The sequence below is a fragment of the Apus apus genome, chromosome 27 (genome assembly GCF_020740795.1).
Source record: "Apus apus isolate bApuApu2 chromosome 27, bApuApu2.pri.cur, whole genome shotgun sequence".
Taxonomy (NCBI): domain Eukaryota; kingdom Metazoa; phylum Chordata; class Aves; order Apodiformes; family Apodidae; genus Apus; species Apus apus.
The window spans coordinates 752,753-822,904 of record NC_067308.1 but is presented as its reverse complement, the minus strand read 5'-3'; the positions used below and the strand labels follow the sequence as shown (position 1 = coordinate 822,904).

Sequence of the window (70,152 nt, the reverse complement as noted above, 5' to 3'; positions counted from 1 at the left end):
AAGAAACCTCTGTTCTTCAGAAGATTCCATTTAAATTGAAAATTGACTTGGGAAAGCTGCAGAAGTAATCTTTATAGATAGGAGGGGTCATTTTTGCTGCTTGTTTAACATCCACCCAAGTACCTGCTTCAAGTCCTTAATCAAATGCCCACTGTTGTTCAAGTAAGTGGCAGGAAGCACCATGAGAACATGGAGTAATTTAATTTTCAGCCTTCTTTTGGTCACTTTTCAGGAGACTTGAAGTATTCCAGCAAGACAGACTGCTGGTGTCAGGAAGTTATGATTTAAGAAAAAAAGTAAGTCTTTTTGGATATGGAATGAATGGGTGTAGAAGGAATAAAAACAATTTCATCTAAAACAAAATAAAAGCATCTGAAGAATGGCAAGGACTATTTAATTTGAGAAAACCACAGCAATATTCCTGGACTAGCACTTGAAAACTTCATTTATTAGGAGACAGAGACACAAGTGCATAAATAGGAAGGAATATCTCTAAGGAAAATTTCCTTTATCAATAATCAGAAACACAGTGAGGACATTAGATGTGATTGATATTTTGTGTAGTTACAACAGACAATATCAACCCAGTGACATCAAGCACCCAACTGAAAGGTTTTGTTTCTAAAACTAAAACTTGTTCCTCAACAAGTTTCTAAAACTTGAAGGGATTTGATTTGATTTGATTTGATTTGATTTGATTTGATTTAATTTGATTTGATTTGATTTGATTCTCAGCCACAGCTGTGGGAGGGAAGCCTGTTGGGATCTAAACAGTTAGGGTTTCAGCCTGATCCACTTATCATTCTCTCTTTCATTTTTCTATCATTAAATGCTTCTGATTAATGTTAAAATCGTTTAGATCATGAGGTTTCTGGTGCTTTCAAGCCCAATGAAAAAATAGAGCACAGAGAGCTGATATGGTTAAGATCTTGCATCAGAGTGTGAACGAGTCCTGTCAGGCACCAGTGGGCAGCCCTTGACATGACAGTTCTGCTCGTCAGCAATTCTTTGTCAACTCCTCAGTTAAGATGAATCTTCCTGGTTTCATCCAGTTGGGTTGGGAAATAGGAATTTACATGAGGAACCCTGAGCTCTGTGGCCGTTTCTCACACTACTGGCAAGTGGCAGCACTTCTATTAACCACCCAACTATTTTGAAGGGAGAAAAATGGAATATCTTGTAGAAAACCTGTTTAGCAGCTTGATGAAACCCTCACATGCCTCTACACTCGTTCCAGTTTCACTCCAGTGAGGGCCAAGGCCAACACCAGTGCTAGGTGGCTTTGTCATGGTCGGAGTATCAATCAAAACATGAGGTGTGTAATGCTGGTAACGTGACAGCAAATTAGGAAAAAAAGTGATCACATCACTTAAGAGAACAATTAGAACAATTAAATAAATAATCCATACAGCAAAACACGGTTTGGCAACACTTAAGAAGCTCTTGCACAAAGAGAACTCCCATCCCACTGGTGGTCTGGAGAGGTATATAAGGGTGCTCTGAACACTTGGGTTTCATCAGCGCCAGCTCTTCATCCACACTTCTCCACACCTGGTGAGTTGGATCTTCTTCCTTCTCTAGATGAACCATTGGGGTAGTTTTTTTCAGTCTTTGAGGACTTAGTCTTCTGCAGAAAGCTTGATGCTGAGCAGTGCCCTTTGCCTCTTGTCATATGTTTATTTTAACAATCATGTAACTGTGGTGGGTGAACTGTGAGCCTGGGTTTTCACAGGCACTTGGATCATCTCAGCATTGCCAGGTAGCTCCAGAACTGTGTGTTATAACCCAACACAATCTTGAGGATGAGGTACTTCCAAAGACACCAGGGGTTTGTTTTTGCTCTCCTTGCTAAGCAGCTTTTCTAGAGCAGCAGAAAGTACTTTGGGAAGTACCAGGAGTTGGTGCAGGTGTGTTGAGTGGAACGTGTGAGCAATAAGTGATAAACCTGAATCTTTCTAAACGTTCTTTTTCATGCTTTAGGAAGGCCAGAGCAAGTTTTTATGCCTCTGGCATTAGGGCATTGGACTTAAGCTTTATCTCCTACTGCAGGTTTCTCTCCATCACCCAAGATGTCAGGAGGACAGCTTCTGAGCAGTGGATGTTACTCACCCTGTGAGGTGACCTGCCCAGAGCCGTGTGTGAACGCCTGGAATGAGCCCTGTGTCACCTCCTGCGGGGACTCCCACGCCGTGGTCTACCCACCCCCCGTGGCCATCACCTTCCCGGGCCCCATCCTCAGCACCTGCCCTCAGGAGAGCTTTGTGGGCACTGTGTTCCCACAGCCCATTGGAGGGGGCTCAGGGGGCATGGGCTCTGGTGGATCAGGGGGCTCCTTTGGTTCTGGGGGCTCATATGGTGGGGGAGGTTCCATGGGAATGGGGGGTTCCTACGGCGGGGGTGGTTCCATGGGGATGGGGGGTTCCTATGGAGGGAGATCCATGGGAATGGGAGGATCATATGGTGGAGGCAGTTCGATGGGAATGGGGGGCTCATATGGTGGAGGCAGTTCCATGGGAATGGGGGGCTCATATGGCGGGGGCGGTTCCATGGGAATGGGGGGCTCATGTGGTGGTGGCAGCTCCTTTGGCTCTGGAGGCACCTACAGAGGCAGCAGGTCTTACGGGAGCTCCTACGGAGGCAGAAGATTTGGTTCCAGCTCCTATGGAGGGGGCTTTGGGGGCTCCTATGGAGGAGGCAGCTCCTCTGGGGGGGGCTTTGGGGGCTCCTGTGGAGGAGGCAGCTCCTATGGAGGGGGCTACTCTGGCTCCCGGAGGTTTGGGGGAGGAAGCTGTGGCTCTGGATCTTTCTGAAGAAGCACCAACCAGCTCCTGCTCCAGCCACCCTGGGCTGGGCCACCCTGGCAAGGGACACTGCCAGCTGGGGATGCCCAAGCCATGGACTTTGGTGGCACAGCTGGAGCTGCAGCACTTCCCACAGCCCTGAAAAACGTCCCTTCTGCCCCTCGTGCCTGAACCCACCACCTGTCTCCTCTGTCCCTGCCATTAAAGCTCTGCTGCTGCAACCAAACCTTCACCTCCTGTTTTCTTTGTCACCTTCTCACCTACAACCCACTTTGGTTATGAAACCCAGCACCATGAGGGCAGCTGAGAGCTGAAATCTTCCTGTCCTAAGTCTTTAGGAGCCCATCAGGTTCCTTTAGCTGCCAGCAGGAGTTTGGAGCAGTGGGAAAGGCTGCAGCCTGTGACACATTTTGGGATTAGTGCCACTCGGGTGGAATTCTGCTTCCCAACAATCTGATTTCCTGACCTCTGAGCTGCAGTAACAATTGCAAACCAATTATCTCATTGTTTTCAAATGGAGCTTGGAACTTCAGTCACAACAATGTGGTTCTCAGAGCTGCTGAGTTTCTTGTCTGCAATCATTAAATTAATCCCAGATTAAAATTTCTTAACCTTATAAGCATGGGAAACTTCAGCACTTGCTGAATAGTTTCAGTATCCTCTAAATTCTGCTTTATTTCTATCTCCAGAAAAGCTGCCAATTGACATTTTTATTATTGGAATTTTTACCTCAGATTTAGCAAAGAGATAAAAGTTAAAAGGGGGACCAGGAACCCCTGACAGGGACATGTTGTGTTGTGGCTCTGCTGATAGTTCTGTTCAGTTCCTTCTTCTTGATCTTCTGAACAGGAATGATTCTCAAGTTCAACATGTAGGTACACAAAAATCTATAAAAATCTTTGTTTCCTGATATTCCTCATGTGGCTTCCAAGAAACAACCAATGGAGCAGAGCCAGGTTTTAACACATCTTTAGCATTCACTGGTCTTCTCTTGGAGACTCAACCATGGGTCTCTTGGTGCTTCTACTCCCCCCAGTAGCTACGGAAGGCACCACCACCACCAGGTGGTAATTGTGGTTCCATGTCACTCAGCACTTGTGACAGTGTCTCTTGCACAGCCCTGTGACATGAAAGCACTTTGTGCTGTCACACAAACCCAGCCCTTCCATGGGGCCACAATCAAAGGACATTCAGGCATTTAGCACTTCAAGTTCAAGGTGACCAATCTCAGAAATCAAGTCAGGTGGCTGATTTTCTGTGGTGACTACTCACAATCCCCAGATAAACATAGTTTTAGAATAGTTTGCTGTCCTTAAAAACTCTTTATAAGGTGTTTAAATTGCCTAAACCTCACACAACTCCAGGGAACCATGATCATTCCTATAAATCGGTTTTAAATTAGATATAGTGACGGAATGGATGAATGAGCAGACTCCTCAGAAGAGAAGAGCTGGGCTATACCAGAGTATAAAATCAAATCCAAAATGTATGAATTTCCAGCCTTCAGCTGACCAGGTTTTGTCTCTTACACATTTTTTTCCCCCAACTTTTCCCCATCGACCAGGGAGAGGGAGTATGAAACAGCCTGATCTCTTCTGAAAAGGTCTTGTACTTGTGGCATCTTCCATCTCATCCCTCTTTGGACATGAAATGCAAAAGCTGCACTGATGAGAAATGATTTCTCCAGGGGTTGTCCATGGCAAGGGACTTCTCTTTGCTCTTTCTCTGGCACCATCGCCAAGTATTGAGACACCACTTCCAGAACCCTCCGTGCCCTACAGAGAAGCACCACTCAACTGGTTTCTGTGCTTCAATTTTGAATGCTTCAACCAACCCTCCTTCCACCACGCCTTTATTACTCAGCAATTACTATCAAATTATCATAAAAGCACTTAATTGTTGCTCACGGGCTGCATACCCAGCTCTAGGAAGTCTAAGGAGCTGGTGGAAAGGACAGGACCAAAACTCTTGTGGAGAAAGAAAAGCTGAACAAAATGTGATGCTGCAGAAGGATTTGAATGCAAAGAGGAAAGGAGATACACTGCAGAATGAGGTGGCACACGAGACACAGCAGATGCTTCCCCCAGGTCTGGGGAAGGGCAAAGCATTCAAAGAGTCCATTTGCAACCAGTTGTTCTTCTCCTGTCACAGTTCAATGGACAATCTCTGTGTCAGGCCTTGGAAATCATCCTTTGGTTCCTTACATTGACAGGATGAAAATAGGGCTTTAGCATCTTGAAGAAATCTTGAAGGAGCTGGGAATGTTTAGTTTGAGAAAGAGGGGGCTGAGGGGAGACCTCATCTACAACTACCTGAAAGGTCATTGTAGAGAGGTTGGTGCTGGTCTCTTCTCACAGGTAATTAGTGACAGAACAGGAGGGAAGGGCTTCAAGCTGCAACAGGGGAGGTTCAGACTGGACATTAGGAAACATTTTTTCACAGAAGAAGAGGTCAGACACTGGAACAGGCTGCCCAGGGAGGTGGTGGAGTCACCATCCCTGGATGTGTTTAAGGGTCGTTTGGATGTGGTGCTGGTGGAGATGGGTTAGGGGAGAACTTTGTAGAGCAGGGATGTTGGCTGGGCTTGGTGATTCCAAGGGGCTTTTCCAACCTGAATGGTTCTATGATCTTGAGGTGATGAACAGAAGCTGACATCAGTAATAGACAATGTGAAAATGCAAGAAAGAGGTGTGGGCCTGGGGTTTAGAGGCACTGAGCAAGGGTGGCTCCCCTTGATGGTGCAATGGGCTTTCACCATCCCTGAGAGCCAGCTCAGCTGTGGATCTGGGTCTGGCCTTTTCAGTCTCCTAAGCTGTCATGTGGGTATTTGAGCTGCCTTAGAATGAGTTCCCAAGGTAGGAGCCACAGCTGCTGCTTTAGAACCTCCCACTGCCTGAGGAGCCTTCAGACACAAAGGAGCCCCCAGATCCAAAGGAACCCCCCATCCCTGACATGCCTCCATACCCCAAGGAGCCCCCCATCCCATAGGAGTTCCCAGAGCTGCAAGGGCTCAAAGCACCACCAGGCTCAGGGAATGATAATCCCACGTAGCTGTTCTGAGGGCAGCTGCTGAGAACTGGGCCTGGGAAGGTGACCACAACCAGTGGAGCACACCCCAGGGCTGTGGAGCCTTCACAAGACACCACACAGGGCTTCAGGTTTCTGCTGTAGACACAGGGCTGGGTGCAGGTCACTTTGCAGAGAGGCAGGCAAGGGGGGTTGATGTTGTTGTGAATCGTTCTCAGGGTTTAAGGTAAAGCTGGGAAAGACAACGTGGAGTCAGGAAACCATCCCCGTCACGTGCCAATGGGTGCCCACCAGACACTGGACAGTCATGGGGTTAGGTAAGCAGATGAGACCCTTCTTCATGCTTCTTATTCCTCCCTCAAGTCCTCCTGTCCTCTGGTCCCTTTTCTACCTAGCTTCTTGCTCCTGTGGAGGACGACTAGGACTTTGTTCAGTAGGGTTTAGCTTTACCTTTGCACCTCAAGTGTTAAAAGACATAAGAACAAATAAGTAAATCTTCAAATTCTGTCTTATAATGTAGAATTGATTCTTACCACTGTCTACAAGTTACTTCTATGAAAAGTAAGATTTCACTGTGACGTAGAATCATGGAATGGTTTGAGTTGGAAGGGACCTTTATGATCATCTAGGTAAAACCCACCTGCCATGGGCAGGGACACCTCCCACCAGCCCAGGCTGCTCCAAGCCCCATCCAACCTGCCCTTCAACACCCCCAGGGATGGGGCAGCCACAGCTTCCCTGGGCAACCTGGCCCAGGCTCTCCCCACCCTCACCCTCCACAATTCCCTCCTCATCTCCAACCTCCAGCTCCCTCTCCCAGTTTCCATCCCTCCCCCTCATCCCATCCCTCCCTGCCCTTGTCCCAAGCCCCTCCCCAGCTTTCCTGGAGCCCCTTCAGGCACTGGAAGCTGCTCTAAGCTCTCCCTGGAGCCTTCTCTTCTCCAGGCTGAACACCCCACCTCTCCCAGCCTGTCCTCATAGCAGAGCTGCTCCAGCCTTGGATCATCTCTGTGGCCTCCTCTGGACTCCCTCCAGCAAGAGGCCCTCAGAAAGATCAGCTCTACAAATCTGCTTTCAGGACTGGTCTGACCCCAGTGTTCATCACCATGAGATAATTTTGAAGTTCCACCTCACTTCTGAGTTTGAGATCCACCTTGGAGCAAAAAGACCTGATGATCTTTGGGCATGCCCTTGTGGTGGCCCCACTGGCATCCTCAACACAAGGCTCTGAGCACAACAACCCAAAGGGAATTTGGATGTATACTTGGGTAAAATCACTCAGGGTTTAAAGGAGACGTCACGTGTCACTTCAATCCCATTTCTCTGTGTTTTTAAAGACTTTTTTCAAGGCCTTGTCCTGGCCTGTGTTCAAGAATAATTTGTAAGGCCTGATTCTGTCATGGTGCTGTATCATCTACTCAAAATAGATACAGGTGGGGTTGGATGTTTCCATTTGGGAGGTGTTCTACTCAGACCTAAGGCTGACAGACCAATTGTGGGGCTGACACTTCAGGAAGCCACTTTTCTGAAAGCCATGAAAGAAAAGTAAACAGAGACATCAGCTGCTCTTTCAGTTGGAACCAGAATGATGCCAAAAGGGTTTTTTCCAGCAAGTTGGAGACAAAAGGTGCCTCCTGGGTGTTGGGTGGGTGTCACTCAAAGTAGGTCTGTGCGTGGGCCATTAATTCCGAGTTGAAATGAAGACAATTAAAAGGCTTAGAAGTGTATCTTTTTCTTGGGAAGTGACAGGAATTCAGTGCCTAATGGGTGACCTCATCTCCTTCCTTTTGTCCAAGAAACTGTATAAAAGGGCAGAGAATGAAGGGACATTCTATTCTTCCAGCTCCACAGACTTATTCCCCCAAGACAACAGGGTAAGTCTAACTTCATTGTACTTCTTTGGAGCTATAGAATCCTGACAACTGATTTATTTTTTTTATCTTGCAAAATGCCAGCAATTTTAGAGAAGAGAAGAGTAGATTTAACAAGAGTAGCTGGGGGAAAGGGAAGGACAGAGCAAGGAAGATTCTGTTTCTTTCCTCTGGAGACTTTTTGAAGTTCCAGGCAAATCTTCCTCTGGGTCTGCTCTGAAAAGAGAATGAAAGGGACTTTTCTGAACAAGTGATTGTGTCATTATTGGGTAATTTAGTCCCAGAGAAAAGAGGACTAGTTTTTGAGAGATCCAGAAGAATAAGAGATGTGGATGGGACACAAAGGAAGAAGTGTGAAACCTTAACAGGGGTCAGTCAGGAACAGAAATAGCAGGCGAATTGGAGTCTGTGAGGGAGGGTTGAGCTGGCAGTGAGTGAGCTGCTGGAGGAGAAGAACAATGTGCACTTGGCTCATATTTGGGACCTGTGAGCATCTGACTGTGATGGTTTTCTGACTCCTTGTTGTCTTTCCCAGCTTCACCTCCCAAAGAATGATGCTGACCAAGGCTAGCTCCGAGTGCTTGCCCACCTGTGAGGTGAGGTGCACGCAGCCATGTGCCTACAGCAGAAGCCTTGAGCCCTGTGTGGCATCATGTGGTGACTCCAGAGCTGTGGTGTATGCCCCACCAGTTGTCCTCACCTTCCCAGGCCCAGTTCTCAGCAGCTGCTCTCAGGAGAGCATCGTGGGAACATCATTTCCACAGTCCTCTGGTGCTTTGACCTCGTTCAGCTCTGAGGAGTCCTATGGAATGGGGAGGCCCTTTGGTTGTGGGGGGATGTCAAAGATGGAAAGTTCCTTTGGATCTGGGGGCTCCTTTGGGTATGGATGTATATCAGGGGTGAAGAATTCCTTTGGATCTGGGGGTTCTTCTGGATTTAGGAGTTCCTTTGGGTACGGAGGCTCCTCAGGGATGGGGGGCTGCTCCACCAGGAGGTTCTACAGCAGCCGTGGCTCCCTCCTTGGAAACTGTGGCCCATTCTAAGGCAGCCCAAATACCCACATGACAGCTTAGGAGATGAAAATACCAGATCCACAGCTGGGCTGGCTCTCAGGGATGGTGAAAACCCATTGCACCCTCAAGGGGAGCCACCCTCGCTCTGTCCCTCTGAACCCTGGGCCCACACCTCGAACTTCCTCGTTAAGCCTCATCTTCTGTCAGCAGCAGTTTCATCTCATGGTTTCTCCTTAAATTGTTGTTAGTCTTGTGCTGTGGCCTTCCTGGTGGAGTGGAAATGCTTCTGAAGTTGCACGTGGGACTTTACTCCAAGGATTTCAGCTTTAGCTTGTGACGTGCAGGGCTTCTTATCATCAACACAGATAGTCTGGTTGCCTTTGGGCTACAGAATAAACCATGAATGACCTGCACCATTCTCTTCTGTAACACTGATTTCATACCATATTAAAATTTCTGTTAAATCATCTTAATACCTTTCTGGTTTTCCTTTTTGTCCATTCTGCTTTGCAAACTGGTTTTAGTCACATTTAAGGCAGCACAAGTCAAAATTTCATAGATTTCATAGCATTGCTAGGGTTGGAAGGGACCTTAAAAATCATCTAGATCCAACCCCCTGCACGGGCAGGGACACCTCCCACCAGCCCAGGCTGCTCCAAGCCCCATCCAACCTGCCCTTCAACACTGCCAGGGATGGGGCAGCCACAGCTTCCCTGGGCAACCTGGCCCAGGGTCTCAACACCCTCACAGGGAAGAATTTCTACACATTGTAGTGACAGAGCCTGGAAGGAGTAATTCCTGAGAACTCATTTAAGTGTGGGAACATTTTGGATAATGTGGTGATTGGACCTTCACTCAGCTCCATGCAGCTGCACTCGCACAGGACTGAGAGGATCCCAGGCAGTGATTTTGAGGCTGAGTCAGGAATGTCTGTGCAAACTGCCCTCCATGTGATCTCAGTGAAGGTGATTCCTCACAATTTACAAAGGAGAGTTACACCCCCACACAGTTCTTACTCAATAAGAATGGAACATTGAGTAATGAGGGCATAAATTGCTGGGGCATCACTGCCAGAACCTCCTCTGAGGTGCACTAGAGCAAGGTCAGAAGCTCCTGAACTGAAACAAAAATAGGAATCACAACAGCTACCTCACCCCTCCAGTGCTGTGGGACCCTGGTGTCCCCACACACATCTCTGCATGACTTCAGGCAGCTGGGAATACCAGTTCTGCACTAGGAGAAAGGATTTATAGTGAAGTCAAAGCAATCCTGCTTTTAAAACTTTTTACAAAGGCTTGTAGAGGGAGGATGAGGGGGGATGGATTAAAACTGGAAGAAAGAGACTGAGTTCAGACATGAGGAGGGAATTCCCTGTGAGGGTGGGGAGACCCTGGAACAGGTTGCCCAGGGAAGCTGTGGCTGCCCCATCCCTGGCAGTGTTGAAGGGCAGGTTGGATGGGGCTTGGAGCAGCCTGGGCTGGTGGGAGGTGTCCCTGCCCATGCAGGGGGTTGGATCTAGATGGTCTTGAAAGTCCCTCCAACCCATCCCATGATTATCTGAATAAATATATTATTACTTAGGTCAGTGGATTATGATGGGACTAGGAGGACATCAATACATCAATGGGCTTCTCATGTGGTGATGTCACTACCAGTGGGTGATGTAATTCAGGCAATATTCAGTTCATGTTCCAGGGCAGCACATCGAATGCATAAGCCTACAAGATGAGTAGAGCTACTTGAGTATTTCCTGTAACATTTCCTGGCTGAAATACCTGTTTCATCCAAAAGCTCCCAGGCTTATCATCTTACAGAAAGCTGTAAAAGATGTAAATGGGAAAAAAAAAATTAAACCAGATGCCAAGTTGTGGTGGAAGAATCTGTGTCTCAGGCATTTGGAGTTACCATTGTGATCCTGAATTCTGAGAGAGCACAAGGGCCTCTTGTGTGGCTGTTGCCTGAGGGATCTCACAGCGATGCTTAACGAGCTCAAATCACTCAATGTCTAAATGCTTCAATTAAGTTAACAAACCACAAGGATTAAGACAATCAAAGGAAGGAAATGAGTGTTGTGCTTGGCAGGGCAGCCCTGGCTCAGCCCACGGGCCCTCTCGTGTCGCGCCCTCTCGTGTCACGAGCAGCAGAACCATCCAAGTGGCTTCTAAGGAAAAAAAACCTGAGGCAGCTGCTGGGGTGAAGTTCTAGGCTGACTTCAAGGCATGTGCAAGGTGCAAGACTTGTAGTCCAGTTCCCAACTGGATATTGAGAACTTCACATTTCTTTTGGCCCTGCCTGCCTACAACCCTCAGATCTGGGCTGGCCCAGTTCCCTTCACAGTCTGTAATCGGATAAAATATTTTACCAGCAAGACCAGATAAATCAGAGCAAAACTTTGCCTTCTGCTCATGTCAGGACATGTGGAGTCTTTGCAGCCTCCACTGGTTGTTAAAACGGTTTCCTCAGGGATATTTAAGAGGTGACTGGTAATGACCCAGAGTAACAGACCTACCACCAAAGTTCCCTTGGTTTTGAGCAGGAGCTGTACCAGACCTCCCCCAGAAGGTCTTCTAGCCTAAGTTACTCTATGATTCTGTTCTAAGGGTGTACATCAGAAAGGGGAAAAAATACTGAAGTATTTCTGAAAAAATCTATTGGCCATACAGGGGAATGAATTCTGCTCTGATGATGGTCACAGAATCATGGAATGGTTTGGGTTGGAAGGGACCTTAAAGGTAATCTAGATCCAACACCCCTGTGTGGGCAGGGACACCTCCCACCAGACCAGTTTGCTCTGAGTTCCATCCAACCTGCCCTTGGACACTTCTAGGGATGGGGCAGCCACAGCTTCCCTGGGCAACCTTGGACAGTGTCTCACCACAGCTACATTAAAGAATTTCCTGCTGATATCTAATCTAAATCTCCCCTCTTTCAGTTCTAATCTCTTCCCCTTGTCCTCTTGCTACAAGCCCTTGTCCAAGGTCTTTCCCCAGCTTTTCTGAAGCCCCTTCAGGCACTGGAAGGTGCTCTAAGGTCTCCCTGGAGCCTTCTCTTCTCCAGGCTGAACACCCCAACTCTCCCAGCCTGGCTCCAGAGCAGAGCTGCTCCAGCCCTTGGATCATATTTCTGGCCTCTTCTGGACTCTCCAGGAGCTCCATGTCCTTATGTTGGGGGCTCCAGAATTGGACACAGTTGTCCAGATGGGGAGACCAGAGGGGGACCATCCCCTCCCTTGACCTGCTGGCCACGCTGCTTTGATGCAGCCCAGGACACGAGTGGCTTTTCTTTAATTATTAATGCCTAAGAATTGATCCACAAAGTGAACTTCTTTCAAACTGGTTTGTAACCAAGAAATCACAACCAACTGAGAGGCAGAAGACAGAGTTTTGATGCGACAGGGCTTTAATACAAAGAAGAAGTGGAACATATTCTTGCAAAGTGAGGCAATGCAGAGACAAAGAATGTCATTTCCATTCCAACAAGGACTACAGAGATCAGTTGTTCTGAGGAGTACAGGGCTCGCAAGATGTTCTTCTTTCAGCTGGACACTTTCAAGCTCAAGTCCCATTCCTTGTTTTAGTCTCTTCAGGTTCAGAAAGAACAAAATATAACATGCACAGATGGCAAGGTGAGGCAACATTGGCATGCTAAAGCCTTAGACAATACACAGTGTAAAGAGATTCCAAGCAACTCCAGCTCTTGCTGGAGCAGAGACTGGTTGCCATGTCTGATTTCCAGGTCTATGTGTCAGTTACCAGTTTGTATCTTATGCTTCTTTCAGTCACGACTCTTAAAGGCCTAAATTTCCCCATAGTTCCCGTAGCGATACCGATAGTACCCGCTGGAAAAGGGCAAATAGTTTCTACCCGTTCCTGCGAGCAATGAGTTTCGGTACAAGTTTCTCCAGCGGTAGATTCCACCACCACAGGAGCTCCCCCCACCAAGGGAGCCCCCTCCCATGCCCGAACAACGGGAACCCATCCCAGAGGACATACTTCCACCACAGGAACCACCAGAGCTCATTCCTCCTCCTCCTCCTCCGGAGCCCATTCCTCCACATACAGAGCCCATTCCTCCACCCCCAGAACCCATTCCTCCACCTCCAGAGCCCATTCCTCCTCCTCCAGAACCCATTCCCATTCCTCCACCTCCAGAGCCCATTCCTCCTCCTCCAGAACCCATTCCCATTCCTCCACCTCCAGAGCCCATTCCTCCTCCTCCAGAACCCATTCCCATTCCTCCACCTCCAGAGCCCATTCCTCCTCCTCTGGAGCCCATTCCTCCACCTCCAGAACCCATTCCCATTCCTCCACCTCCAGAGCCCATTCCTCCTCCTCCAGAGCCCATTCCTCCACCTCCTCCAGAGCCTATGGAATGAAGAGGATTGCCACTATACACTTCACTATACTGAGGGCATGAGGCCATAATGGGTCCTGGGAAAGTCAGGCACACGGGTGGTGGGTACACGATTGCAGTTGATTCTGGGCATGACCTGATACATAGTTCATTTGTAGCGTAGGTAGGGGGATAAGAGCAGCCGCTGTCACATGGTTGAGAACAGGAGGCATTAAGCAGTGGTCCATACAAAGACATCTTTCCAGAAGGCAAGTCAACCTGAAAGGCAGAGAGTGCACCAGCCTGGTGAAGCTACAGCCAGAGGAGGGAAAGAACAAGCTGTGTTATAGCAACAGGGGTTGAGAGGATGCGTCCAATGACATCCATCTGAGCAGCTGCAGACTCGCGTGGCTGAGTGTAAAAGTCAGTCACTAAAAAGAATTAAATGCTAAAAAATCATCACCATTTCTAAGGCACAATCCATCCTACTCTAAAGTAGACTCGGTGCATTACAGAGCTCACTGAGTTGGTGAGATGGATTGTTGGGAAGAGGCTTCTAAGTCTACTCCCCCTCCTCTCCAGTGCTCCGTTGCCCCATAGTCTATTCCCAAAATGAGTCCTGGGAAGAATACCTCATTCCTTTCCCCACACCATTGCCTTTGCTGTGCTTTTTATCTGGGGTTCAGTCCCATCCAGACAACATTTTCAGAGTATCCTGTCTCCACAGAGAGATGTTCATCTCTGAGGAACTGACATTTTAAAAATTATTAATCATTTCCCCCCACACACACACAAATGGTGATGCCTGAATCCACCCCACAGGCAAGTTACAGTCTCCAGGTAAAATGATTTGAGACAATTAAGTCCTACTCTGAAACAAGGCAGGAGATACAATGTCATATTAATTCTCCTGTAAAACCACAGCTATAATTATGAGCTGATTCAGTTAAATCTGACTTACCCAGTCACCAAGAATAAGTCAGCAGAGGCAGCTCCAGAGCCCGGAGTGACGAGCACTTTTATAGGCTGTCTTAGAGAATAGAAATTGGGAGATTCTTTTACGCAACCATCCTCTACATCTTGTGAAACAATGTTTTCCCCTGCTGCTGCCTTCCTTTGTTGCAACTGTTTTGATAACAGGCTGTGATCAGGAGATAATTTGCAGGCCCACAGAGCGTGAGGCGCTCGTTTCACCCACCCTGGCGCTTTGCTGGAAATCTCACAATAAATGAAATTTGGTTTTCCCTTCAATACTTAAAATTGCTTTTGAAGGTGGCTCAGAGGTGGGGAAACTACATCTTGGTAGGAAGCACATGCTTCAGATTTGTCATCTCAGTGATAAGAATCAGTGACCTTCTGCATTTTTTCCTCTTCAAAGGTAGGGAATCATTTTATATTAAATAGTCAGGAGTGTCCATGACCAGTGAGGCCATTCCAGGGGCTTTGGGACTGGAGTGTATGGCTTGGGACTGCCCTTTGGAGAGATGTTCTCCTACATGAGAAGGTAAGAGATATCCAAGCAGTTCCTGAACTCTCCTGTGAGCACCAGGATCAGGCATAATAACCCAATCAGAAATTCAGCTCAAGAGAGGCATCCGACCAAGCTTTTACATTTGTCTCCTTCGAGTTGCCTTCAGATTAAAAACCAAAAAATACTAATAACTATGAATAAATGGAATTTTCCTTTCTGATTATGCTTGTTGGAGGCCAATCCAAGGAGAGGAACAATATCCATCACCTGTGGGACTAGAGGAACCAGAGGAAACATGACCTGAAGTACAGGTCCATAACCTCAGTTTGAATAAATACATAAGGTTCCTCACATTCCAAACTGTGATTCACAGAAGCACATTCACAGTAAAAAAATTACTCCTAGCCAGGATATTGTGGAAAATTATTTAAACTAAAGCCAAAAACAAAACCAAACACAAACCAGATTGTTTTATTTACACTTCAGGGCCATGAAATAAATAGAATGACCAGAGGAATGTGTGCAGTTAATAGAGATATGGCAGAACAACATGACTCACATAATTTGTGGGAAGGAGAAGCCAATAATTACAGGTGAAGCAATTAAAGGATTTACCAAACCAAATCTTTTACAAAATGTTAATAAAGGCCTTACTGTTTTTTAGGGGTTTCCAATGTAGAAGAAACCTGTGCAAAACACAGCTTCTTAACACAGAGAATGTAAAAAATCCCCTGATCACCCCCATGGCTCATGTTTTGTGACTGATGCTTTTCCCTGGCAGCCTTGAGGGAAATTCATGTTTTACACAAGGTAGAAGCTGTAAGAGCAGACAGAGCAGTTCGTGCTCAAGCTGCAGTTAGTCCTCATGCTCTGCAGGTGTCCTTGTTAAAAATATTGGTTACAAAATAGAAAAAGAAGCAACTGGCAGTAGTGCAACATCTCTTTTCACATCATCTGAACCTCAGCTGCCTCACAGCTACCGACTCTTTTAAAGATGGAGAAATAGGTACCCTCCCTCACCTGGTGAGAGCTACATACATCTGAAAACATGAAGAAAAACACACAGAATCATAGCAACATAGAATGGTGAAGGTTGGAAGGGATATTAAACATCATCATTCCCTGCTATGAGCAGGGACACCTCCCACCAGCCCAGGTTGCTCCAAGCCCCATCCAACCTGCCCTTCAACACTGCCAGGGATGGGGCAGCCACAGTTTCTCTGGGAAACCTTTTTCAGGGTCTCACCACCCTCATAGCAAAGAATTTCTTCCCAAGATCACATCTCAATCTCCCCTTTTCCAGTTTTCATCCCTCCCCCTCATCCCATCCCTCCCTGCCCTTGTCCCAAGTCCCTCCCCAGCTTTCCTGGAGCCCCTTCAGGCACTGGAAGCTGCTCTAAGGTCTCCCTGGAGGCTTCTCTTCTCCAGGCTTTCCCAGCCTGTCTCCAGAGCAGAGCTGTTCCAGCCCAAGGATCATCTTTGTGGCCTCCTCTGGATCCTTCCTCAGGGCTTTTGCATTTTCCTTTAATGAATTTGTTGCTTCACAGAACAACAAACTTCTCTAAACCAGTGGTGTGTCCTAGAGGAGGAATCCCAGGCCTGGTGCTTTAGATTGAAACTCTCCACACATAAAACAACCATGAAAGATGCCTCATCTCATTTTTTCCTTGCATGTTGCTGTTGTTGTTTTTGGTTTTATTGCTGTTTGGTTTTAGAAACCCCAGCACTGTGCTCTGATCCTTGCAGAGCTGCTTTGCATGCTGAGATCAAATCTTCAAGACGAAGCCGCTTTAATTGCTGTTGCTCTCACATGGGCCATGCTATAATTTTCTAAATTGGTCTGAAAGCTCCCTTGTCTGAGAGGAAATAGCCTATATGATTATCCCAGATTGTAGCAAAACATGGTCCTTAATCTTCATTTTTTTTCCTGCAGATTTTATCACAGCAATTCCAGGCAGAGAGTGTTTGTCAAGGAAGAACAAACAACCTCATCCAGCAAAAGAAATAGGTTAAAATATGGAAATTACTGGGCAGAATTCCAGGCTGCATTGGGTCCTGGAAATCCACCTTTTGGCACAGGTTTCCAGTGTGGTCTGAGCTGTCACGTGGAGATCTATGTCCAAAACTCCTCAGACTAGAAGGGTCAATACTCCCGAGTGCTTTTTCATTGTTTAATTGCAAGAGAAGAGATTAAATCAGGAGCTAAAGGACTGGGTCACCTCTGCCTGCTCTTTCATTACCTGTATATTCAGTCACAGTGCTCAGACCATGGCAGTAGCCCAGGTTTGTAATTTTAGGTTCCTTGTGAGTTGTACATTACCCTGACTTGATTCCCTTTGTTCACCCCTATTAAAAAAATAATAGAGAAACCTTTTTCCCCTCGTTGCCACCATAGTCCTCTGCCTGTGTTTAGAGCTGTTGGAGATGATGTCCTCAGACTGAGCTTTCACAAGTACAGGAGACCTTGTGGCTGGGCTGAAGAGAGCACAGGACAGCAGAAAAGAAGAGTAAATTGGTGATAGAACTTGTTGGTTTTGAGAAAAATGGTGTTTCCACCATTGTTGTGGAACCCGAGTCAAACAGTGACACCACCAGCTCTGTCTTACTTCTAAAAATCACATCTGCCTTCCCTTTCTCAGACTTTATTTTTATAATGACCTTCTCAGTAATCTTTTATTACAACCCAAGCCCCCCTGCTTGCTTGTTCTGTCAGTCACTCGGCTGGGTTTGGTTGTGAAACTCTGTGGTTGCCACAGGAGAAAGGAGGACCTAGGGGTCAGATTCAGCTCCAGATTGAGCCAGATGCACTTGGGTGCCTGAAAATGCTTCTCTAGGTTTCTCCGCCAATCAGCAGCCACATCTGGAGGAGCCTGGAGGTCTGTCCGTGTGTTCACCCTTCCACAAGCACTTTCATCAAGTGGGCAGCTCTGCCACCTCTTTGAAGTCCTGTCTCACTGTCCTTTGAGGGCACTGGAAGTTTGGAAACTTCCTCAAGTTAAACACAAGGAAAAACCTCTTTCCTGTGAGAGTAACAAAGCCCTGGGACAGGCTGCCCAGAAAAGTGGTGGAGTCTCCTCCTCTGGAGACATTCCTGGACATGTTCCTGTGGGATCTGCTCTAGGGGATCCTGCTCTAGCAGGGGGTGGGACTAGATGATCTCCTGAGGTTCCTTCCAACCCCCACCACTCTGTGACCCACTGGAATGGAGACCCTGTGTTCAGCCACCACTGCCTGTCCCAGTTTCCACTGGCACTAAGGTGGCTTCCTTCTCTTCTCTGCCTTTCCCACATTCACTTGATCCTCTTTCAGCAAAATTCAGCCTGATCCCAAGGGGAATTCATAAGCAGTGACCTCAGCTTACCAGTTGCATCCTGAATACCTGGTCTCTCTCACCTTTAGGTATTTAATGGTAACATTAGATGGGTTTCCTTTCTTTTGGGTACCTTTGGTTGTGTTTTCTAGCTCCAGTGCAACAAAAGGTGGTGATTAAATAATGATACACACAAATAATTCGGAAGCTGAAGAATTCTTCCCCACCACTAAATGAGATTTGCTCCCAGCTGGGGAATGATTATCCTACTGCAATCTCACCAGGCATCTTTCATCATCAAAACGAAGCAGAACTAATGGTGTTTAATAAACGAGTGCTGCTCTGCTCCAGCAAACCTGAGGGGATGGGAAATTGCAGCCCAAGGTGTAACTGCAGCTTGTGTGTCTGTGTACGACTGAGTTTTGTATCAACACGGGCACCTCTCAGGCTCACACAACATCCTCACCACCCAAGCATGTTCTCCAGGTCAAAGCCAACTTGCTTGAGCAGAAGCTGGAGGATTCCGAGGGCTCCCAGGTCATCTGAAGTCCCCTGGTGTGAAAGGAGCTGATGTAGCAGCTTTGACCTTCCATTACATGAAGGGGGTCCAGGAAAGCTGGGGAGGGTCTGTTTGCAAGTGAAAGGATGAGGGACCATGGCCTGAAATGAGAGCAGGGGAGGTTCAGGTTGGATATCAGGGGGAAGTTCTGTACTCTGAGGGTGGTGAAGCACTGGAACAGGTGGCCCAAAGAGGTGGTGGAGGCCCCATCCCTGGAGAAATTCAAGATCAGGCTTGACAGGACTCTGAGCAACCTGATCTAGTGAAGAAGGTCCCTGTGCACTGCAGGAGGCGGGAGGAGGGGAGGCTAGACTAGATGACCTTTAAAGGTCCCCTCCAACCCCACACATGATTCTCTGAATCTCTAATTGATAAGGCTGCTGGTTTGGCCATCAATCAGCCCAACCCTGCCCTGCCCACCTCACCCCACCCCATAAGAGCCAGGCTCTGAGGAACAGGCTTGGACCTTCTTCTCTGTGTCTAGGCTGCAGCAGAGAGGTGAAGGACCTCAGTGTGAAGCAAGAGGCTTGTAGAGGTGAGGAGAACATGGTGATGTGCACTCACTGCAGGGGTTATTGTGTCTCCAAAGGCAGCCTGGGACAGAACTTTTGTCCCATGGCAAAGGAGGGGGAAGTGCTGTGGGGCTACCTGGGCCTTCTTAAGATGGAAGTATGGTAGAGATGTCTATGGATTTGTTTCTTAGCAAGCTGGGTGCTCACAAGCTCAAGTTTGGGGGTATTTAGAGCGGGGTGCCTTGGAAGTTCCACCTTTGCAAATAATCCACTTTTAATACTTTGTTAAGTGCTCGTGGTATGTGCTGATACTGCCAGAGTGAATCCCTGTTCCTGTGTTACCTCCCAGAGGTGTGGTGCCAACATCCAATTAATTATTTTATTCCTTCTAAAGCTGTTAATTAAATCTTCATTACCTAATTAACCTCGCTGATCTCAGCAAGAAAAACTGGCAGCTGCCAGTTCCTGCAAGGCCATTAAAATAAAAGAGGGTGATTTGATGATAGAAAACCTTGCTAAATGAATTTCTAGTTGGGCAGAGAGACAGGGAAGGCTCTGCTCATAAAAGGACAAACAGAGCTCTGCTATCCAGAGGAAATACCTGAGTTATGGTGCCAGCTCCTCTTCTGCTGCAAATATTTGAATGGCACTGCTTCTTCTAGCTCAGCTCAAGGGGGCTAGAACTTGAACTTGAGTAGAAAGCTGCCCCAAAGGCTTCTGCACTCCTGCCGTGCTCCTGAACATCTTTAAAAGGGATTTTAACAGTAAAAACTGCCCTGCACCATCATCTTTTCTGAGTAGGCCAGATAAGCTTCATCCTGCACGTTCTTCTCTTCCTGTCCCATGCCTTAGTCTTCCTGTCCTGTGCCTTAGTCTCCTTGCCCCCGTCATAAATTTGCCTACTGTGCAATATTGTAATGATAATGACAGGTTATAAGCAATAAAAACTAATAATAAATAGGTGTGTCAAAGTCTTAGATCCACCCTTACGTGCAGAGAGTCCTTAGACAGGTTAAGTGACTTTTGGGCATCAGTTATCCTCTAATAAGATGGTAATTGTGCCATGTGAGGAGAGAGAAGGTTTGGGAGAAGATGGTGTAGGACATTGTGACAGTGGAAGGTGGCATCCTTGATGATGACTGAAGCAGCAGGAGAAGGAAGAGGAACAGCTGGGCTTCCACAGGGGTGGAAAGCATCAAAACAAGCAGAGAAAGAGAAACAGGTGAAATGTAGTTCTGGGAGGTAGTTAAATTTCTGGCAAAGGAGAGGAGACCAAAAGTGAAGGTCAAATTGGCAGAAAAAAATAAATAAATCAGTATTTTCAGCAATACTGGGGGTTTTGCAAGGCTGTGAATTAAAATGTCTTGAGATGGGGCTTAGGCAGATCAGGAGAGAAAACAGTTTTTTGTGTCATTGCACATTGAGGGACCTGAGTGACACCTGCATGTCAGGCAGCAGAGCACAGTGCTGCACAGGGTGGATGGTCATGGAATGGTTTGGCTTGAAAGGGACCCTAAAGATCATCTAGATCCAACCCCCTGCATGGGCAGGGACACCTCCCACCAGCCCAGGCTGCTCCAAGCCCCATCCAACCTGCCCTTCAACACTGCCAGGGATGGGGCAGCCACAGCTTCCCTGGGCAACCTGGCCCAGGCTCTCCCCACCCTCACACTCCACAATTCCCTCCTCATCTCCAACCTCCAGCTCTCTCTCCCAGTTTTCATCCCTCCCCCTCATCCCACCCCTCCCTGCCCTTGTCCCAAGCCCCTCCCCAGCTTTCCTGGAGCCCCTTCAGGCCCTGGAAGCTGTTCTAAGGTCTCCCCTGAGCCTTCTCTGGTCTCCCCTGAGCCTTCTCTATCCACAAATATCTTCAAAGAGGATCAGGCTTGAAGTTCCTAGGCTGGAAGGTTGGTGGCTCTTCCCTAAATAGCTTCAGCAATGATCTTGGAGGAGAGCCTACCTTGTGCAGGCTGCTTCTTTCTCAAGAACCATGTCAGAGGTTTTCAGGCATGTAAATTTTTTATTTTATTTTTTAAGGAATAATTTGCAAGGTGTAGCTAGATTGTTGTTAAACTCTTGGAACTGCTGGACTGAATGGGGTGGAGATCTCATCTCTGATGGTACCTCACAGGAGTCTTCAGTATCTGAAGGGGCTACAGGAAAGCTACAGAGGAACTTTTGACAAGGGTTTGTAGTGACAGGACTAGGGGTAGAGGTTTTAAGCTGGAAGAGGGAGATTGAGGTTGGACATTAAGAAGAAAATCTTTAGTATGAGGGTGGTGAGACACTGGAACATGTTGCCCAGGAAGGTCGTGGAAGCCCCATCTCTGGAAATGTCCAAGGGCAGGTTGGATGGGGCTTGGAGCAACCTGGGCTGCTGGGAGGTGTCCCTGCCCATGCATGGTGTGGAACTGGATCATCTTTAAGGTCCCTCCGACCCAAACCATTTCATGATTCTATGAGATAATAAGTCAAGAGCTGGGTTTTTGGGCTGGATGCTCCTGAGAGCTCCACCCTGCCCATGACCCCATGACCAAATTTTTCACAACATTTTTTTTTACATGGATCAGGCAACCAACAGAGCTTCTGTCTCTGCCCTTCCTCCCTGCTTATCTGAGGTGTGACACCCAGACACAGCTCACAAGCTGATCCTCCAAGGTACAGGAATGATTTCTTCATATTGGATGGGTAAAGTAGGGCACCTCCTAATGTCTGCAAGATAAACAAGCAGATTTAGAGGAGTTTGCATCTTCTAAAGGGAAAAGCTTAAGTATCTCTACATGAAATACTGGAAGGGTTCACTTTAGAAAGGGCAGGTTTCTGGGAGAGGTTGGGAACATGCATGGCTGCTCATTTCCCAGGCACATGTCCTGGTGAGCTGGCTGAGCCAACAGCAGATGACAGCAAAGGTGACTGACACCCTGTGGGCTGCAGCAGATGCATGGACAAACTTCTCAGAGGCTGGAATCTTCCCCAGGGAGCCAGGGTAGGGGAAGCAGGGACCCAGGCTGCTTGGCCTGTTGTCATGAGATGTGTCACCACAGTGGACAGGCAGCCTGCAATCCCTTTTCTCTTTGAAGAAGTAGCTGAGAAAGCAGCTGCAGCTGGATGGGGCTGCAAGGGCTGGTTGCAGAACAGGGGGCACATCCTGATGTTTGTGGGCATCTGCTTCCACAGGGGAGGGCAAACTCTGACATTGCAGCTCTTACCAGCCAGCTGGGGAAGGAGAGTTCAGCCTGCTGCACGTCTCAGTTTAGGGGCAACTTCACCTATGAATTTTGTTTCACTTCTGTTCATAGAATCATGGGATGGTTTGGGTTGGGAGGGACCTTTAAGATCATCTAGATCCAACCCCCTGCATGGGCAGGGACACCTCCCACCAGCCCAGGCTGCTCCAAGCCCCATCCAACCTGCCCTTCAACACTGCCAGGGATGGGGCAGCCACAGCTTCCCTGGGCAACCTGGCCTGAGGTCTCACCACCCTCACAGGGAAGAATATCCTGCTCATGTCCAAATTAAATCTCCCCTGGGCTTGCAGAGCCTGGCAGAGGTGCCCAATCCTAAGTGCACTAATGTTTGCAGTTAAAATGTATGGAAAGGGTAGATGGGGCTCTGAGAAACCTGGTCTAGTGGGAGGTATCTCTGCCCTTGCAGGGGGCTTGGAACTAGATGATCTTTAAGGTTCCTTTCCAACCCAAACCATTCCATGGTTCTGTGAAATCTTCAGAGGAATAGAAGCTTAGAATCTGATGGAAGGCAGAGAGGGGAGAGGCCTGAGTGTTTTTCTTGGACCAAGGTAAATAATCAGGAAAGTTTCTCGAGGTGTCATTCCTTTTCATCTGCTCATTGCTTTTCAGCTGACACATCAAGCCACCAGCTCCCTCAAACCACAAATTGTATTTAACAGGATGAGGAAACAAGTGAAAGCTGTGAGAAGAAAGTGAAAAGGCAAGTGTCTCCTGCAAAGGCAGCTGAACAGGCCTGGGGAGTGCAAGGGGGAGCTGATTGTTTTCTCACTTCATGGGTGAGCAGGACTGCTGGGTTGGGATTTGATGTTTACCACCTAAATGTCATCAGCAGGTGCCTGAAAATCAGGAGTGGGAGAGAAAGAAAACAAGAAACCCACCAGGATAATGCAGAATGATTTTAATGGGAAGGGAAAGGACAGAACTCAAGGCTGCTGGGATAATTAAGAGCATAAAGGGCACAGTTCCAGAAGAAGATTCTGTCACTCATTTACTGCATTGACTCTACATGCAAGAAATAGATTTAATCAAATATTTTTCCCCTGTTCTTCAGTAAAATTAAATATCAAGAGAGGCTCCATTTCTTCCCCCCACCCTGATTCTTTCCTGCAATGAAGCTGAAAGACAGAAACAAATGCCATGATTGTGTGTGTTTATCAAAAGTGAATTTCCTGCTGATTAATCCTCTTAAATGCTCCAACCAGGCTAATTAGGTCAGGCAGTGAAAGGGTTTGTCATGTCTCAGCTGACCACCCTTGTGGTGTTCTTGAGACAGGTGCTGCCTTCATCCTTCTGGAAAAAAAAACCCAAAATGTTCCTGAGAACTGGATGCAGTGTGTTACAAAGGTTGGGTTAACAGAAAGTGGGACAGGGGCATTTTATTCTTCTCATCACCTCCCTGATGCACGAGGGAAAAACTGGGAACTGAAGGGCAAGCAAAAATGGAAGGAGACACAGGTAGCTCTGCTTGAGAGAGGCAGGAAGAGGCCTTTGGAGGAGGCCATTTGGCTTGGTGTGATGATGTTAAACTTCTGAGTTGTCTTCATCTTCATTTGCTGTATCTGTAGTTTCAGTTTCTGGCTTCTCCTCCCCTGGACCATGCTCTTCCTTCTTGCCCTCGGATGGTTGGTAGCACCTGTAGCTGGGTCTGTTGCAGGGGTGGATCCACTGGGAGGAGAACACGTAGGAGCAGCGTCGTGTGTGCTGAGGGGTGTAATTTGGGAGGAACCTCTCTGCAGGTGGCTCTGAGCACAGGACTTCTGCTCTCTGAGATGTCCCTGGGGCTGGGCCACATTCCCCTGGGGCTGGAGAACCTTCCACTATTGTCTTCTGTGGGCACGTGCTGAGGATTGGGCCTGGGAACGTCAGGAGAACTGGAGGGGGGAAGATGATGATTCTGGAGGTGGGACAGGACACGACACAGGGCTCGTTGCAGCTGGTAGCAAGAGGCTGTGGGCACTGCTCTTGGCATGAGTAGAAACTCTGTCCTGCATCCTGTTCCTCCCCGAAGGACATCTGGGAGAACTGGTGGTGAACCTGCAGCACATAGAGGAGACCACAGGATGTTTCTCCAAGCCACCGTAACCCACACCCTGCCCCTTGCCTCACCAGGCCCTGCACCTCTTGAGGGACTCCTGCACCTCTTGAGGGACTCCTGCACCTCTTGAGGGACTCCTGCACCTCTGCTCCTCGCAGGGAGGGTGAGGGCCACAGCCTGGAATACGCTGTGGTGGAGAAGAAGCTGAAGATGGGCAGGAGGGCGTTTCAGGTACTTTAGTGCTAGGGGCAGTGCAGGTCATGCAGGAGCTGTAGCAGAGGCGGCAGGAGCCTGTGATCTCAGGGAATGAAGCTCAGAGGTCAGTACAGGCTTGTCCTCTTGCTCTACTCACCCCATCCCCATCACCCTGAGTCCTTCTCATCCTCCTCAAAAGGACCTGTGGGCATCTGGGTTTAACCAACCTCGAGCCCTTGCTCCCCTCTGCCCCTCACATGCCCCTTCTCCCTCTCCCAGTTACAGATCCCAGAATCGTTCTGGTTGGATTAAGATCATCAAGTCCAACCATAAGGTAACCCTACCAACCATTAACCCAACGCTACCAGATCCTGTGTAGGCAGCCACCAAGGACAACTGGAGATGCACTGGAGCTACTGGTACCACAAGGTCACTGGTCATACAGGAACAGGTGTTTTATATCCCTGCACTGGGGAATGTCCTAGTCTGGGGTGGTTTCTTTGTCTCAGTGACAGAGCACACCCAGCCCTTGGTGGGATGACCACCTGGGACAGGGTTCCTGTGTCCCTGCTGGGTTTGTGCTGGATCAGTGCAAAGCTGCAGAAGCTCTGTCCTGAGAGGCTTGAGTCCACATCAGACTGGGAGGAAACCACCATATCCCATCTGTGCAAGCTGGAAACTGCTGTGCAGGAGGTGGAAGGGCCTGGTTTTGGTGCTGTTCTCTGTGATGTCCTCCTGCTCCTAGGAAAATCCTGTCTCCTGGTTCCTCCAGATGGTTTGCAGAGACCATCCATGGCAAAACCAAGAGCTTCCTAGAGATTTTTGGTGCTTACCTTTTTGCTTAGACCCTGAATCCATCTTTTAGGTCAGTCAACTGGAACTAATAAGAAAAGTAGATGGTGGGATTTACCTGTCAAATTAAAACCCGTGGGATGTGAACAATTGACTGTGAAGCTGCCACTTTATTTCTGGCCCTGGAGAAAAACAGACACTCCAGCCAAGCTGGTTCAGAGGTAGGTGCTGAAAGAAGTCATGTGAAATGCCTGTTTCTGTCCCCCAGTTAGGATGGGCAGGTGAAGGGGGATCCCATTCCATAGCTCGTCTGGCTTCTCCTGTCTATCAATGCTCAGCAGCAGATAGAAAAACCCTGAAGTCATTGAAATAATTGCCCTGCAGAGTTTTTTGCTTCCTAATGGTGTTGTGACAAAGGTGGCTTTGACCCAAAGAGGGTCCAGCCAGGAGAAGACCTGCATGAATTCCCAGTTAAGAACTGGGGAGATATCACTTCTTAATGAAACGAGCTGTTTTCACCACGTTTTGGGTGCAAACATGATCATTCTGGCAGGAAAGGAAGGAAGCAAGATGATTTTTAGTCCCTTTTTATCCCTTTGAGAAAGAAATCTTGCTGATTTATGAATAAAAAACTTTAGGAAAAACATTGAACATCTCATATCTCCACATTTTAAATGAAAAAATACTAATATTAATGTTACTGAGCAGCCTGATCGAGTTGAAGATGCCCCTGCTCATGGCAGGGAGGTTGCAGTAGGTGACATTTAAAGGTCCCTTCCAACCCAAAATGATTCTATGATAATATTATCTAAACTCTACCTGAACAGAGCTTCAAATGCCTTTTTTGTTGGCTACCCTGTAGCTACACACAGCTAATTGATAACAACAAAATGACCCTACTTTTTAATTTTTAATAAAAATGCTACTCCCCATACTTGTATTTTAATGGTCCAACAGTACAACTAGATAATTTCTAGCAGACTTTTTGTGAATCAGCTCCTTCCTATTTTTTAGCAAGCACAGAGTAACCTGTTGTTAAAGCCCAGCTCAGCTTGAAACAACCTTTTACTAAATATAATTAGATGGAGGTAAGTGGGACTTACCAGCTGCATAGGAAGGAGTCAAGATGAATGGCCAGAGGAGCCCTGAATCCTTGGAGTTTTATAACCTTTCTTGATCTTCCAGCAAGATGAGACAACCTCTGTGCATGAAGGCTTAATCACTTAGCAAACAATTTTTCCTGCATGTGTAACCCTTCTAATTACTATAATCATGTGAACGTTGTTTACCAGCACTACTCAGTTTTCTGTGGTACATACTGTTACATGCAGTGGGGATCTCTCTGAATTATATTTTTATGATCCAAATTAATTGCTGAGGTGATTTTTTTTATTATTATTACCTCTGTCTGTATCAATATGGGGATGCAACCGGCTCCAAGTTTTTCAGCTTGGTTTTTTTAAACACTGACCACACGAGGTGGTTTGCAGGGAGCAACTGCTAGGTCTGGGGTTCTAAATCATTCCCTAAACCCATGGTAGCATCTAGTTGGAGGCACCATGGGGTTCATCCCAGTAAGAGGCTTGGAGGAGGGAGGAATGGAGAACATAGGAAGGACATGGAGCTCCTGGAGAGAGTCCAGAGGAGGCCAAGGAGATGATGGTTGGGTTAGAGCAGCTCTGCTGTGGAGCCAGGCTGGGAGAGTTGGGGTATTGAGAGGAGAGGAGAAGGAGAAGGCTCCAGGGAGAGCTTAGAGCAGCTTCCAGTGCCTGAAGGGGTTCCAGGAAAGCTGGGGAGGGTCTTGGGACAAGGGCAGGGAGAGATGGGATGAGGGGGAGGGATGAAAAGTGGGAGAGGGAGCTTGAGGCTGGACATGAGGAGGGAATTCTGGAGTGTGAGGGTGGTGAGACCCTGAAAAAGGTTTCCCAGAGAAACTGTGGCTGCCCCATCCCTGGCAGTGTTGAAGGGCAGGTTGGATGGGGCTTGGAGCAGCCTGGGCTGGTGGGAGGTGTCCCTGCCCATGCAGGGGGTTGGGTCTAGATGATCTTGAAGGTCCCTTCCAACCTAAACCATTCCATGTTTCTAAGATTCTATGAACTTTGCAGACTGCACACACCTCCATTTTGTTCACAGTTTAACTGATATTGGTTATTTTCTTCCCATCCTTTGTTTCACTGGCTGGTGTCCCATCTTCAGCTGGAGGACGTCATTCTGCTTGGGGATCCCCATTCCTACTCGAGGTACTGACCAGCTGCTGAGCATTTGGCTCCAACTACCATGATCAGAAGGTTAAGAAACAACCTCTGAAGGATGCCCACCCAGAGAAGACTGGAGGGAGATAAGGTAATAATTGGAACTAGATGATCTTTAAGGTCCCTTCCGACCCAAACCCTCCTGTGATTCCATTCTATCAAAGGTAGATGCCAAGGTAGAAGAATTTATCTGCCATTTCTACCTGCTGAGGACAAGAGAAGTCATGGACTAAAAGTGCATTAAGGGAGATTAAAATTAGGGGGAAAAACTTCATCATGTGGCTACGGTTGTGTAGAAATTACTGAATTTTGTGGAGCTTCATTGATTTTTTCAAGGATTTAAGTGGATTTTCAGAGTTCAAAGCCACATGTTCAACTCTCCCAGGCTCAGCCACAGCCAGCTTTTAACCTGTTTTGCAATGATTGCTTTTGAATGCAAATCAAAATGCATTGTTGAATGAAAATGTGAAACGCCTCCATCTATCCAGGCTATAAACCAACATCCTGTTTATGAGAACAACTGAGGCACATCCATCAAAAAGTGCATATTCCAAAGCTGTTATTAGCCCCGAGGTGTTGGTCTCAGATAACATGCTATTAATATTATAAAGGTTTAACATTTTGCATGCAGAAGCCAGTTAATGGATATTTTTGACATGTTTTGTCATCCTGTGTTGGGTGGAAACCTCCCCAGTCTCTGATGGATGGGCTTATTTTACCCATCCTCACACAATGTTTTCCAAAAAGCCAGGCACCAAGTTCATAGCTCACAACAGACTAACCCCTGATCCTAGAGATTACTGAGAATTTATGTTAAAAATCCTATTTCACATTCTTTGAAACATGGATCTCTTTATGGATCTCTTGTTGCCTTCTGAACCAATTTCTGAGTGTCCTTTCCTTCCTTCAAAATGAGAAAAGTGTCTGGAAACATGGAAATTTCTGTTTCTATGCCACATCCAAAGCTCCCAAACTGGAAACTTCTTTACACCTCCCAGTCTTCCTTGCAGGAAGGCAAGACAGGAAGTTTGCCATTTAATTTCTAGAAATTATGAGGCCTTCTGCACCAAAATACATCTAGAAATGGGAGTGGAAACACAACCCTCAACATCTTATGCCTCCTAATGACTTGGGCAGTGCGGAGGGATGAGGGGATCCTACACTAGGACCACTTTGGACAGTGATTGCTTGGAAAAGCTGAGCAAAATAAGCTCCCCCCGCAAAGAAAAAGCCCCTTTGTAGCCCACCCTGTCACTGTCCACCTGGCAGTGGAGCCCATCTTTGCTCTGAACACTGACTTGGTGGGTGAAGGGAGTGATAAACGGTCCCTTCAGGGTTTTCTCCTCCAGGACAAACACATCCAGCTCTCCCACCTTCTGGCACCCAGTGCCCCCCCACACTCTGCAGCCTCCCTGGGCTCTCTCCTGGCTCTTGTGCTGAGCACCCACCACCAGCCATGGAGGGCTGGATGTGGCCTCCTGAATTCCAGCCTAAGAGGAACCAAAGTTTCTCTCCTGGCTTTACTCTGGCTCAGGCAACCCAGCCTGCACTGGCTTCCACCGCCACAAGGCTGCAGCACTGCCTCATGTCACCTTAATCATGGATTTATCACAGAATCCTAGGGGTTGGAAGGGACCTCGAAAGATCATCTAGTCCAACAGCCCTGCCAGAGGAACCTGTCCAGGCAGGTTTTGAATGTCTCCAGTGAAGGAGACTCCACGACCTCTCTGGGCAGCCTGTCCCAGGGCTCTGTCACTCTCACAGGAAAGGTTCAGGTGGACCTTTTGGGCCATCTGGTCCTTTTTTTTTTGTAGCTTTCATGATCTGTCCAGGAGCAGATCACAGCTCATGAGAGAAAGCAGGGTCAGTTCCCAGAGCAGGTAGCAGGAGGAGAGAGGGGACAAGAAAGCATAAAACCCGCCCTTGTGCAGAGAGCCAGTAAAAGTACAGGCACCATTTAGTGGTTAGATCAGGTTTTTATGTTATGTCAGGGTCATCCCTTTTTCAGGAGCAAAACCACAGAAGCAGAAGGCCAGATTTTTAAAAGGAAACCCCTTTCTGCTGATCTTCCCCATGAAGGGCATCTTGGATCCTTTCTGGACTGAGAGTGACTGAAGTCAGCAGAGCCTTTTAAACCATGCAGGTGGGATAAATTCAGGTGGGAGAGTTTCCCCTGGGGCTGGGCTGGACCATCCTTGTGCCTTAATTGTGAACCTCCATCTCTCTCGAATGGCTGCAGACCTCCAGGCCTCACCTCCTGGCCTGGGTGTGCTGATCCCTGGGGTGAGCAAGGGTAGAAAGGAGTCAGGTTTGGAACAGACTTAGTATAAGAAAGGGGTTGGTCCCATGGGAGGAAGTCAGGAGGGAGCTACTTGCTCAGATCTTTCTTCTTTTTCAGCTGGTTTCCCAGGGTTAGGGATTTATCAGCAGTAAAATTGATTTTCTTTTCCCAGGGGAAGCAAGACTCCTCCTAATCCTGGAGGACTTCCAGTAGCATCAGTTTGTGTTTTTACAGGCAAATCTAACACTTTGTTTGGAAAAGGAGTTTTTAGAAATCCTCCTTGGTCTGTTTGGGACCCGGCAGGGGAAGTCAAGGAGGAGGTTTTCCTGCTGGGATTTGCCCAGGGAGCTGGCTGAGCAGAGCAAGGCAGCAAAGCAGTGCTGGCAGGAGCTGCTGGGTCTCCCACTGAACCTCCAGATGGTGGCAGAGCTTCTGCTCCCCTGGTGCTGCTCCAGGAGTACCTGGGGACAGGCTGTGGTGTAGGACAGTGCAAAGACAAGTGCTTTGGGACTTTGTGCCTTTCATACAAACACTAGGAAATCAAATATTGACCAAGCATGGTAACTATTTCCTGCTGTTGATGAAAAGGGTGTTGTCAAGGAACAGCTGGTGTTCAAAGTTAGTTTTCCCTCTAGTTGCAATTTAATAACGACAGACTATTGGTGCAGATCACCTGCCTCATGCAGTCAGGGCCAGCTCAGGGTGTCAGCTGCAGAAGACACTTTCTGCAGTGTCCTCTCTCTCCCTCCTGTTCTGCCAGGGACTACCCCCCCCTAATCCAGTTCATGATCTGCTCAACAGTGGTTTGTCCAGGGCCAGGGGAGAGCCAGGGGACACTTGCCCTGGTCCCAGGGTGCAGGACTAAATGCTCTCCTGTGTACAAACAGGGTGTGCTCCCCCATGATGCTGGTGGGACCAAGCTAAGCCTGGGTAGATGGTGATCTCCTGTCTGAGGGCTGCTAATGAGGCTCATCACTTTAATCAAGGTGCCTTCTAAAGGCCACCCTGCTTTGCTGCTTTTGCTGTATCTCTGAGTAACTTTTCAACACTCAGGTCTGTTCCAACAGATCCTAGTCCTAAAAAGCATGATTGCTGCCTTTATTTTACACAGAGGGGTGGTATAACAGGGGTAGATTTTTTTCTAGTAGGAGTTGTTAGGAACAGCTTTTAGAGTTGGAAAATAAATCAGACAGGAAGCAGGAATCCACCTGCAGTTGGAGTTTAATATGATTGGTACCACTGGGGAATACAATGGATCCAGCAACAGTAACAACCTCCCGGGTGCAAACACTGTAACAGTTGGATCAGTTTCAAAGCCTGAGCACCTGCTCAGGGTTACTCAGCTTGGCACTAACAGCTTTTTTTGTTGCAGGGATGACTGAAACGCGGACAAACAAACCGAAAGGCAAGGCACTCTGAGTTTAACATGGATACAATAAGGGGTAAAATAAGGCCAAAGCTTCTCTGGGGGTTAGGAATGGGAACGGGTGGAGAGAAATAACCCCAGACCTCTTGCTACATGGCTGGCTGTTCTCACAACTACTTCTTTATACCTTTTTTTTTTTTCCCCACCAACTACTCTCTCTCTCCTTTTTTACCACAGCCATTTTGCAACACAGCGACTCTTCTTGGAGTGGCTGGAACGCTTCGCCCCCCCTGTGTGGTGATGTGACGAGTGGTGGGTGGCCCGTGAGTAGAGGCACTTGGACTTGGTTAGGTGCTGCGTGGTGGAGCTCTTGTGCTTGGTTCCCTCCTGGGTCAGCGAGTACTTGGCTGTGTGTTGCTTGGTCGAACACTCCTTGATCCCCTTCTCTGGGAGACACTTGGTCTTGTAGGGCTCTGGGGAACACTTGGTCTTGCAAGGTTCCACGAGACACTTGGTCTTGCAGGGTTCTGGGGGGCACTTGGTCTTGCAGGGTTCTGGGGGGCACTTGGTCTTGCAGGGTTCCGGGCGGCACTTTGGTCTGCAGGGTTCTGAGGGGTACTTGGGCCTGCAGGGCTCTGGGAGGCACTTGGACCTGCAAGGCTCAGGTGGGCACTTGGTGACACACTGCTGGGAGGAGTAGGAGGTGACACACTCCTGCGTGGGGTAGCCCCTCATGCACTTCTGCTGGGGGAACCCACTGACGTACTCCTGCAGGAAGGACTGCGTGACGCACTGCTGCGGGGGACACTCGGTGACCCCCTGCAGGGGCAAGGAATAACCCCCGGTCGTCCCCTGCACAGACCACAGCTCCGAGCCGTAGCGCTGTGAGGAGCACTTGGCCATCCTCTGCGCCCTGCACTCCTCTTTGCACGAGGATGAGTACCTGATCCCACAAGGTGGGTACTTGAGCTTGGTGGGCTCCGGGCACCGCGGCGCGCACGGCGGGAGGCTCTTGGCCAGGCGCTTTTTCTCAGGGCAGTTGGCCTCACAGGGCTGGAAGCTGGACATGGTGCTCAGCTTCATGCTGGGCTTCCTGCAGGGCAGGAGGCAGGTGGTCTCACAAGGCTCGGGGTAGAGCAGGACGCAGCGCTGCACGTAGGGCTGGCAGGCCAGCAGCGAGGACTGGCTCACACAGGGCTGACAGGCCAGCAGGGATGTCTGGCTCACGCTGGGCTGTGGGCACACGTAGGTGAGAGGTTGTGTGTAGCTCTGCCATCTTGGCACCGGGCCCTTGATGATGCTCAGGGGATGGCAGGTGGTGCTGCAGGTGTCGGGCTGGGTGGTGCAGTGCTGGATGCTCTCAGTGATGCAGCCGGAGCCCGGCAGGTACAGGTGCTTATACTGCTCCCCGTAGTAGTGCATGGTCACCCTCGGCACTTAGGCCTGAAAACAAAGCAGGAAAAGACAGACAGGTGACATAGGCAGGAGCTGGGTTTTGTGAGGTAGGATTCAGAGTTTGCCCACAGGCTTCTCTACATGTTGAACCCACACCCTAGCTCTCCTGAAGGTCAGAGGCTTTTGGTGACTCAAGACCAGGCTGTGAACGTTGAGAAGAGGGAGAGGAGAGGCTGCTCTCTGCTCATCCCCACACCCTTCTCTTAAGAGCCCAGACACAATTAGGGGTTGGAGCCAGGCAAACTGGGGAGTTTTCATGCAGCCTTTCAAAAACCAGCTGAGTGTCCTTCCATTTCACCAAGGACAAGTGATGCTGTGACCCTCTGTCTTTGCTTTTTGGAAACCTCCATGTCCCCTCTGGGACATTCTTTCAGGTTTTGTCCTGCAGCTGCCAAGCACCAGGGATGAAAGAAAAGCCCAAATTAAAGGTGTGCCCATGCTGAAACACTTGGGTGTGGTCACAGTTCCGGCTGGCAAACCCAAACTGAGGTTAAATGAGCTGGCTGAGGGTAAGGCCAGGTTAGGGCAGCACCAAGCCCAGCACGTCCAACCTGCCTGCCTGCCACTCCATGGTCCCACTGGGGTCTGCTGGGCTGGAAACCTGCAATTCCAGGCTCTGAAGTGCCCCTGCAAGCCTTGCAGTCCTAGCTCCACACTATCTCGTAGGCATTTTTAAGAAAAGAGAAAGAGGAAATACAACATGGTTATTTCTAAGTATTTAGTGTAACCATACAGGAAAGGAGGTCTCCAAACCCAGCTCAGCTGGTGTGAATGGGTTAGGTTTCACAGAACTGAGAGAACTGCAGCCATTTAAAGCAGCCTCCAGTCCTGCACTACAGTGGTACCAAGCCCCAGTGTCCTGGTCTTGGTGTGGTAACCTGAAGACTGGCTGTCCAAACACCTGACACAGGAGTTCTGATCAAGAAACCCCATCCTGGCAGTCCCAGGGTGAGCAGCACAAAATGGAGTCTACTGAGACCACAGCACTGGGGAAGGGACCAGCTGACACCATCTGGAGCTCCATGTTGTCCTTCTAAAACTACTCTGAAATGCCTCACTTTGCCTTGGCCCTGGGAGTCATCGAAACAACCGTTCCATTTGATTCCCCACTCTGGAAATCACCAGTTTCCAGGACTTCTCTGAGCCTTTAACAGGATTATTTTGAGCACAAGCACTGGAACCACTGACATGTGAAAGGTACTCTGATTAAAATTGTTGTTTTCCTTTCAACATTAGTTGGAGATTAAGGCAAATAATTAAATTACTGTAAAGAAACTGCATTTTCTGCACACCCCTAGTTCTGTCTATAATTACAGTAAGAGCTTTTATCTTCCCAAAGCCTGTCACTGGGTGACTATTAGTAATAGCAATGCTGTGTGTTACTATCATTTAGAAAAGTTAGTATCACTACAACTATAATCATCATCAACTCATAAAAACAACCCATTGAAAAACAATTATAGCAATTGCTACTACTACCTGTGCTACCAAAGTATCTGGTGATGCTCATCAAGCTAAAAAGCCTCTAAAGTAGTAGGGGGGATTATTATTGGTTTCCAAGGTGTCTCAGACTAATGTTTATCACTGTTACCTAGATAGAAATTTTAAGATGTTCAGACTTAGCTAGAGAGTCTCTCTGCTGACTTTCACATGGGCACTGAAGTGGATCAGCTTCTTGCTATGACCGGAGAAGTTGCTTTGTTCCAATTCCATCAACCAGCAGCAAGTTTCTCCACGCCACTTCCTTCAGAGGAGCTGCCTCTTCCCGTGCAAGCTCCCAGCTGACTCCTGCCAGCATCGAGCCCTTCACACAGCCAACAACCTCCTCGGGACTAGAGCTAAGAGCAAGCGGAGCAAAGCCCACACATCCCACTCCTGACTTCAGAGTCCAGCTGGAAGTGCTTTCCCAGTATTCTTCAGTTCAGCAGGGAGGAGATGCTCCAGCATTAGAGCTGTGGCCAAGGCAGCATCCCCCAGAGGACACTTCTCCACAAGCACACGGGCAGAACCTCTGCCTGCTCTGGCCACCCAGGAATAAAACAGCATTTCAGGAGCTCCAGTAAAAGCCAGACTTACCCACTTCATCAGTGAGAACAACCGGAGAGAAGTGCCTAGGAGAGCCCTGCACTGGCAGAGCTTTTATACAGTGAATAAGTGCCCTGGGGGAGTGAGGCAGCTGGGCCAGTGATGCTCTAATTGCCTGACCTGGCCTGGCCACGTGTGGCTTTGTGCCGGCGGGAATGGCTGTCCTGGCTCTGCTGGGACATCCAGCTAACCCAGGAGCTCTGGGAAAGGAACCTCCAACACATTGAACTGTTGAAGCCTCCCCTGGGAGGCCAAGGGCACCACGTGCCTGAGCTGCCGTTGGCCCTTGTGCTACAGTTCCCCGTGGTGGTCCCACAGCATCACTGCCTGCCCACTGCAAACCCAGGGCAGGAAAACAAGGGCTTGTAATAAGAGGACAGGGGGGAATGGAAGAGGGAAGATTGATATTAGACATCAGCAGGAAATTCTTTGCTGTGAGGGTGTTGAGACACTGGACCGGGTTGCCCAGAGAAGCTGTGGCTGCCCCATCCCTGGATGTGTTCAAAGGCAGGTTGGATGGGGCTTGGAGCAACCTGGGCTGGTCCCTGCCCACGCAGGGGGCAATTTGATCTGGATGATCTTGAAGGTCCTTCCAACCCAAACCATTCCATGATTTTATGCCAAACACACCTTTTCACCCATAAGACGACTGCAGGTGAGCCCACCACAGGTTCTGCCCAAGGGTCTCCTCATTTCCACAGGAGCTGCCTGCAAAAAAGCCCTTTGAAAACACCATCCAGGAAGAACCTGGGCGACTTTTTACAGCCCATAATTACCCGGGCACGCAGACTTCCTTCACTCACCCAGGGAACTCGGTGGAGAACCCGATGATTGGGACTGAGAAAGCCTTGGGCTACAGGCCAGATGGCTTCTAAAAAGGATTTACCACCAAGTGAATAACCTGCTGAAGGAGGTGACGCTTTTCCGGCACAACAAAGAGGAGAAGGGTTGAGCAGGAGCCCGGGGAGAGGCGGCTGGATCAAACCAGGTTGTTGTCCTCCAAACAAATCCCGTTTCCTGTTCCCTGCTCCACAGCTTCTGCACCACTCATCCCTCCCTTTGTTCCCTGTTTATGCCACAAATAAACCCAGGGGAAAATTAACAGTGGCACCTGTTAGTGCCAACAGGGAATACATTTTCATGTAGTCACATCTGCAGAAGCAAAGGGCTGGTATTTTATTTTATTTTGCCTTTAATTTCGTACCTAGGAATTGGGTTCTAGCATGCCTGGAATTCAGGTGAGGTCCATTGAAGCAAAAAAAAAAGGTTGAAGAAGTTAAATTTTAATGGAGTAGGTGGAAAATTGCTCACCCATATGAAGAACTGGGGGTGCTGCCATCCCTGGAGACACTGAAAAGCTGTGTAGAAGTGGCACTTCAGGACTGTAACACCACCAGGTCCACCAACAAACCTCTGTGCTTGGACTCGATGATCTTGAGAGTCTTTTCTAACCTAAATGATGAATCTATGATTAGAAGCAGAATCTTGATCTCTGGTTTATGAACCACTGGGTAGATTTTCCGTTTCTGTTTTCACCCAAAATTTGCAAAGTAGGTTTGTTATTGACTTGTCTGATTTTCCAACAAAAAGATAATCCTTGGCACCAAAAATAAGTTATACTTTAATGGAGTAGGTGAAAAATTTCTCACCCATCTGAAGCACTGGAGGTGCTGCCATCCCTGGAGATATTTAAAAGACCTGTGGACATGACACTTCAGGACATGGTTTGTTGGTGGGCTTGGCCAGGTCACATTTATGGTTGAACTCGATGATCTTGAGGGTCTTTTCTAACCTAAATGATCATTCTATGATTTGAAGCAAAGTCTTGATCTCTGGTTTATGAACCACTGGGTAAATTTTCCATTTCTGTTTCTACCCAAAATTCCCAAAGCAGGTTTGTTATTGACTTGTCTGATTTTCCTACAAAAATACCTTTCTTGGTACCAAAACTAAGTTAAATTTTAATTAAAAAAATAATTTTCTATTTCCATTTTGACTAGAAAATCCAAGATTTGTAAAGTAGGTTTGTTAGTGACATTTCTGCTCTTCCAACAAAGAAAAATCTCTTAGGATCATAGAAAAAAAACCACCAAACAACCCCACAAAGTGCTTGTTTTCCCAACATTTCAAGAGCTACAAAAAAAATCAGCAGGAAGAAGGTTTCTCTGGGCTTGTTTTCCACAACTGGAGACAAAAGCACTGAATCCAACCTGGATTTCTCTGCTTTTTATTGGGTTTCACTCCCCTAACCTACAACACCCTTTTAAATATTACATTTAATTTTAAGATTAATTTTAATATTAAATGTGACCCATGATTTTAGGAATCAAGCTGACGTCAGAGAGCAGGGAAGCAGGTTAATACAACCTTTGTAAGCTCCATAAATCCAGCTGCAGACCCAGTAGCCTTCAAGTAATGCTAATATTCAGTTTAGTGTTTCCAGTGCAGGTAGAAAAATATTACCCCGATGATAACATGATGCCCTGTCATCCAAGTGTCCTTAATTAGCATCTCTCAAGTCCTTTCATCTGGGAGAGACTCACGGTGCCATTTGAGCCATTGTCCTGCAGACTGTTATTATTCCAAATGAAGCTCAGGGGAAACTGAGGCACATTGAGCTGTGGTTCACTTGGTGCCACAGTGTGAGTCAGGGCAGAACCAGACACCTTCACAACCACCTCCAACCTAAGCTCCATGCTCTGGAAGCCCCTCCACCCTTGTGAGATGGGGCCTAGTGGGAGGTGTCCCTGCTCATGAAGGGAGTTTGGATCTAGATGATCTTGAAGGTTCCTCCAACCCAAACCAGTCTGTGATTCTATGATAATGAAACCCCCCAGGCTCCTATGGGAAAGTCTCAGTGATGTGAGAGCTCCACAGAAGGGCACATTGTTGCTCCTTTCCTAGTTTTAAAGGGGTTTTGAGAGTATCCTGGACACAAAATTTTGAGCATCTCTGGATCTACAAGGTGAAAGGAGGCCCACACTCACTTGCCTGCTGCCTGTCTGGGCCAAAACATCACCACTGGACTTTCAGGAGAAGATTTGAAAAGTGACCCACTGAGCACCTTGGGGAAGCAGCCAGATGCCACCTCAACGTTGCTAGGTGCTCAGGTCATGGTCACCTCCTTTGCTTTCAGCCTGTGGTGGCACCCCAAGGTCACCCAGCAAGGGTGGAGCAGAGCAGGAGGTGAGGCAGCGTCCCACCCCCTGGCACACCCTCCTCTTCCTCTTGCAACACTTGTTTTTGCCCTCCCAAGACGCATCTTCTACTCAGGGTGAGTTCCTACTCATTGTCCTAATGAGAGACCAGGTGACAGGACTGCTGTACTTTTCAGCCAGGGGGGCACTAGAATAAAGAACCACCAGACGGCAAAAAAGACATTTAATCAGAGGTCAGACAACTGGATTTATTTAAGTATATATATTTATATCTAAAATATAAATATATATATATGGGTTGGACACAATGTAATGGACACATCTTCAGGCAGCAGAAGGAACATAGTTACTTGCTTTTAAGGCTCAAACATTTCTAAAGTAGAACTTTCAGTGTCATAGCAAAGGCTTCCTTTGTGTTTCAAGTTGTGTTTTCACCAACCAAGTGGGTTCAGAACTTTCCCGTGTACAATGTCACGGCACCAGCTTCCCAGAGCCAGAAATGCCTCCTTGCTCGGGGACTCTGCTGAAGCCAGCACAGATCAGGGTTTGGAAGCAGGAGGGATTTCTGGCCACCTTCTGAAATGAAGGTCATGGGGTAGGATTTGTGGAGTGTTCACTCGGCAAATGGATGTTTGGCTTCCAAACCCCTGAGGGAATCCGGGTGTTTGGAGACCTCAGAGCCTCGTGGAACCCAAGTTAACCTGAACATTGTCACCCATGGCCAAGACCAAACCTGGAGCCAAGCAAGGCCCAGCCCTCTGCTGGCCACCCTGCCAAACCTCTTGTTGCTTTGTGAGCTGGACTTCATAAGACGTTTCAATTCCTTTTTTTAAAAAATAACTGTGTTGTGTTTTGTTTGTTTGTTTTTTTTTAAACTCACAGTTTATCTCAGCTAGGTGAGAACTTCCCAGTGTCCCCATGAACTGTGCCTTGTAGGGGAGAAGGTACAAGCTACAGACACCTGGAGTGTGGCTGTGGACGCAGCATCATGGCCTGGCCCAAAATAGAGCTGAGCTACAGGGGAGCAGAGGAGACTTGAGAGAGAACAGGCTGGAGCAGCAGGGACCTGTCAGCAGGAGGTGCCAGGAGATAAATCACCCAAATCCCAAAGCTGGACCTTGGGCTTCTTCTGTGGATCTCCTTCCCTGCTCCTTCCTACCAGGGCCACTTGGAGGCAGAGCAGTCCTTCTTGGAGTGACTCGAAATCTTCACCCCACCTGACTGGCATCGCTGGGGGACTGACTTGGTGGCACTTTGCTGCTGGAGGACACACTTGGTGGCACACTGCTGCTGGGGGACACACTTGGTGGCACACCGCTGCAGAGGGACACAGGTGGTCACACAGTGCTGTGGGACACATTCAGTCACACACTGCTGCTGGGGGACACACTTGGTGGCACATCGTTGCTGTGGGACACACTTGGTGGCACATCTTTGCTGTGGGACACACTTGGTGGTACATCGTTGCTGTGGGACACACTTGGTGGTACATCGTTGCTGTGGGACACACTTGGTGGTATTCTGCTGCTGTGGGACACACTTGGTGGCACATCTTTGCTGTGGGACACACTTGGTGGCACTCTGCTGCTGTGGGACACACTTGGTGGTACATCGTTGCTGTGGGACACACTTGGTGGTATTCTCCTGCTGTGGAACACACTTGGTGGCACATTGTTGCTGTGGGACACACTTGGTGGTATTCTGCTGCTGTGGAACACACTTGGTGGCACATTGTTGCTGTGGGACACACTTGGTGGTATTCTGCTGCTGTGGAACACACTTGGTGGCACTCTGCTGCTGCTGTGGGACATATTCAGTAGCACATTGCTGCTGTGGGACACACTTGGTGGCACATTGTTGCTGTGGGTCACACTTGGTGGTACTCTGCTGCTGCTGTGGGACACACTTGGTGGCACAACGTTGCTGTGGGACACACTTGGTGACATTTTGCTGCTGCTGTGGGACATATTCGATCAGACACTGCTGCTGTGGGACACACTTGGTGGCACATCTTTGCTGTGGGACACACTTGGTGGCACAACGTTGCTGTGGGACACACTTGGTGGCACATTGCTTCTGTGGGACACACTTGGTGGCACTCTGCTGTTGTGCGACGCATTCAGTTGCACGCTGCTGCTGCAGGACACACTTGGTGGCACTCTGCTGGGGGACACACTGGGTCACACCCTGCTCCTGCAGGACAGACGTGATCCCACACTCCTGTGGGACACACTGGGTCACACACCTGGTCTCATCCTGCGGGGTGTAGGTGGTGGCACAGCTGGTGTCACGCTGCGGGGCGCGGGCCGTCACAAGCTGGTGCCAGGCAGCCTTGGTGGCACGTTGCTGGGGGACACAGGTGGTGACACACCTGGTGGCACACTGCTGCTGCGGGTTGTACATGGTCACACTCTGCTGCGGGACACACCTGGTGGCCCAGTGCTGCTGTGGGATGCCCTTGGTCAGGTAGGGCTGCTGCGGGACACAGGTGGTGACGTGCCGGGCGGCACACGGCTGCTGGGGGACACGGGTGGGCACGGACTCGCTCCCACGCTGTTGGGGCACACACTTGGTGACAGCGGGCTCCTGGCACAGCCCCGGGGTGGCACTCTGTGGCTGGCAGGTGGTGACACAGCGAGGGACGTGGGGCTGCTGGAGCTGGGTCCCGCAGGGCGGCTGCGGCACCCGCCTGGGTGCCTGTGGCTGCCGTGGGACACACTGGGTGACACGTTGCTGCTGGGAGAAGCTGGAGGACACGATTCGCCACCGGGGGACATGGAGGGTCACCTGCTGGGGGATGCAGAGCCTGGAGCACCAGGTGGGCAGTGGTGGGGGGGGTGGCACTGCAGCACGGCGGGCGCTGGGTGGGGACGAGGTCCTGGTAGGCTGGAGGGAGGCAGGGCTGGAGGTAGCACGACATCTCGGGGAGGTTCAGCAGGACTGGAATGACACGGGAGGAGACAGAGCCCTTAGACAGGCACCCAGCTGGGTGGCTCCAGGTCCTGCTGCAGCCCGTGCTGCAGGACCAGCTCGCTTCTCAGGGCGCTGCTGACACCTCCCACCCACGCCACGGTCTCAGACCCAAAGCAGGAGCAGCCAAGGACCCAACCCAGCATTTTTAACTATGAACCACAGGACTAAGCCAAACATGGGGGAAACTCCCAGCCAAATTCAGAGACACGTAGCTCTGAACTTCCCCCCAGACTGTTAGTGCCCATCACCTGGACCTCCACAGAGGACAACCCATCTTGTAGGTCAACTGAGGAATGGCTGATCTTAGAGGTGTCTTTCAACCATTAAACCCAGTTTTCTGCTCCAGCTTTTGGCTGGGGACTGTCCTCACCTCCTGCTCATGCATCAGGAGAAAAGCCCAACCCAGAAACAAGCTCTGAACCTCTGGCCGCAACTGCCATAGTAGGAGAGACAAAGAGCACCCAAAACACCACTTCTGGGTGATCCCATCACACCACAGAGAGGCAGAGAGTCACAGCTCAGTCCCAGCACCACCAAGTTCACTATCATTAGGGAACCAAAGGCAATTAAAGGGTAGAGATACCACAAGTGAACACAAACCTTCTCGCAGCTGGTTGGACATTATGTTCCCTGATACAGCAACGCTGCTCTCAGGCACCTCCAAAAGCAAACAACAGCACCAGCACCCCAGTTATTGCTGACAACCTCTCACATTTATCAGGGTGTCTCCTGGACCCCCATGTCCACCTGGAGACACTGTAAGACCCTGCCCTCCCTCTCCAACCCAACAATTCAAACCAACTAGTTTCAACAACTTTTCCCATCGAGGTTTTTTATATATATATATTGGAAGAAACCAGGAAGAAATGTGCATTTCAGCAGCTCCAGAGGCTCAACACGAGTCAGACTTACCCAGCTCCCCGGTGACAACAGCTTTGTGAGGTGACCAGCGAGCCCTAATGGAAGGAGAGCTTTTATATAGCTGCTACATGTGCCTTGAAGGGATGAGGTCTCCACGACATGGCCTATTGGATGCAAACGCTGCCCTGTGTGCAACTCTTGGAGTGACTACCAGCAGGGTACTCATCCCTGAGGATGAGTAGTTGAAGGACAGCTTCCCATAGGAAGGGTAATTACCTTTTGTTTAATCTTCTGTGGCATGGTAAGGCTCAATGGTATTTGTGGAGGCAGCAGTGGTGGCACCCCCTGCCTCAGGGGTTCTGTGAGGCCAAAGAGCTCCCAGTTATACATTGTTGTGGTTTCCTGAGGTCTCAAAGTCCCTGGAAAAGTCCTGGTGGTCACCAGAATTGGGGCCAATCCATCACTTGGCCTCTTTCTGCACACACACTGTGTTGGCTTCATGGCTGTGCTGATCCCTCCATGTCCTTCTCTAACTTCAGTCCCTGGGTGAAGCTTCTCATCTACCCTATGGTGCCCAGCACCTGGGCTTGGGCGTGTGGTTAGTTATAGAGTGGTCAGGGTTGGAAGGGACCTCTGGAGATCATCTAGTCCAACCCCCTGCTAGAGCAAGATCACCTACAGCAGATCCCACAGGAACACATCTAGATGGGGTTGGAATGTCTCCAGAGAAGGACACTCCACAGCCTCTCTGGGCAGCCTGTTACTCTCACAGTACAGGAGTTTTTCCCTTGACCCTCCTGTGCTGCAGTTTGTGCCCATTGTCCCTTGTCCTGTCACAGGACACTGCAGACAAGAGAGTGGACTCATCCTCCTGACACCCCCCTTTAGATATTTGTAATCACTTATGAGATCCACTGTGCAGGCTGGACACGGGGCACTGGCTCCTCTGGGGAAAACCAGGAGCTCCTGGTAAAGTTCAGATCCCTTGGGTGGGTGCAGCTCCTTTGTCCATGAGGAACCTCATTTTAGCTCATGCAGCCCTGGAGAGCACCAGGCTGTTGGTGACCTGATGCTCCCATGATCCCAACACAATTCCCTGTCATCAGAGCAAGGGGAATGCCCCGTCCAGTGCCTCCAGGGAGCAGAAAAGATGAGCTACAGTCACGTTTGATTGCAGCCCTTGCACAACAAGCTCATCTGTCCAAGCTGTCACCAGCAGGAAAGTAGGTCTCAAAAAGCACCAGGGGCAGATGAACTTCCTCAATATCTGCAGGTGACTTTCTCAGTGAGTCAACTCCTTATCTCAGGCTGTGCCCAGATTAAAGCAACTGGTTAGAACACTGGGAGATTTATTTTTTAAAGGCACTGGGGACCTGATCAGTGGTTTCATGTGGACATGGCCACATGAAATACCCACCCAAGTGACAGTTCCTTCCTGCTGACTACGAAGAGAGCTGAGGGGGATCCACACAGAAGAGTGCTCAGTCCCACCAACACCTACCACTGGCTGAGATGAAACCCAGTTCCTGAGAATATTTATTAGAACCTTGTGAACTACAGAAGTGACTCTCCCTGGGTGGTTTCTGAGGTGAAGGAAAAGGCCCATAAATAATTTTGTAATGAAACTGAATAAAATTTGGGAACAGGCTGGGAGAGTTGGGGTCTTGAGCCTGGAGAGGAGAAGGCTCCAGGGAGAGCTTAGAGCAGCTTCCAGTGCCTGAAGGGGCTCCAGGAAAGCTGGGGAGGGGCTTGGGACAAGGGCAGGGAGGGATGGGATGAGGGGGAGGAATGAAAACTGGGAGAGGGAGCTGGAGGTTGGAGATGAGGAGGGAATTGTGGAGTGTGAGGGTGGGGAGAGCCTGGGCCAGGTTGCCCAGGGAAGCTGTGGCTGCCCCATCCCTGGCAGTGTTGAAGGGCAGGTTGGATGGGGCTTGGAGCAACCTGGGCTGGTGGGAGGTGTCCCTGCCCATGCAGGGGGTTGGATCTAGATGACCTTGAAGGTCCGTTCCAACCCAAACTGTTCTATGATTCTATTATTAACTCTTGGACAACCATGCTGCAAACCAGGCAGGCATCTCCAAGGGAAACTGCTCCCTCCACCAAAGACCTCTCCAACAAGAACGAATCCTGCCCCTTGCTGATCAGCAGTGAGAGTGTCCAGCTTTTCCTAACTCACCAGAAATGTGGCTTTCTTGTGGCATCCCTCCTGCAGAAACTGCTGCTTTGATCCAAACCCATAACTCTTCATTGCTTTCCAGCTGCCAGGGTTGGATCCTCCCGGTTAACCAGGAAGAGCAGTTCCCATTTACACCCATTTTCTTGGAGTCTGGAGGCAGACACTGCCCCAACCTCCAAAGAAATCCTTATTTCATCCCATACCTGACTGAAACACCCAATATACTCACTGAAGGCCCAGGTGAACTTCAATGATTTGATCACAGCTATGGTTGTGATCAAATATTAATGCCCATATTAATATCAATACCCAGTGATCTCTGTACCTAAACTTTCTTAATCACTTCACTCCCAAACTATTGAAACAACTAAAGGAAGAAAAACCCAAGAATCATAGAACCATGGGATGGTTTGGATGGGAATGGACCTTCAAGATCATCTAGTTCCAATCCCCCTGCATGGGCAGGGACACCTGCCTAATTTAAACAAAAGCCCTAATTTTAACATAACAACTTTGGAGACTTTCACTATCCAACAATTCAACAAGTATTTCACTCTCAGATGACAATGGCTGTCAAAAATGTGTCCTTCTGTTGTCATCATCTGTGCTTCTCCTGGGAACATCCACCTTCTCCCCACAAACCAGCCCTGCCCCACAGCTCAGAAAAACCTCCTGGGCTTTTTTTTTTACTATGCTTGGTTCAATCTGGGAAAGAGCACGAGATGAAGGTGGGAAAGAGAAGTTAAACTAGGGCTGTGACACTGGGAAGTCAGAAGAAGGAAGATGGAAAACGTCCTGGAGGAACTGCCAGGTGAGACATCAGGGAATCCACCACCTTCCCTTTAATAAGGCAGGAATGCAAAGGAGCATTTGGAGCAATTTTGGAGCATGAGCCAATGCAGCAGGAATGCCAAGCTCTCTGCTGGTTCCAAAGATAGAAATTTGGCAGAAGAAGAAGCCAGCCAATAAAAAGGAGGTAGAAGAAATGAGGTAAATTGGCTGGGTGTGGTCTCAGATGTTGGGTGGAAACCTCAAGTGAGGTAAAATTGGCCTTGCTCCATGAACAGTAATCCAAAAATATGAGCCCACCAGGCAGAGAGCTGAGAAGAAGGAGGGAGCTGTGGTGGGATGGTGTTAAGGCTTAAAACCAGTGCACAGTGAAGGACACTGCAGGTGTAGGGTTAGAGCAGCATGGAGGAGAGAGTCCTCCCAGACCTGAAATTGAGCAGAAGTACCTGAGGGGTTGGTCATGTCCTCCAGTGTCTCCATAGCATGGCCGTGTCCTCCAGCCTCACCAAAGCATGGCCATGTCCTCCAGTATCTCCATGGCATGACCATGTCCTCCAGCCTCACCAAAGCATGGCCATGTCCTCCAGTATCTCCATGGCATGACCATGTCCTCCAGCCTCACCAAAGCATGGCCATGTCCTCCAGTATCTCCATGGCATGACCATGTCCTCCAGCCTCACCAAAGCATGACCATGTCCTCCAGCCTCACCAAAGCATGACCATTTCTTCCAGCCTCATCAAAGCATGGTCATGTCCTCCAGCCCTACCAACACACGGACATTTCCTCCAGCCCCACCAAAGCACGACCATTTTCTCCTCGCTGTACAAACCACTAGAGAGCAGCATCCGCACACGAACCTCCTGCAGCAGCCTGGCAGCACCAGCCACCGGCAGCTGCCAAACTGCCTCCAGGTGCTCCCTCTCTCCAGGAAAAGAGTTTCAGCTGGCAAGCTGCTAACCAGCCCCAGCCCAGTGCCTTCGCCTGGTGGAACCCCAATGTCAGTCTACTCTTTATCCCACCAAGACGTTGGCATGAAGGAAAACCTGAGCTACCGAAGCTCCCTGCAGCCCCACCACAGCCTCCTGGTCTGTACGAGCCGGGGTCTCATCCCACCTGCTCGGGTGGAAACGTGCTCCTGGCCATGGAGAGCAGGAGAGCTTCACCTCGTGTTCTCCTCCATCTCTTGATGGCTGCAGGGCAGGGAGGAGGGTGCAGGGAGAAGAAGGAAAGGGAACACAAGAGAGTAAGGAGAGATCACACGTTTACTCTATCAGGTTGGTCATTAGCAGCACAGGGGCTGCTGAGAGCAGAACTTCACGTGTCATTACCCCAGGAAGCAGTAAATTCAGAGTCTTCCTATTTCAATGACTTACCAGCACTGAGGGCAAGATGTGAACCCCACCGTGCACTGGAAGGAAATGCTCCTCACTTGGACTCCTTCTTGCTTCATTTTCCAAGGGTTTTATTACTTCATGACCTCTTGCTGTTCTGCAACCAGCAGCCCCACATACCTCCCTGCTCTGGTTGCTACCAGGCTTTGTGGAGCTTCAACTCTGCAGAGACTCTGCATGATGGTGAGAGCCCTGGTGGCTTTTAAAATACTGAAGCTGGGCTGGGGATTTTCAACACAACTTTGTCTCTCCCCAGCAGCCATTTCCATGAGCTACACCATCCACCAGCTGGGCTGCCCCTGGGAGGCACCTGGGCACTGATGGATGGACTCAAAGGTTGGTGGCAGCCACGGCTGTTCCCTCTGCAGCAGCAACAGGCAGGGATTGAAAGGCACAAATTCCCCAGGAGCTCATCTTCAGGGCACAGCTCCAGGGGCTGCCAGCACCTCTGCTCTGAACAGGGCAGCAGATTGGGGTCACTTGGGTGCAGAAGGTGGAGCTGTGAAATCATAGAATCATGGAATGGTTTGGTTGGAAGGGACCTTCAAGATCATCTGGATCCAACCCCCTGCATGGGCAGGGACACCTCCCAGCAGCCCAGGCTGCTCCAAGCCCCATCCAACCTGCCCTTCAACACTGCCAGGGATGGGGCAGCCACAGCTTCCCTGGGCAACCTGGGCCAGGGTCTCATCACCCTCACAGCCAAGAATTCCCTCCTCATGTCAAATAGAAATATAAATAGTGGAGCCTCCACCAGCAACGAGAACATGAAGTTACCACGACACACCCCAGATGTTGTTCCTCTGCCACCACTTTCCATCTGCAGGAGCTTCTTTGGCTTTGGAGGCCATTGACTTGGCTTCTGATCTTGCTGTTGTCCCAGGTGTGGCACAGCAATGGGAGCTTATGGTGCCTTGGCTGGTGGTGGGCACTGCTTGGCTGCTGGTTTGGAGGTGAAAAGCTCCAGCTCTGGCAGGTTTCTTCTTGACTGTGACTGTATCTGGCTCTGCCACTGCTGGGAGGGTGGTGCTGGCTCCAGCATGGCCTTGCTTACCACAGAGGAGCTGCTTGTTTGCTGCTGGTTTCACTGGGAGGACATCCTTCCTGCAAGCCAGCAACTGAGAAAAATGCTACAGGAGGAAAGAAACTCCAGTTTTTCTGAGGAAATAAAAAATTGCACCTTTTTTTTTTTGTGTTGTTCTTTTCCTTCCAACCAAAGGAGGAAAGAAAAGCAGCAGCAAAAGCTCCACTTTTCCACTAGAAACCCCAGTAGTTTCATCTTCCTCCACCCACAGGTGTTAGAATGAACCACCTGGTGAGAGCTCAGCTTTGTTGTGATTTTCATGACTAACTCATGGAAAGGAGAAGATCCAAGATAAGTCTTTGGAGCTCAAAGACCAACAATTGCTCTTCCCAAGGTATCTTCATCAGCTCCGTGTCCCTTTCATTACTCCAACCTTGTCAGATGATCCCTTTGCCAACACTCCACCATCTTCCTTTTGGTTTGAAGTCCAGACACCTCTGAGGACACCAAGGCTGGGTCAGAGCCTGTTTTATCAGACCCAGCACTTGTCCCAGGACATGAGGATCCTCCAAATCTCCCCTGCTGCTCTGGGATTTACCCCTTCCTTTTCCTCCCTAGGGAGCTGGTCCCACCAGCCAGAATATGTTCTTAAATCAGATGCTCAGGACACACTAAGCTTTTCAAAAATCCTCTTTCCACAGAAATTCAGCTAATAGAAGAGTTTCAGGATTATAATGCAAATCATGTTTGTATAATCTCCGAGTCCTCTGGGCTTGATTCTCTTCCTATAATCACCTTGTGCAACGATGTGATGCCATCAAAGTCACAAGAGTGGCACGGGGATAACCAAGATTATCTCCAGCAATTTGTGGCATTACAGAGATGCAGAAACAGTGGAAGAAGAAACAGTTGAATTCCTGGAACCTTCAACTCCTGAAAATTAATCTCAATTAATTCTATTTGCAAATGGAACTGTCTGAACTTGCCACCACCAAACTCTTAATCCTGCAGTAAGTCGTATTATGGGAAGTCTAATTAACATTATTTAATAGATTCATCAGAATTAAACTTACCCAACCCACCAGTGAAGCAGGGAATCAATGCAAAGCCAGTGTCACCAACTTGGGAGTCAGGGAGCTCCTTATATACCCCAGGAGCTCTACCTCCCAGAGAGAAGGGCCTCTGCTCTTCGTGCTTCACATTTTTTTCACAGCTCCAGAACTGCCCAATTTACAGAAACAGGCATTTTTTTTCCCTGACCTTTAGGAGAGAAAACTCCCCATTCTTAAATATTTGCTATTTTAGCAGCAGAAGGCTGTTGTGTTGGCCACACCTGAAGCATGAAAGCTTGTTCTTCTTTGGATGTTTTCCAAATGTTCTTCTCTAAAGCCCCACAGCTTCAGCCCTGCCAGAAACAACAATTCCAATGACACAGGCAGAAAATTCACACTGGAACTTCCAAATGTGGGACCTGAAGCTCAGGGACATTTTCTGACTTAGAATCAGAGAATCACATAATTATTTGGGTTGAAAGGGACTTGAAAGAACATCCAGTCCCACCCCCTGCATGGGCAGGGACACGTCCCACCAGCCCAGGCTGCTCCAAGCCCCATCCAACCTGCCCTTCAACACTGCCAGGGATGGGGCAGCCACAGCTTCCCTGGGCAACCTGGGCCAGGCTCTCCCCACCCTCACTCTCCACAATTCCCTCCTCATCTCCAACCTCCAGCTCCCTCTCCCAGTTTTCATCCATCCCCCTCATCCCATCCCTCCCTGCCCTTGTCCCAAGTCCCTCTCCAACTTCCTTGTAGCCCCATCAGGTACCAGAAGGTGCTCTGAGGTCTCATAGCATGAAGCAACCTTAACCCAAATGCAAGCAGTGCCCTGAGAGCCTCCCTGTTGCAGCAGGCACCTGCCTGACCACCACCCAGCTGCTGCTGGCATTTCATCCCCTTCCAGGAGAGCAGAGAAGCCTGAAATGGGGCCTGCACCCCAGCTTCCCCCTGTTCTCCAGCAGAAGAATTGCCAAGATGACCAAAAAACCAGGCTGAACCCCAGGCTACTCTGCTTTCCAATTGCCAGGCCTGGACTGTGGGCTAGAAAAGGCTGATGAGAGGTTGAACTCCAACAAGTTCATTCCTGAGCTCAAGTGCTTGAGTGAAGCAACTGAGAATTAGGCTCTTTGATGTGACATCTGGCTGGAAAGGGCTCCTGTGCTGCCCAATGGGTTTGCAATGAGGCAAGCTGTCCTGCTCAAAAAGCACAGTCATCCTGCAGAAGCAGTTAGGAATAAATTTAGGCAGGAGATCAGGAGAAGATTTTCCAAAAAGCAGAGCAAGGAGACTCTGGAAGATGGCAAGTCAGAAAATTGCAAGCATAGAGTCATGGAATGGTTTGGGTTGGAAGGACTTCCAAGATCATCTAGATCCAGTTCCTTACATGGGCAGGGACACCTCTCACCAGACCTGGTGGCTCCAAGCCCCGTCCAGCCTGCCCTTGGACACTTCCAGGGATGGGGTAGCCACCTGAAAGATCATCTAGTGGATCCTCCAGATGGTCTTCAAGGTCCCTTCCAACCCAAACAATTCCATGATCTGAAGACCATCCAGTCCCACCTCCTGCATGGGACTGGGACACCTCCCACCAGCCCAGGCTGCTCCATCCAACCTGCCTTTCAACACTGCCAGGGATGGGGCAGCCACAGCTTCCCTGGGCAACTTGGGCCAGGCTCTCATGACCCTGACAGCAAAGACTTTTCTCCTAATGTCAAATAGAAATAGAAATAAATCTAGTGGAGCCTCCACCAGCAACGAGAACATGAAGTTACCACAACACACCCCAGGCACAGCTTCTCTGGGCAACCTGGGCCAGTGTCTCACCACCCTCACACTAAAATTAACCTGCTAACTACAAAAGAAATGCTCATCAAAATACATAACAAGCTTTAAGATGGAGGTTGGTGGATTTATGGAAGAGGTTTTATAACCATGAGTGCAGAGTCCCTGTGATTCAAAAACACGTGTGTCTGCTGAGGGTTGTTGGACTAATCCATGGATAACAGGTCTTATAGGTCCTGGGAAACTCAGGTGGAACAAAAACGAAGAGGAATCACTCATGGAACAACAAGCAGGGAAAAAAATATTGAAGCATGGATACTTCATATCCAGTACTCGGAGACTACACACTTGGTCTTCTCTGTGGTGACCAGCTCCTTTTCTTCTGTACCATGAACTACAGGAAAGCTGGGGAGGGACTTTTCACCAGAGAGGGTAGTGATAGGGCAAGGGGGAATGGTTTTAAATTGAAAAAGAGGAGATTTAGGTTAGATATTAGGAAGAAATTCTTCACCAAGAGGGTAGGAGGGCACTGGAAAGGTTGTTCAGGGAGGTTGTGGGAGCTCCCATCCCTGGGAGTGTCCAAGGCCAGGTTGGATGGGGCTTGGAGCAACCTGGGCTGGTGGGAGGTGTCCCTGCCCATGCAGGGGGGTTGGATCTAGATGATCTTCAAGGTCCCTTCCAACCTTAACCATTCCATGATTCTCTGACTTGCCTACTCAGTGTCTAGCACCAGGAGAGAAGAGGTTTAATGGCTGGACTCCCAGGCAGACAGACCGATACCGGGCAGCTCAGTAACAGGTCATTATGTCTTTTGTCTCGTGAGATGAGTTAGTCAAGATGTCCACCCCGAAATGATGACAGACACAATAATAAAGAACAAGATGGGGTGTTAACAAAACAGTGTCTAATTAAGCCATCAGGGCGAGCCATGTCTTGGGAGATCCAGTTCAGCAACTTCTGAATCACACCAAGACATGAAATCCAAGAGTGCAACAGTCTCCTCGGACCATGTTCTCTGTGCACAAAGGTTCAAAGCACTGGCAAGAGACAAATCAAAGAGCATCTGTGCAGGTGGGAGGTGAAGGTCACAGGGAACATTCCACATCCTGAGCTGAGCTGCTCTGCACTGCTCCTCACTTCTAAAAAAAGCTGATCCTTGTGTTCAGACTGGAGCAATTCAACTTCAGGACCCCTAGAGAGATGGAGACACTCATCCAAGTGATGAACCAGATAAAGCAGGCAGTGATAGACCTTCCCTTGGAGCTGCCAGCACATCTGCTGCCTGCCTCCCAGGGCATCTGAGGCTTCTGGGGTCTTAATTATCTGATTAACATTTGCAAAGTCACTAATGGGCTAATAAGCAACTCAAGACCTACCCAAGGTGTGTGGGAGCTGGAGTAGAGTTTTCTGTCTAGGAATGTTGGGCTCAGGCCTGTGTTTTTCTCACTTGTGGTGTTGTGTTCCCTGGAATAAGTGGAAGAACTTCAGCATCCAGTGGGAGCTGAGTTGGGTTCCACCAGGAGAGAGCTGAGGAGCTGCTTAGCTCCACAGTCACTGCAGAGACACCTTCCTACACGCACGTTTCTCCCGTAGTTTCCCAAATGTTGCAGGGAGGCAGGTTCACTGCACGTGGCATTTCCCTCTAAAAATAGACTTTGTGCAATTCCCATGGAAGGGGAAAGCAATTACTCCTCTGCTATGGGAAAAATATTCACTCCCTTTCCACGGGCTGACTTCAGAGCCTCTTCATTGCTAATTACCACTGTTTTTCTGCTGAGGTTGCTGACATGGAGGTGAAGTGACCTCCCCAAGCTTCTCCAGACCTGGATCCAACCCAATGTTTGAGGTCAGGACAGCCCCACCTTCTGATCTCCAGACAGGGTTCAGGTCTTCTCCCTTCCAGCTATGGAAAGTGATTTTCTTTCATCACTCCATGTTGCAAGTTGTGGTTGGAAATTTGAAGCCTAAATATTCCAGAAGCCTCATTGCTTGATGAAACAAAAGCAGTGTCTCAACACAGAGCCCTGGCTGGGCAGTCTGGAACACTCTTGGCCTCAACACTGCTCCCCAAGTTTCTACGTGCCCCGTTGCTCTCAGGTGCTCTAATTGGTGGACACAACGAAGGTTGCTGAAGCTCTGACCTGAAGATGTGCATCCATCTGGGGATATTGCATGGCCTCCTTTCCAGCCCAGCTGCTCTGTCCTCTTCAGGCCAACAAGTACCACGATAAACCATATTTTAAATTAGTTTGAGACTGTTCCCTCTATGGCCCTGCTTGGAAAGGCTGTATTGGAAGGGGCATATCATAGGATCATGGGATGGTTTGGGTTGGAGGGACCTTCAAGATCATCTAGATCCAACCCCCCTGCATGGGCAGGAACACCTCCCACCAGCCCAGGCTGCTCCAAGCCCCATCCAACCTGGCCCTTCAACACTGCCAGGGATGGGGCAGCCACAGCTTCCCTGGGCAACCTGGCCCAGGCTCTCCCCACCCTCACACTCCACAATTCCCTCCTCATCTCCAACCTCCAGCTCCCTCTCCCACTTTTCATCCCTCCCCCTCATCCCATCCCTCCCTGCCCTTGTCCCAAGCCCCTCCCCAGCTTTCCTGGAGCCCCTTCAGGCACTGGAAGCTTTCCTGGAGCCTTTTCCTCTCCAGGCTCAACACCCCAACTCTCCCAGCCTGGCTCCAGAGCTGCTCCAGCCCTCAGATCATCTCTGTGGCCTCCTCTGAACTCTCTCCAGAAATCTCCACATATCTCAGCAGAATGGTTATATTGATAACCACAAAGCATGGTGCTACCTAGAAAGCAGCCAGGCAGGTTCTCCACTGCTGGAAAGTGCCCTAGTTCCTGCCTTCAGCAGAGCCACGAGTGCAATTTGTACCCACAGAGCAGCAAGTGAAGGCTGAGTCAGGGCCAGGCCTTGGCCTGGGATCTTGGATCTGAAGGATACCAACAAGAAAGCTGGGGAGGGACTTTTGACAAGGACTTGTCGTCAGAGAACAAGGGGGAATGGATTAAAACTTCAAGAGGGGAGATTTACTTTGGACACGAGGAGAAAATTCTTCCCTGTGAGGGTGGGGAGTCCCTGGAACAGGTTGCCCAGAGAAGCTGTGGCTGCCCCATCCCTGGCAGTGTTGAAGGGCAGGTTGGATGGGGCTTGGAGCAGCCTGGGCTGGTGGGAGGTGTCCCTGCCCATGCAGGGGGCTGGATCTAGATGATCTTGAAGGTCCCTTTCAATCCAAACCATTCTCTGATTTCCCTCACTAGCAAAGCTTGGTGACCAAACCCGAGCATCTTCCAGATGCAGGAGCAAGGCAGGACCCCACCTGCCATGAGGTAAGAAAGGAAGTTGCATGAATCAGGTCACACTGCAAGAGAAGGTGTGCTCAAAAATTCAGGTGTTCTGTCCTTCAGTTGCCCAACGATTATTACCAGAGGAAGTTACACCACAGCCAGACACAGCTCCTTACTTTGCAACCCAAGAATCCCAACAAGGGACAGGTTCCAGCTCAGCCTGTTGCCACAGTTGCATCTGGGGTGGGTGCCCTGATAAGAGCTCTGGGAACATGGGGGAGTGGGGACAAAGAGCAGCCCAAGACAACCAATTATGATTAAATTCACCTCCGTGGGGGACACGTCATCTCCAGTGCTGAAAATAATCCCACATCAGGAAGGAGGACTGCTTGACTTGCACCCTGCTGGCTCCCTCAGATTTTGAGGATAAGGATCAGTGAGATATTTTCACTCAATAAACCTCTTTCTTTTTTTCCCCCAGTGCTTAAGGAACAACCTGCACATGCTACCAGCTCCCTTTACTTCACTTGATTGACATTTGAATGCAAACTTGATTTCACTAGATGGAAATGTCTTTTCAGAGGCCACTCTGGCACCTACATGAGACCAGTGTCCAAATTCCATTTGGATGGGATGAGATCATGTAGACTATTCAAAAAAAATCCTGTTACTTCTCACATGGTACATGGAGATAAACTCAGCTCCCTCCCCTGTCACTTTGAGGTGGGAGCTGCATCTTCTGTACCATGGAAAATAAAATGCATTCAAAATTATCTGCTCTGAAGTGTATGAAGGTCTTCATGGGGGGGGGAAGAAAGAAACCCACTCATCAGGAGTTAATAAAATCACAAGAAAGTCACTTTAGAGAATTCATTGCTGGAAAGTAGGTAAGAGAAGTACAGATTAGCCCCCCACCTGAAACTATAAATCCACCCTAAGAAGTGGGGGGCACCAGCTAAGATGAAATGCCAGCATCATGCATGGGCTGAAGTGGACCCACAGTGGCTGACACCCCACCAGGCCCCCTGACCTCGGGGAGGGGGGGTTTGCAACGGAGGCATCAGCTTGAGGGTATGACCTTGCTACACGGCAAAAGTGTTTTGCTAGATCAGCTTAGTCAGAAAAAAAAGGATTAAAAAGGCACAAAAAGGCTTTCTTCACAGTGCCTACGTGTAGAACAAGTCTGTGGAGGAAACGCAGCAGGGCAGTTGTGAAAGAATGAGCTCATTACCTAGGAGGACTCATTCCCAGAAGGCAGGGCTTTGAAACCATATAAAAGTTCTCAAATCTCCATGCTCCACCATCCACTCAACTTCGTGACTTCTCCCTGTTGACTGGTTGGGTAAGTCAGAGAATCCTGCTGCTTTTTTTTTTTTGGAGATGGCTCTAATTTCACTGCTTGGCTTAACCTTGGCAGAAGCTCCAAAGAGGAGTTTTCTTTGGTGCCTTTGAATATGCAAAAGATTCCTGCAAAGGGGAGAAACTGTGGGCATTGGGGTAGGACTAGCAGGCTTGGGATGACTCTGCAAGGCAAATTCAGGTGGTGTGTAAATCTGAGGATACTTAAGTGCTAAATTAGATCCTTTCTGAAGAAGAGATTAGATAAAATTATGTTGGTTTAAGTACAACTGATCCTACCTTCAGGGAAAGAGAAGGTCTAAATGGTCTCCTGAAGCTCCTGCCAGATCTATTTTCTGTGATTCTGCTATTTATAATGAGAATATTTGTATAAAGCATCCATTTCATTGAGGAATTATTTTTTAAAAGATAGATTTGGGAGCATGAGGGGCTGCAGGGAGCAGAAAAGCAGAAGTATTCTTGGTGAATGGGCTCATTCATGCTAAACATGTCAGGAGCAATATATTCATTTGGCTTAAGATCTTATCAGGTTCCAATAAAGAAAATAGCAAGAGACAAATGATATTGATCTGGAGGATCTGAGAGGATGGAGAAGAGAGGAATTAATTTGCTTTGAAGATGTGCTGAGAGGAGCAGGCAACATGGGCAACAGAGAATGAACTTGCAGGCTCTCAGATGATCTGAGTTAGTTCTAGTCCCATGTGGAGGGGACTTAAAAATGGTCCTTCCATCCAACACTCCTGGGATTTTAACATTTTTCTAAAGACAATCTATGGGCACAACTAAAAGAGCTTTACTCAAGGCACAGCACCAGCCCAGCTGAGCCTGGTGCCTCCAGCAGCCCAGAAAACAGAGGCAATTTCATGAGTTGGTAGGAAAAACCATTTGGCCAGTTGCAAGTTACTGGCCTTGGGAGAAGAAATCCCTCCTGATGGTTCTGATTCATGTTCAAGCTACAGGTATTATTAGTGACCATGACAATTCAGAGACACAGGGACCCATTAGCACTGCTAATTCTTTCCATGACAATAGGAAGGAAACCTCAATCCATGACATCACCAATGAAATTAGAGTGAAACCAGAGCATGGGGAGGAGCTGCCCTATTGTTACTGCAAAGGCTCCCAGTGCTACAGAAAAGATGTCAGCTTCGAGGTCCCCTCAGCTTTCTAATTCCAAGTAAAATCTGGAAACAGTTTTAAAAGGGGCAAGATGATATGAAGTATTTCATTCTGTCAAAGTAAAATCTCCTGTTGGGGGCAGATTTCTATTTTTCTACACGAAAGAGTTTTCAAATCAGAATTGAATTGTAAATATTTGTCTTCAGCATTGCTGGGTTTTTTTAGTATTATTTTGACTTTCTGAAACCGTTACCAAAGCAGCAGAGCAGTTATTTGCCAGCTCCTCTCCTTCAGTTCTCCAGGACAGAAATGAAAAGGAGTTAACACGTTGGGAAGAGCTGAGCCACAGGAGGAAGAGCTCTGAAGTGTAAATCAGCTCCAAGTTCAAAGGAGTGGCTCTGCCTCAGTCAGACCTGACAGGGCTGTCCCACATTGCAGAGCAGAGAGGAGGAACGAGATAAGACAGAGTCAGAACAGGAGCTGAAAGGCAGGATGAAAAAGAAAGAGTAAATCTCTTTTTTTTTTTTTTTTGAGCCAAGCTGCCTGGGAAACCAAGGGCAGGCTAAGAGAACTTCACTCTTGCAACTGATTCATGTTTCTTAGAAGCCTTTCACACTTCTCCCACTGCAGCTCCTTGAGCAGCCACAATAACATTCTGACATTTCTTTCAGATCCTCTTGTTTCCTGCAAAGATGTCTCTGAATCAAATGCAAATCAAGCAGGAAATCACCCTCCCACCTGGCCTGAGCAAAACCAAGCAGAGCCAAGAGCCTGAGCCCGCCCCACGTCCACAGCAGCAAGCTGAAGCCCAAGTCCCAACACCTTGCCCAGAACCAGTTCCAGTAGAAGAGGTGCCATGCCCAGAAAAAACAGTGCCATTGCCACCCCAGGTGGTGGAACCAGGCAAGGGAGAAGCACCAGTGGTTGTAATACCCCAATGTCCCCCCCAGGAGCAGCAGCAGCAGCAGCAATGCAAGGTGCCACCAGCTTTGCCAACTGATCCTATTCCATGCCCTGAAGAGAAGTCAACGTGCAAAGAGGTGCCTGTGGCAGCCCCTGCTTCCTGCTCTGAACCAACTCAAAGTGTGCAGGAGGAGCAGGAGTGCAAAGAGATCCCTGTGCCAGTTCCTGTTATATGCCCAGAACCTCCCTCGTGCCTCCAGGAGCAGCAGCAGAGCAAGGAGATCCCTGTGCCCATCCCCGTTCAATGCCCTGAACCTGCCCCATGTACCCAGGAGCAGCAGGAGACCCAGGAGATCCCTGTGCCCACCCCATGCCCTCCAGAGAAGCAGGAGTGCAAGGAGGCAGCTGTGCCAACCCCTGTCCCTGAACCCACACCATGTGCCCAGGAGCAGCAGCAGTGCAAGGAGACCCCAGTGCCCATCCCTGTTCAAAGCCCTGAACCTGCCCCATGTCCTCAGGAGAAGCAGCAGTGCAAGGAGACCCCTGTGCCAATCCCTGTCCAGCACCCTGAACCTGCACCCTGTCCCCAGCAGCAGCAGGAGACCAAGGAGAATCCTGTGCCCACCCCACACCCTGTAGAGGAGCAGGAGACCAAGGAGAACCCTGGGCCAGAGCAGAGCTCCCTCCCAGAGAAGCGTCCTCCCATGGAGCAGCAGCAGGTCAAGCAGCCCAACCAGTGGCCACTCATGCAGAAGTAACTTGAAGCTGACCAGGGAAGCCCTGAAGAGAGAAGATTTCAACCCCCAACATCCTCCTCCTGTGTCTCACAACCAGAGGTCATTTTCCAACACCCTTTGTGTTCCCACCAGAACTTCTGTCCCGAAGCAGAGCTTCCTCCCCCCCAGCTAACGCTTGCGTTCTCCTCCACTAACAGCCACCAGCTAATGAGAATCACAGAAATATTCTGGTTGGAAAAGACCTTCAAGATCACCAAGTCCAACCACTAACCCAACTCTACCAAGTCCACTGCTAAACCATGTCCTTCAGCACCGTATCTACACCAAGGGCCACCTTGGAACTGCCAGGAGATAAGAAGGCTTCAAGGGGTGACAAAAGCACATGCATCCAGCTTTTCCAGCAGCCTGAATTCCTGCCCCCTCCCCCTCATCCCCTTGGCTTTTGAAGGCCCAGAGAGACACCAAAGAGAACGATGACACCCACAGGTCAGGGCTCATTAAGTCAAATATTCAAATTGAACCCAAAATTCCAACACTGCCTCCGGGTTTTCCTGCCTTCCCCTCCAGCTCCCTGTGCCACCTCCCACCTCGCATTTAGGGCTTGGGTTTTAGGGGTTTCTTTTGCCTATTACTAATAGGATTTGAGGTTTGTGCAGAACCTGCTGCTGAGGGGTTCTGATCAGCAGCAGCAAGTGCTGAATATTTTATGCAATTAAGAAAAAAGAAATCCATTGGGCTAGAGGAAAGAGAAAGATTTTTACAACCTTAATCCCCTGCTTGGCTGAATCGGCAGCAACCAGGGCGAGCTCACCTTGGATTTTTCTGGGATGTGTTAAAAGAACAGCTCGAGCTGAGATTATTTATGGGAAATAGGGAATGAAATCCAATCCAGAGATATTTTGAAATAGATGAACCCCAGGCATGGCTTCCCTCTGTTAGGAGAAAGGAGGAAGCCTGCAAAGAGCTGCTTCAATTACACCCTGGAACATGTTTTGCCACCCGGAGTCGTTGCGTATGTATTTGGTACTTGGCTCTAATTATTTGAGGCTGATATTGTACCCAGGATTTATTTCACTGTGAAAATCAACAATAAAAATAACTTTGAATACCACGTTGTTGAAGCTTTCAATAGGTTTGCTTAGGGTGGTGAGACCCTGGGCTAGGTTGCCCAGGGAAGCTGTGGCTGCCCCATCCCTGGCAGTGTTGAAGGGCAGGTTGGATGGGGCTTGGAGCAGCCTGGGCTGCTGGGAGGTGTCCCTGCCTATGCAGGGGGGTGGATCTAGATGGTCTTCAAGGTCCCTCCAGCCCAACCATCCCATGATTCTATGAAAAAGATTAAAAGGAGCTTCAGCTTTCAAGAATCAGCTTTCAAGCCTCAAAGCTGGGGGAATCAGGACTCAGAAACCTGGGGGGTCACAAGGAACCTGGGGTCTGCTGCTCCTCTCTGGGTGTCTGGGTTAGAGAACCTGCAACACACCATGTCAGTCCATAGGCTGGTCAATGGCACTGAGACACTAATTACTAAAACACAGAGGGCTGGAGCAGCTCTGCTCTGGAGCCAGGCTGGGAGAGTTGGGGTGTTGAGCCTGGAGAGGAGAAGGCTCCAGGGAGAGCTTAGAGCAGCTTCCAGTGCCTGAAGGGGCTCCAGGAAAGCTGGGGAGGGACTTGGGACAAGGGCAGGGAGGGATGGGACCAGGGGGAAGGGTTTCCAGCTGGAAGAGGGGAAATTTAGGTTAGACATTAGGAATAAATTTTCCACTGTGTTTGTGGTGAGACACCTGCCCAGGTTGCCCAGAGAAGCTGTGGCTGCCCCATCCTTGGAAGTGTCCAAGGGCAGGTTGGATGGGGCTTGGAGCAACCTGGGCTGGTGGGAGGTGTCCCTGCCCACGTAGAGGGTTGGATCTAGATGTCTTTAAACATCCCTTTCAACTTAAACCACTGCATGATTCTATGGTTAATTACTGAAAAACACCTCTCAACACGACTTCCCATCCCAGAACAGGGGACAGGACATCAGCTCACACTGAGCTGTTCCCATGGTCAACCTGCCCCCTTGAAACCCACCCCCAGTCAGGCTGTGACTTCTAGCAGGTGGGAGACATGGGCACAGCCACCAGGCAGGCTGCAAGCACAAGCAAACCAGTGTTTCCCACACTTCAAAGGAGCCAGGAGCGATGCAATCTCACTTGTCTGGCCCTGTCAGATGGGGGTTAGATAGACCCAACCTCCTCATCTGATCACACCAAGACACAGGTTCTGGTTTGCAGAGCAAGCTTGTGTGTCTGCCAGACACCAGGATCATATCACTCCCCAGTTTCTGTTCTCATCATTTATCCTCCCCCACTCTGCCAGGCAGCTGACTAAGAAGCAGTTCACCCAGCCAGTATGTTCTGCTCAGGACCCAAAAACACCCTCAATCCTCATTCTTTTAAACATGGAAATTGTTCTGAACAAGTAAGAACTTCCTTTCAATATTAGTAGCTTCCAAAGATTATTTCCCTCTCAACAGTTACAGTGCAATTGAGACTAAACCCACCATTGCTTCAGTAGACACACAAGAATACACTTCAGAAAATTGGTTTTCCCCAGTTTGCTCCAGTTCAGGATGAAAAACAAGTTGCAAGATTGCACAGGTGGGAATTATATTGATCCTGACCCAGTCTGGACACCCAGACACCAGCTCTGCCCCAAAGAACCCCAAATTTAAATGTTTTTTTCTAGAAATTGTGGTTCTTTTGGATCCTATTTGTTCTAAACCTTTTACATTTATGGGCTACCTGGTTATTGCATTCATAGCTTTCAGTTTCTGGATCTATCTGAAACAGAAATATGGACAAATAACACCTTGGGAAATCTGGAAGATTCATGTGCCTTGATCCCTGTGTCCCCCCCTGTGCCTTAAATACAAATGTATATTTGAAAGGCAATTATTTGGCTCATAAAAACAAAAGGGAATGATTGACACTAGTGAAGTGAAAAAGAAATACCAGGAAGCAAGTAATGAGGTTGCTTATTTTATTGTAGCATGTCCCAGATTAAAGATCAGAAGAAAACAGCCCCACAACTTTTTTAACACAGAGGATGAATAAATCCAAGCTAATTAATTTCATCTCTTTGTGAAGTAATTTCTGCAAAGGAGACGTGCTGCAGGTTTCTAGATGTTCTGGCAGAGCTTGAAAATGATCATTTGCATCTTCCACAGCACTTTGTGGCTGTTGCTGTTAGTGCTACTTCTGTTTTGGGCACTGCTGTTGCTGCTGGGGGATGGTCTTGGCAGGACACTTGGCCTGCCCTTTTGGGGCCTGGCATTGCTCCACACACTTTGGAGGACACTTCTCCTGGCACTGTGGAGGTATTTGCTGCTGCTGTTTCTGCTGGTGGGAAGACATCTTGGCTAAGCCTGGAAGAAAACCAAGGTGCCACTTCAGTTACTTTAAGTCCTACCCACTTGTCTCTTCTGGGTAGTACAGTTTTTTGGTCAGCTCCCAAGCTCTGACATCAAAGCAACAGCAAAGAGCTTTTAAAAATGAATCCTGCCAGCAAAACGCCACAAAACCCCCTTGGAAATCCCTGAGGATGCTCCTGGACAGACCAAATCTCTGTTGGTGACTCCAGTTGGCTGTAGCTGCCCCATGACACTTTTCTGAGCTGCCATCACAGTTGCCTCTATGGAGACCAGCCACCCCCTGAGGACCTCAGGGAATAACTGTATATGAACATAAATGACTACAAGAGACAAGCACCATCCTGACAAAGTTCTGATCCCAAGAGGTAAATGGCTGCAGAAGTGGAGGGAAGAGACACAAACCTTTTTCTTTCCCTCTGCTCACTATTTTCTGAAGGTTTCAACTTTGAGAAGCTAAGAAGCAAGACAAAGGTTAGTGAAAGCTTGCCTAGCTTAAGAAGAATATCTGAGGAGTGTTTAAAAGTAGTCAAGGAGGAGCAGAAAACTGGTGACATTCAGTATTGCAAGCAGTTTTGAAAGAGAAAAATCATTTGTTAGTTCTTTCTGGCAACAGCCTTGCTTAGTTTCTTGAGATCCTCAGAGAAGCAGCCATGTCTCTGGCCATTAAATGCAGGTGAATTGTCCTCCTGCCCAGTGGTGATGTGACTTTCCACAAAGAAGTGAAACTCAGAGCACTGGAGATCCAGGAGACTGCAGGGATCAGCCTGTGGCTGCTCCATGGGTGCCACACCAGGTGCTGCTGGATGCCATCCTTTGGTAGCCAATGCTCCAATGGTTATCTACAAGGATTCTTATCACTTGGAGAAAAATGCTGAGGGTTGACAAGGGTTTGCTGGGCCAAAGAGTCAGCAAGCCACTAGTTAGAGCCTCAGCAAAATCTCAACATAACCTGGCTTTCATCTGCCTGGAGGGGAACTTGCCAGGGAGATGAGCTGGAGCTCTTATTAGGGAAAGAAAAATAAAAAAAACCTCCTTCATCCCTCAGGAAAAAGCACCAGAAACCCCCAGCCAGAAAGCTCAACATGCACAGGACTCACCTGGTGTCTCCTGCTGGTGGAGGGAGAGAAGAAAAGCCACCCAGGTTAACAAGCCTGCTGAAGGGAAGGCTTTTATACCCTTTCAGAAGTCAATCCCAGGAGCTGATTACAACAGATTAACTTGATGACCAGAATCTTTCACAACCAGAACCTGCTCCACTGACACCTCCATAGACCTGGACTTCAGTCAAGGTCTGTGAGAGATCCCTCCTCTTTCAGGTGCGGGGGATTTGTTGCTTTTAATGCAAGGCACACCCAACCTGGTAATAACTGCATAATTTGTTAATAATTTATCTTCTCCTGACCTTGAGTGAAGAGCCCACAACTGAACTCAGATTTCAGGGATGACTTGGATCCACTCTGGAGTTAGCAGAACATCTCTGCATCAAGTTTAGGTGTTTCCTTACAGTTTTGTCTGTGACTCCCAGGCCAGATCTCCAGCTGGCACAAATCTGAGTGGTGGTGGGGAGGTCTGGGTGTCTTCCCAGCTCCTGGGAAAGGCAGCAGCTCTCTGGCAGCCTGTGGTTTTAAAATCTGCTTCTACCCTTCTCTATTTTCCTTCCCCAAAAAGAGGATGAAAAGTTTTATATCACCAAGAAATGAGGAAGTTTCCCCCCTTCTTTTTTCCTCCACTTTCACACAGTTTTTCAATGAAGCACCTAAACCATCTCTTTACAAACCCTTGGTCTGGGCTGGCTGAAATGCTTCCTTCTGGGGTTGGATTCATGTTGCAGAAAAACATTGTTCTCCTTGAAACAATTCTTTAGATCTAATGGAAAAGGTAATTCAAGTCTCCCTTGGGTGTTCCTCAATGCTGTGCCCTGTGGGATCATATTTAACCCTACGAATTACAGCCCAGTCTCCACTTTGGATGGATGATACATGCAAGATGGTGGACAAGGCTTCCACTGGGTGTAGAAGGTGCAAATGGAAAAAAAAATCCATCATCCCATGTCTTAATGACCCTCGTTCATGCCTCGTTTGCCAAGGGTCTTAATGAACCTGAACTTCACCTGGATCAAATGTCACTAAGTTGTTGGAAACATCTCAGCAATGCCCAGAGCTAACCACAGGCATGTAGGAGAGCAGTGTCAGGGCTTTTGCAACACGTTTTCCTACAGGCACGGGAAGCATGAGGAGCACAAAGCAGCAGGTTTCTTCTGCCACTTCCTCTGGGGTTTTAAGAGCTGGGTGCTGCCATCTGTGATTACTGCTCCTGGCGCAACCCTGGCAGCAGAGAGGGGAGAAGAGAAAATTGTGAGTGACTAACAGGGCTGATAGAGCTGGATGGAGATGCTTGGGAATCAGTCATAGGTGACTAACCTATGGGATGGATCCCATTAATAGCTGCATGTGACCTCCAGACTAAGGCTGGGCCGGTCATGCGCACTGGAGCCCAGAAACCAACCCTGTCCTGGGCTGCATCCAAACAGCGTGGCCAGCAGGTCAAGGGAGGGGATTGTCCCTCTCAGCTCTGCTCTCATGCAACCCCACCTGGGCAACTTTGTCCAATTCTGGAGCTCCCAACACAAGAAGGACAAGGAGCTGTTGGAGCAAGCCCAGAGGAGGCCACGGAGATGATCCAAGGGCTGGAGAAGCTCTGCTCTGGAGACAGGCTGGGAGAGGGACTTTTTACTAGGGCATGTAGTGAGAGGACAAGGGGGGGTGGATTAAAACTGGAGGAGGGAGATGGAGGTTGGACTTGAGGGGGAAATTCTTCTCCGTGAGGGTGGTGAGACCCTGGCCCAGGTTCACCACAGAAGCTGTGGCTGCCCCATCCCTAGCAGTGTTGAAGGGCAGGCTGGATGGGGCTTGGAGCAGCCTGGGCTGGTGGGAGGTGTCCCTGCCCATGGCAGGGGGGTTGGATTTAGATGATCTTTAATGTCTCTTCCAACCCAAACCATTCCATTATTCTATAATTGTATGATAGGACTTTTTCCATGCCTGAAAGAGGGCAGTGACAAACATGGCAGCCACAAACAGTTCTGGGCCAGGCAGAGCTCATTGCTGAGTCCTCAAAGGTTTGTGTCCAACTGCAGGACCTAGAAGTGCACGTTCCTCATCTGTCCCTCCATTTTTGTCCTGTTGAATAACTGGTCCACCAACCCCTGCTTTGTCTACCTGCCCCCAAAGGTGTGTTCAGGTGTCGGATTTGTTTCCCTCCCTGAGACATGTTTTGTTTATCATTATTCCTGTTTGATGGTGTCACCTGTTGGTGTCGACAGAATTAACACAAAAAGGAATCTAGTGTCCAAACTGCACCTGCACCCAAGGTTTCATTAAAAGCTGATTTGGTAAGAGTGTGTGCACACACCTAAATATAACTCTTTTCATTTCTAGATTAGATGTCCTCCACCCTTCCCATAATGATATGGTAGGTGGATAGCAATTCTTTACATCCCAGGCATGGAAGTGGTGGGGCCACCACAGAGACAGAGGTAAGCAAGTCACACACACGGCACGGAAAACAAAGGGGACGTTATCTCTGAAACTCAACATTTAAATGGTTATAACAGACAATGGGCCTCCTGCAGTCCCAAAATGATTATTCCAAACACAGAAGATTCATTTAGCAGTGAATTCAAACATGATTTGGCCTGCCAGGTGTTCATGAACCTGAAACACCAAACCCTCTGTCAGAGAGTGGCCCCTTGATGGAGATGGGGAAGGGAGAGATGAGAGTGAGACCTGCCCAAAGCCACACAAGGTATCTGCAGCAAACCTGGGGACAAAACTGCAGCCTTGCAGGGCTCAGACCTGTTCCTGAGCCACAAGAGGACTAATCTCTAATCCAAATCCCCTAGTGTCTATATTTAGTCAGTGAAGACCATGGGAAGAATTCTTCAAAATTACCATTTTCATCTCCATCAAAAGGTGTTGAAGAAGTAATGAAAATCTCATCAAGAACATATCAATTCCTTCCTTTTTAGATTTTGGGTTTTCTTTTCTTTAACAAGTTGCCCAAGGAAGTTGTGGCTGCCCCATCCCTGGCAGTGTTGAAGGGCAGGTTGGATGGGGCTTGGAGCAGCCTGGGCTGGTGGGAGGTGTCCCTGCCCATGCAGGGGGTTGGATCTTGAAGGTCCCTCCAACCCAAACCATTCCCATGATTCTACGATTCCACTTAAATTTACCTTTTAACAACTTTTGATTTTTGCCTCCGAAATCTAGAGGTATAAAGATCAAAAGTCTATCATTCATAAAGTTGAGAATTACATTTGTATAACAATTTTAATGTAGGACAAAGTCAAGGGAAGTATTTTGTTTAGGGTGTTAGAAGACACCACTCCAGGTTCCAATGCAGCCCTGCTTTTCAGGCATAAATCCTCCACAACCAGAACAGCTTCTGGAAGGAAAACTAAAGGAAAATGTTCTTGGGTCCAAAGCCATGGAAAGGAGATGAAATAAAGACAAAACGCATGTGATGCCATCGATGATCAATTTTTATTGCTGCACATAGACATTAAAAGACAAGAGGACATATATTAAAGAGAAGAATGAAAGAACAGAAAGGGAGACATCTTCCAACCTTAACTGCTTCCAGAACAACCATTGCTAAATCACTTCCCAAGATGTCCAGCAGGGTAATACTGGCCAACTGCAGTTACCAAGAAAAAGGTGCTGAGATAACAGTAGCAGAAGTATCATCAGAACCAAAGATACAGGCTGGAAATATTCAGAGGAATATTGTCCAAGACAAAGAGACTGTAGAGCAACCAGCTCAGGAGAGGTCCGGATACATGGCAGGGGGGTCTGTAACCTGGTTTTCAGTCCGTGGGTGCCCAGGAACCTGTTGCAATGAAGCTCTAGGGCTGCATGGGAGGCTGTGGTGTCGAGCAGCTCAGCAGGGGCGGGTGCAGCAGGTGGTGCAGGGCTCCAGGCACACGGTCTCGCAGGTGTCAACACACTTGGTGGCACACACCTCCACACAGGGGGCTGGGCAGGGCTCCACACACTGGGTTGGGCACTGGGTGGCACAGGGCTTGACACAGACATCAATGCACCGGGGGGCACAGGGCTCCACGCACTGGGTGCTGCAGGACTGGGTGCACTGGGTGACGCAGGACTGGGGGCACTGGGTGGCACAAGGCTTGACACAGACATCAATGCACCGGGGGGCACAGGGCTCCACGCACTGGGTGCTGCAGGACTGGGTGCACTGGGTGGCACAGGGTGTCGGGCAGACCTCCACACATGGCACAGGGCAGGGCTTCACACAGACCTCCCCACAGGGCTCCACGCAGACCGTCTTGCAGGGCTCCACACACTTGGAGCACTTCTGCACGCAGACTGGGGGGGGCAGGCAGGGCTGCTTGCACTGCTGTAAGTAAGACATGTTGCTGGGGGGCTGGTAGAGCTGGAGGCAAAGATAAGAAGAGAGATACCAAATGAACACACTCGTCATATCACAGAGTCAGAGAATCATGAAATGGTTTGAGCTGGAAGGGACTTTAAAGACCATCAAATTGCAACCCCATCTGGATGGGCAGGGACACCTCCCACCAGCCCGGGTTGCTCCAAACTCTCAGCAGAGGTCCCAAGGCTTATCTTTTCCTTCTCGCTTCTTCAGTTCCTCACACACACCACAGAGAATGTCTCCCTTTGTGGAGACATTGAGCTGCTGATGCCCAAGGATGAAGCCCAGAGACCACAAACTCAGACACTATCCCAAATCCTCCAGCTGTAGATCATGGTAGATCATTGGAATTGCATCAAAATTAATGGGCTCATCCTTCATAAAAGAGGGCTTGGCCCAGAGGTCGCAGCTCCTATTTCCAATTCATTTCCTCCTCTTGACTTGTCCCATATGTCTCCTGCAGCTTTGCCCTAAGCTGTTCTGCAGCTTCCTTCTCCCAGATAATGCTTCTTCCCACCCATCTCTTTGAAGGCCCAAGACTTACTCTGCAGCATCCACTAATTTATTTAATTTCCAGACTTAATGAGCTACAAATTAATGAAGATAGAATACAAAGAAGGCTGAGAGACAACCACAGCTTCTGAAGAGGTGGCAGAACATTTGCAAGGTACTTCAGGAAGAGCAAACTCTAAACAAGTTTAGAGTTAGAGCTCAAACACCCTCTCCCTCATTCCAGGTTGACTCCTGGAAAGACCAGAAGCAAAGCTCTCCTGTAATCAGCAACATCTTATCTTGACCAGACCAACCAAGCAACACAACCATTGCATTATTCCCTGATAAATCCAAGAAAGACTTACCAGTTCACCAGTGCAGGTGAGTGAAGGAGAAGTCAAATGAACTGGTGTGAGCATCAAAATGCAAAGCTTTTATACGGCTTGCATGGCGTCACCTCCGGAAACAAGGGAGCCCAGGGGTATGGACACCTGACCACTAACTACCTCCACAAGCTCCACCTACACATGCTTTACATATTTGTTCACATCCTAATTTTTTGATGGAAACCCTCTTCCAGGAAAAACATGTGATCCTGAGCAAATTCTGCTTCCACCCCGAGTCATGCGGTTCCCAACGGGAGTGACACAGTAATTAAAAAACGACCATCTCAAGTGCAAGATTAATTGTTTTCCAGAAAAGATTTAATAAGCTTGGAGAGTTTCATCTCCTTATTTCCATAAATGTCTGAACGATCCTCTAGGTTTTTCCCAACGAACAGCTGTTATTAGGACAATTGACCTGATTTGAGAAATACCGTGGTAAAAATCCAGCTAATCCTGCAGTGGGACTTCAGAGCTTCCATGAACTTTGGAAGTATCTTTTTCTCTAATACCTTTTAAACCATTAAATAAAGTCAACCCAATCCTTTCCACCCTCTGCTAACAACATTCACGCTTGGCAACACCAAAGGGGACACAACTCCAGTTAGTTTCAGAACCTCTTTGGGCCACTCAAGGCACAGCCAAGAGGCAAGAATTTTAAAGGCATTTTTTCCTTCCAGAACATCATAGGGACTTCAGTTCACGTGTGATGAAGGCCCAGGACTCCACATTAACATGATGATGTGCTTTTGTGATCATGCTATCTCACTCAGCCCCTCATCAGAGAAAAATCTTTCTTTCTCCAAGATATTCCAATCATGGAGGCAGAATGTGATCATCAGACTGAGTTTATGTGACCAAATTCCCCAATGAGATCACCTGCAGAAATGCTAAACGGGCAAAAAAAAAAAACCCCAACCAAACCAACACACAACCCGTTTGGCAGGAGCAGTGCATCCTGTTTACACTAGAAACCAGGAGTCCTACTGGAGAACTCCAGGAATCATCACGGGTTCTTTTCCAGTGCTTACATGGGGAATCTGGAATTCCTACCCCAAACCCATGGGAGATGATGTCCTTGCACTGCTCTTCCCATCCTCCCAACGTGGTTCCCTCAGGCTTTCCACCTCTTTTCCTTTGACTCAGGCATCATGTGAAGCTTCTCCTCCTGAGAGTCCCCCTGCTGCACTGGTGGCTTTTACAGGTGATAGGGGGAAATAGGACAGAGTGGTTTGCTTGTCTTAGACATCTGCTTCAGGGTGAGGAGAAACACCCACAACTACATCAAATACACCCTGCAGATGGGAAAATGAAGAGAGAGCATATAGCTTATCTTCTAACAGATTCATCTCTCCCCATCTTCTCCTCCTAGATTTGTCTTCCAGTACCTCCAGGTCCCCTCACAGCAGGGGCCTCCAACACTTCTCTTGCTGAGGAGTTTCTCACAGTCAAAGAGCCATAGAACAGTTTGGGTTGGAAGGGACCTTTAAAGGCCTCCCAGTCTAACCCCCTTGCCATAAGCAGGGACATCTTCCACTAGGTCAGGTTGCTCAGAGCCCCATCCAACCTGACCTTGAATATGTCCAGGGATGGAGCATCTACCAACTCTCGGGGCAACCTGGGCCAGCGTTTCACCACCCTCGTTGTCAAAAAATTTCTTCCTTATGTCTAGTTTAAGAAGTCTAGTCTGGTTTGTAGAGTTCTTCACACTTCCCTGGGGCTCCAGGCTCTCTAAAACCAATGCTGAAGACCAGTCCTACGTCTCCCTTTCTATAGTGGGTTATTTCACACCCTGTTGTTATATTTGATTAGCAAGAAATTGTAACGACTCTGAAGAGAAACAGACATTTTAAGAGATAGAAATTAATCTGCATCTGTAATAGGTGGGAACATCAGAGGGCTGGATTATTATTCTTAATTGACACTTATTTGTGGATCTATTATATTTATGAGCAATTTGGTCATTTGACGAGTCACATTAACTTGAGTGAGTCAGGACCCCACAGCAACATCCTTTTGTGGCCACCCTCCCATGGCAAAAAAAAAAAAAAAGAAAAGAGTTGAGAATAAGTTAATTTTCTAAATCTGGGCCTTCTGGGATCTGTTTAATTAAATGGGACATGCTAAGGTCACTTGCAGGACCAGAGGCTGGCGTGATGGGCTGGGCTTTGGTGAAAAAGAACATGACAGAGCTCAAACCTCAACCAGAAGAGGTTCCTGGAGCCCAGGAGAAGACAAACTCCTCCACCCAGAAGTTTTTCAAGAGCCCCCTGAGCACTGTTTTCTGGGGGTCAGGAGAAGATTTCTGAAAAAGCCAGTAAAAAAAGGACATGGTCATCACTTTTGGCTCCAAATAATCCAAGAAAGACCTTGTGTTTCACCACCAAGAGCTTCCAAAGGTGGAGGCACATCAAGATTAGAACCATTTTCCTCCTGATCTACACAATTTGCCTGCAGACATGATACACCACGTGGCCACATGACTATCAACACAAAGACAAACCTCAGGATGTGGAGAAGTCAGGACTTTGGATGGAAACATCTCCAACTGTATTTTTTTTTGCCTCTGTGAAACTGTTTGGATAAGCACCACTTGGGGCTGGTCAGTTGGATTTCTGCTAGGAAATTGCAAAAAGAACAAAGTCTTTCCTAAACTGCTGAACATTTTGCCTTAAAAATATGATACCTCTGGATTTGCACCCCTTGGTTTTCATCAATGCCTCCTCAAAGGGTTCTTCCTCTGTGGTATCACAGAGGTTGGTTGGCATCAGGGATTTTACTTCATGTGCAGCAACCCACAGAGAACACTCCCCTCATGTTGGTGAACAAAGAGTTTGCTAGAAATCAAGGATTCTCCCCAAATCCCCAGCACATCCAGGTCTTCCGAGCCCACTCTCCTGCACTTTGCTAGAACTAAATCTGAAAGTCTGGGGCTTCATTCCACCCAACTTTCCCCTTTCATCATGCCCTACCAGAAGGACCTGTGGAAGGTACCAGGGTGTGATCCAGCTCCTGAGGCAGCTGCCGGGTGGGGTTGGTCTCCAGGGCTGCTGCTCCATCACTCCAGCTTTGGAAATGGTGGCATAGCTGAGATGCCAGGAGGCTGAGTGCACGATGCAATTAGTCTCACATGAAAACAAGAGGCTTGTCTAGTCCATGCCCTGGGGACTATTTGATCAAGCAATTA

At 48.7% G+C, this 70,152-nt stretch overlaps 5 protein-coding genes across 5 annotated transcripts; 1 reads left to right on the top strand and 4 right to left on the bottom strand.

Moving 5' to 3' along the window:
• Window positions 1-12,507: 12,507 nt before the first annotated feature.
• Window positions 12,508-13,302, bottom strand: LOC127394916 (claw keratin-like). The gene is made up of 3 exons (XM_051641224.1): window positions 13,023-13,302; window positions 12,768-12,830; window positions 12,508-12,662 (listed from the first exon to the last, which is right to left on the bottom strand). Exons 1-3 carry the CDS (start codon window positions 13,300-13,302, stop codon window positions 12,508-12,510), a joined length of 498 nt encoding a protein of 165 aa, XP_051497184.1.
• Window positions 13,303-31,293: 17,991 nt separating this feature from the next.
• Window positions 31,294-32,487, bottom strand: LOC127394824 (uncharacterized). The gene is made up of 2 exons (XM_051641085.1): window positions 31,747-32,487; window positions 31,294-31,527 (listed from the first exon to the last, which is right to left on the bottom strand). Exons 1-2 carry the CDS (start codon window positions 32,485-32,487, stop codon window positions 31,294-31,296), a joined length of 975 nt encoding a protein of 324 aa, XP_051497045.1.
• Window positions 32,488-38,918: 6,431 nt separating this feature from the next.
• Window positions 38,919-40,683, bottom strand: LOC127394797 (involucrin-like). Its single transcript, XM_051641028.1, is given in 4 exon segments — window positions 38,919-39,065; window positions 39,120-39,995; window positions 40,095-40,589; window positions 40,591-40,683. Coding segments are annotated over 4 exon segments (1,611 nt in total).
• Window positions 40,684-56,285: 15,602 nt separating this feature from the next.
• Window positions 56,286-57,307, top strand: LOC127394823 (keratinocyte proline-rich protein-like). The gene has a single exon (XM_051641083.1). The coding sequence runs from the start codon at window positions 56,286-56,288 to the stop codon at window positions 57,252-57,254; it is 969 nt and encodes a 322-aa protein (XP_051497043.1). The 3' UTR covers window positions 57,255-57,307.
• Window positions 57,308-65,574: 8,267 nt separating this feature from the next.
• Window positions 65,575-66,069, bottom strand: LOC127394845 (proline-rich protein 9-like). The gene has a single exon (XM_051641130.1). It carries the CDS (start codon window positions 66,067-66,069, stop codon window positions 65,575-65,577), a length of 495 nt encoding a protein of 164 aa, XP_051497090.1.
• Between the last annotated feature and the right edge of the window lie 4,083 nt (window positions 66,070-70,152).

What these genes read in the sequence shown, in the direction of transcription:
- LOC127394916 (XM_051641224.1), bottom strand. Translation starts at nt 13,302, where the DNA reads ATGTCTTTGTATGGACCACTGCTTAATGCCTCCTGTTCTCAACCATGT. An exon ending in AGGAGGAATGGGCTCTGGAG is followed by an intron (nt 12,831 to 13,022) that starts GTGGAGGAATGG and finishes TGGGTTCTGGAG; the next exon opens with GAGGAGGAATGGGCTCTGGA. An exon ending in TGGAGGAATGGGCTCTGTAT is followed by an intron (nt 12,663 to 12,767) that starts GTGGAGGAATGG and finishes CGGGCATGGGAG; the next exon opens with GGGGCTCCCTTGGTGGGGGG.
- LOC127394824 (XM_051641085.1), bottom strand. Translation starts at nt 32,487, where the DNA reads ATGCACTACTACGGGGAGCAGTATAAGCACCTGTACCTGCCGGGCTCC. An exon ending in CCTACTCCTCCCAGCAGTGT is followed by an intron (nt 31,528 to 31,746) that starts GTCACCAAGTGC and finishes GAGCCCTACAAG; the next exon opens with ACCAAGTGTCTCCCAGAGAA.
- LOC127394823 (XM_051641083.1), top strand. Translation starts at nt 56,286, where the DNA reads ATGTCTCTGAATCAAATGCAAATCAAGCAGGAAATCACCCTCCCACCT.
- LOC127394845 (XM_051641130.1), bottom strand. Translation starts at nt 66,069, where the DNA reads ATGTCTTACTTACAGCAGTGCAAGCAGCCCTGCCTGCCCCCCCCAGTC.